The 72,089-nt window shown below is 43.4% G+C and overlaps 1 long non-coding RNA gene across 1 annotated transcript; it reads right to left on the bottom strand.

Moving 5' to 3' along the window:
* Positions 1 to 31,977: 31,977 nt before the first annotated feature.
* Positions 31,978 to 46,511, bottom strand: LOC115086236. The gene is made up of 2 exons (XR_003855178.1): positions 46,184 to 46,511; positions 31,978 to 32,523 (listed from the first exon to the last, which is right to left on the bottom strand). It is a non-coding gene; the product is annotated as an uncharacterized LOC115086236 (long non-coding RNA).
* Positions 46,512 to 72,089: the final 25,578 nt, after the last annotated feature.

Raw genomic sequence — 72,089 nt, 5'->3', positions numbered from 1 at the left:
GTCGTTAGGCGGGAGGTCAGGGGGATGCGAGGAGATGTGGAGGAGTTCTGTTTTATTTGTGTTGAGTGCAAGCTGAAGGTTGGTGAGGAGGGCGTTGATAGCTGCTAGGCAATTTTCCCAGTGCATCAGCCCATAATGGGGAGTTATGAAACAACAGACATTCCTGATCTCTACCTACTCTTAGTAAAGAGTAGGACTCTACACTTTCATTCACCATGTATTCCTCCATCTCTACATTCCAGTCATGGCTTCAAAATCTCATGACCCCCTTCCACACTGGTCAACAATACTGGGGGCACTGGCCACTGGATTCTCATCTATCACACTTAAGGACTTCACCATTGCATCACCTGTACTGCAACTCCAGCAGTTATGTCACCAGAGAGGGGGTTCTTCCTTCCTAAATTCTACTTCTGCAAGCTCCCTGCCTCCTTCTACACCACAGCCTTCATATATATTCGCTAGCAAAGTGCCTTCTTGGCTAAGGCACCCCACCCATCTCCTGCTGTCAGTTCTTGTCATTACTCATGGAGATAACCATGCCATGAACAACCAAATGGACCCAGCTGGAGGCTAAAGAGTGAATGTTAACATGGATTCTAATATAATAAATTGTTCAGTTTGAAGAAATATTACATAATAAGAAAAATAAAAATAAAATTAAGGACATGACATCCATTTCCAAACATATTAATAAAGAAGGGGGGCTGATATACCAAGGAGACAATAAGAAATCTATTAAAGAAATTGGCTTAACATGCTACGCTAAAAGCAATTAATCTAAACTCACATTAAATCGTTGACACTGGAGAAGATGATAAGGGCCTTCTGGAGCCCAAAAACACTTTTAGTTGTTCAGGTTCAAAAAAAATGAAACACTCATTTCTAAGATTTACAACATATTTACATGAGTACTGGAGACGACAGGAACAACTTAAAGAGATTAGGGATATGCAGGGAAAAAAATTAATTTCATTTTTTGGTTCTTTTTCAGAACATTTGGTTTGTGGAATATTCGATTCATTTCATTCATGTGAAAAAAGCAAATCAAGCATTAAAAAAAAAAAGAAAGACCAGAAAATGAAAACAGGGCCTCATGAGGTCTGCCACCCACTCCTCCAACATACCAAGAAAAATGCCGGGGCCAGGATCCCCTAGCCCCCTCTTATCTGGTTTGTGGAAATCTGCCAGTGAGGCCTAGGCCAGGCCGAGGCCATGGCAGGTCATCACAACCTCAGGCTTGGTCTACTCAAGACCAATGCCTGGGCCTCAGCCTAGGCTGAAGCATGGATGCAGGCCAGATATCGCGGCCCGGTCCACAGGCTAGTTCCTGATACTGGGGCCTTGGCCCATACCCAGGCCTGATGCTGCAACCATTACTGTACATCAAAATGGTACCATCTGTTGGGGTCACACCAGAGTTAATTAACTCTGGTGTGACCCCAGTGAACGGCATCAGTTGAAGAAGAAAAAGAGTACAATCGACGCACTTTGAGGCCTGGACTCTGGGCCTAACCCTAGACAGAGGCCCAGGGATTGGGAATCAGCTTCCAGGCCAGGCCATGGCATTGGGCCTGGGTCTGGGCTGAGGCCCCAATGTTGGGCTTGAGTCCAGGCTCCAGCCTAGGCCAAGGCCCAGGCATCAGGACCTGGCCTCCGGGTCATGCGGTGGTGATGGACCTGGGTCCAGGCTGTCGGGACTTGGCATAGGTGTCGGTACCCTGCCTCCAGGCCAGCATCAAGCCTGGGTCCAGACTGAGGCCTAGGTGCCATTGCCTGGTCTCTGGACTGGGACATGGCATCCTGCAGAGGCCCAGACATTGGGGCCCTGCTTCCGAGCCAGGTCATGGCATCTAGCCTGGGTCCAGGCTGAGGTCTAGGTATCAGGTCCCTACCTCCGGGCTGGGACATGGCGTTGGGCATGGATATGGGCCAAGGTCCCTGTGTCGGAACCTGATCTCTGGACTAGGCCATAGCATCCAGCCTGATCCAGTTTCCTGGCCTAGGCCAAGGCCCAGGTTTTGGGTTCCAGCCTCCGTTCTAGGCCCAAGCATCTGGGCTGGGTCAGAGCTGAAGCCTCAGTATCAGGACGTAGTATTCATATCAGGCCATAGCAACTGTCCTGGGCCCAGGCCTAGGCCTAGGCCAAGACCCAGGCATTGGGACCCAGCCTCCATGCTGGGCCCCAGTGTGTGGCCTGGGTCTGGGTCGAGGCGTCAGCATTGGGACTCGGCCTTTGTCAGAAATGTGACAGATCAGGTAAGGGGGAGGGTTTATTATTTTTGGGGTGTCTTGGCTGACACCACAGAGTCAGCCTGAACCTATGCTGGGATGCCGGCATTGTGCTCGGGCCTAGTCCACAGCCCCTGCTTTAGACCTTGGCCTATGCCCTAGGCAAGACCCTGGCTTCAGGCCTAGATCTAGGTCTGATGCATTAGTTTAAAATGAATGGAACAAATAATGTTTGTTTCATTCTGGGGGACACTCAATTCGGTTCGGGGCCCCTCGAATGAAACAAATTGGCCTGATTCGTTGCATTTTGTGCTTTTGTTTTAAACAATTGCACATCCCTAAGTGAGTTGGCCTCCTGCTGAAAGGGCAGGAGGCCAACTCCTGCCCTTTCAGCAGGAGGCCAACTCATTTAGGGATGTGCAATTGTCTTCTCTCCTGAGTTACACAAGCAAAGTCTGGAAATATCCACACCATCTGATCATAAAATAAAGAGGTAAAATTCCTAAAGTATTTCAACATAAAATTCCTCAAATCCTGAATGGAAATAAAGGAGATCAATAAGGTTCTATGCTCAACAATTTCAAAAGTAGAATTCTCAAGAAAATTAGTTACATTTAATGGCAACTCAGCATCCATATTTTGTTGAGAAATAGCAGAAGAACTATTAGGAAGAAAATACAGCTTGTTAACAGAAGGAAATTGGTCAGGTGGAAATTTTGAAATTTCATGAAAATACTTTTTTAATGTCACAAATGGAATTTCTCCCCAAACCCTAGGGAAGTTCAAAAAGTGAAGATTTTGGTGTCTCATATGATTCTCAAGACATTCAATCCATCTAGATAAATCTTTATAATCCTTCACAGTTGCTGCATTGAAGACTTGAAGATCCTTAACGTTAGACTCAACAAGTGAAGCCTTTGAATTAATGGCATAAACCTGGATGTCATATTTAGCAACTATTTGTTCAAGTTGCAGGGAAAGATTGTCAGTCTTGGTAGTACAAATGTTTAGGGACCTCCCAAAGCTAAAGGGAGTCCACTGGAAGTAAACGGTATCCCCCGAAACAAGGCAGGAGAAATGGCTCCAGACTCAGGTCCCATTCCTCCAGGATCCAAAGAAGCCACAGGAAGTGAAGAGAAAACATCCAAAGGAGCTGAGACAAGTCCTGCAAGACGAGGAAAGCCCTTCCAATACCTCCCCTCCCCCTGTGATTGCACTATCTGTGTCACTGAAATGTGCTGCCGAGCTAGGGGGAGAGGGGCCGATGGGCAGGGCTCAGGGATGCTGAAGGCAGTCATGGCATACTCTCACCGCAATGCTCACTGATCTCTTTGGTTCCCTGGGAAACTGAAAACAGGGACACATACGAAGTTATCAGCTGCAGGCCTGAAGGGAATAGGGATTTGTGGGGATACACCCGGACTCTGCCCTTACATTTAGAAGATGCAACCCCACTGGCAAATGAATAATACATCACAAAAATCCAAACACAAAAAACATATAGTGACATATAATATATTATAATCTTTATTAATATTACAGAGAAAATGTTTCCCAAACACTTTTATCTAAACATTTTTCAAAACACAAACCCAAGGAATACCTATCTAAAAATCCCAACCAATACATTCATACCATTCACACTTCCCTTCACATGCATATCCACTAAAAACCTTGTTACCCCAACCTTTTATCTTATATAGTAAATTCTTTCAAATATTAATAAAGATTATAATTATATTATATGTCACTATATGTTTTTTGTGCTTACATTTAGAAGGCATGGTGAACAAGTGGAAAAAGTTTAGATGAAACAGGGACAGGTGCAATGGATCAATGCGTCCTCTAGTGTGCCATTATCTTGCCCCCCATCCCCCCCATGAATTCTACCCTGTTTGTGGCTCTTGAGGGCTGGAATTGGCCACCCCTGCTTTATGATAACAAAAAAGCATGTCAGCTGCATCTAAGTAGTACAAACAGACCTAAGCCCCCTAAATGCTGGTATTTATGCCACCCTGGCCTCGGCACTAGATATAATCTAAAGATGCAGGTATAAAGGAGCTCATGACCACAGCCTGACTGAGAACCAAGCAGGGCAGGTAGCAGTTTAACTGACACCCAGCACTATTCCTGGAGATTGTCCTTTGGGACTCGTTATGGGATGAGGCCTCTTCTGCATAGGCAGGAAACGCCCCTTCTCCAATAGGCAGCACACCTCTAATCCTCTAATGGCAACTGAACATGCTAATAAAAAAAAAATGGAGGGCACAGTACTAGCATGAAGGTAAACACAAAAAAGTTTCATGTCTCTATTAGCTGTGGCTTGAAATCACTTGTACTAACTAGTCTTTAATCAAGATCGATGAGGTTTGACTCTAGAAAGCAGAGATCAGGAAGCTGCAGAGGAGCCCTGCGAGATACACAGGCAGAGAAAGGTCAGGGGGCATTAATCCTTCAGTTTCCAGGTAGTAAGATACAGCCTCAGAAGCTTCCATTGCTTCAGCACAGGGTGTGCCCTGATTGGTGATAATATGCAAAAAGAGCAACAGAGAGATGCCTTTCTTTGCTGGTACAACAGATTCCTGGGATATGTCCTCCGAAATCTCTGCTTTTCTGGCTTTGCTTCAGTGCTCTATTCATCTCTGCATTCTGCTCCAGTGTTCTTGCTCCACATCCAGCCCTGAAGTCCTACTCCAATGTTCCTGCTCTGCATCCAGCCCTGCATTTGTACTCTGGTATATCTCACCTGAGTTACTGTTCCTGAACGTGCACTAGTTTTAAAGCTCCACATCGAGATGTCAATTTTGAAACATATTTCTACCAGTAATAAAAGATTGAGAGACATGTTCCTTCCAAGTGAAATATATTTGGTGGAATATAGTATGTCTGATATACAAATATGAAGCTGTTGCAACCAAAAGGTATATTAGTCTTGAAAATTTCAGGATATCTGGAAATCCAGATCATTATGTATCCCAGGTATTATAATTGCAACCTTTGTGGTTATATCGTTAGACAATTAATTTGTACAGTAGTATTCTCACTGTTAAGTTAAAGTTATGTTTGGCAAATGGAAATTTTATATAAAAGTCTTCTGAATTCAGTAAAAACCTATGACTGTACAAAAAAAGCAGCTTGCAACCTTTTCAAATGCAACTTTTCTGCAACTTTTTCCTAAGACTACTTTGGAGTTCAAGCTAATGGAATCAGATAAAATAAAAGGATATATCATAGTGGGCAAAAATATAAGATGATGTTTTTTGGACATGCAGAACAGTTTTAGGAAGATTCGGGATGTCCTCTGAGCCCCATGGTACATTCCAGCTAGGCACAATTTGTCTCCTGGTTACCACTTCAACTTTCTTCTTCCTCTCAGGTGTCCTGGGATGCTGTGGGAGTATCCCACCTAATCTCCTGACTTCCCTTGCTGTATTCCCTGGTAGGGAGTAATGGTTACATCTTTCTATTTCTAAATCGCTCTGGAGAATTCCCAGACTCTCATGTAATCAGAGTTTTCATATCCTTATCCAAACCATGCCCAAAGGAACTTTATTATCTTGTCACTCATATTGTAGCATTATCCACTCTTTGTCCTCAAAATGAACGTCTTGCACTGGAACTTTCCCACAGCCACAATGACACAACCCTTAAAGGACTTTCCTTCATCTTGGGGAGGAGAGCTAAGATGGCTGCACACTATTGAGAGTGCTCTGACACCCACCCCATATCCCGCTTTTGTTGGCATTTAAATTTAAGAATTTACCTCTTTTTGATGGGAAAGAGGAAAGGAAGATCCAGAGTGTTCCCCGAAGCATCGGAGAGAACGTCTCGGTAGGGTCCGATGGATCAGCATGTGGTAAGGAGCCAGGAAACCCTGCAGGGCTCCGTGAATGCATCCTTGGGTCTGCAGCAGAGAGGTGGTCCGTTGCCGGTGACCCCGGATCTAGATTCATCTCTATCTCCGGAGCAGAGTCGGGTGCCTCTACAACCTAATCCTCCCGCAGAAGGTACTGACATGTTCGGCTATGTCAGCATCAGGTGGAATCAGTGTGGAGGATTCAACGGTTGGCGCTGTGAGCTGGCCGAGAAAGGAGACTGAAGCCTTGCTGAATGCTCCCATAACCAATACAGGGACAGATATTTCTCCAAAGGACACATCAGAGGTAATTTCTGTTACTTTGATTAAACCTCCAAATATTACCTTGGACAGTATATGGGAGGCTATTGCCACTTTGTCAAACAAAGTTTCACTGGCTTTCTCTCAGCACAGGAATTTTCGAATTCAATGAATAATATTCAGTTGCAAATGGTGGAAATAAAATCTCAAGTGGACTCAATACAGCTTAAAGAAATTACAATGCAAAAATCAGTAGATACCTTATCAGTGGGCCATCTTTACTTACAAAATAAAATTGAAAATATGGAAAATGTCATAAGACGATGTAATTTGAGAATATTAAACTTCCCAAAGAAAAGATTTGTTATGCAGGTGGAAATGCTATGAAGATATCTAATGGAAGTATTGGCAATTAAGGAAAATTTACTTCCTCCTATTTCCAAAGCCTATTATCTGCCAGGACTTAAAGTTTCAAATTTGAATAATACACCAATGGAAGTGGGTCCTACTGATTTGTCTCATCTCGCTTCCTTTTTGGAAAATTCCACTGAAGAGACTATTTCCTCCTCTACCTTAATAGTAACATTAGCTTTGGATTCAGACCGAGATTTTGTTTTAAAAATGTTTTTCCGTAAAAGAGATGAATTATTTCTGGGGTTCAAAAGAAGATTTGATGGCCTTTGGAGTGAGGAAACTCACCCAAAGATGAGATTTGGGCAATGTACTTGAGCTTGATGTTACTCAAGTAGAGAGTTCATCAACTAGGTTGAGAGAACATTGCCCAAATCTCATCTTTGGGTGAGTTTCCTCACTCCAAGGGTCATCAAATCTTCACAAGAGACCACTGTTCTGTTCGTACGTGTCACGTAGAATGTCAAAGTGGCCCCTAACCCCCTACACTAATACCTAAACCTCACCTCGAGTTACTAGGTGGGCCTCCCATAGGGATACAAATACCTATCTAGGAAGAAGACATTATGGCTAGTCTCTCTCTCTCTCTCTCCCTCCCTCCCTCCTCAATCTAGTACAACAAGTCTTTTGTATCTCAATGCGATAAAACCTTACCACCCCATAACGCAACTATCACATGGCTTAACAATAATAAAAAAAGGTGTAGTTAAAATCGATGTTAAGTCTGTGCGATAGCACTTGGCAAACCCTGCCCCTAACTCCTCCTGTTTTTCTAATTTGCATCGCACCATACAATATGGTGCTATCGCATGCGTTAAAGACGTTTTCTCATGTGATAAGCCCTTAACATAGAAACATAGAAACATAGAAATGACGGCAGAAGAAGACCAAATGGCCCATCTAGTCTGCCCAGCAAGCTTCACACATATTTTCTCTCATACTTATCTGTTTCTCTTAGCTCTTGGTTCTATTTCCCTTCCACCCCCACCTTTAATGTAGAGAGCAGTGATGGAGCTGCATCCAAGTGAAATATCTAGCTTGATTCGTTAGGGGTAGTAGCCGCCGCAATAAGCAAGCTGCACCCATGCTTATTTGTTTTACCCAGACTATGTTATTAGCCCTTATTGGTTGTTTTTCTTCTCCCCTGCCGTTGAAGCAGGGAGCTATGCTGGATATGTGTGACGTATAAGTCTTCTCCCATGCCGTTGAAGCAGAGAGCCATGCTGGATGTGCATCGAAAGTGAAGTATCAGGCACATTTGGTTTGGGGTAGTAACGCATGCGAAAACACCTTAGCGCATTTTGATAAATGAGGGGGATATGTTTTCTTTGACCCCACTCAGTTAAATACCTTTATTAATGATAAAGTTAAGCAGGCTCCGTCTGTCCTTATATCCAGCCCTTTGTAATCGACCATAGATATATATAGGGTTTAGATCTCTTTATTGTGCAACCTATTTCTCTGTTTTTTTCATAAGGCATAATTTCTTCACATATTTACATAGGCTCTCCTCCCTTAGGTGGTCTGACATGGAATATATTGAGATTTATATGTTTCTTAATTTGTATTTCATCTTATTCATTGAATTTGTATTCTCATATTCCATTTCTTATCAAGTAGTATTAACTTATTATATCTATTGAATAATGATAAAGAATTTTAAAAAAGGACTTTCCTTAAGAGGAAAATCAGTACTTTAATATAACACAGCTGCGTCCCTTATACGACTAAAAGTTACATGGACAAAAAGTAGACATGTACTGGATGGATCAGGGATGAACATAAGAACATAAGAAATGCCATACTAGGTCAGACCAAGGGTCCATCAGTCCCAGTATCCTGTTTCCAACAGTGGCCAATCCAAGTCACAAATATCTGGCAAGTACCCAAACATTAGATAGATCACAAGCTGCTATTGTTTATTAATTATCATAATAGCAGTTTATGGATTTATCCTCTAGGAACTTAGTCAACCCTTTTTTAAACCCAGTTATACTAACTGCTGTAACCATATCCTCTGGTAATGAATTCCAGAGCTTAACTATGCACTGAGTGAAAAAAATATTTTTTTGATTTGTTTTAAATGAGCTATTTTCCAACTTCATGGAGTACCTCCTGGTCCTTCTATTATCTGTGAGAGTAAATAACCAATTTACATTAACTTGTTCAAGTCCTTTCATGATTTTGTAGACTTCTATCATATCCTCCCTCAGTTGTCTCTTCTCCAAACTGAACAGACCTACCTTCTTTAGTCTTTCTTCATAGGGTAGCCATTCCATGCCCCTTATCATTTTGGTTACCTCTGCACTTTCTCCAGTGCAGCTGTGTCCTTTTTAAAAAGTGGTGACCAGAATTGCACACAGTATTGAAGTTGCAGTCTTACCATGGAGCGATACAGAGCCATTATGACATCTTCCATTTATATAAGTTAGCCATATAATTTATATGGCTAACTACCAATATAACTTATATCGCTAACTACCGATATTCAGAGTTAGCCGCATACGGGGTTAGCAAGGAATCTGTACCAGAGCCAGCGCTGTGCTATTTACTATAACGTAAGTATATTTTTGCTTCCTGTATGTATCACTCTCTGTTTGTTTATACACAGTATATGATTTACATTAAAGAATAATAACGAAAAGTAGAATCAGAGTTGTTCTTTTAAACAATTTTAACATTGAGTTGGACCTTTTCAACAATTTACATCTAAGTTTAGATACCCCAGGCAAATATTCAGCACTGGTCAGTTAAGCAACTTAGCTGGATATGACTAATCCAGCTAAGTTATGATGTATATTCAGTGGGTCAGCAAAGCTGCTGAATATACGCATATATGTGCACAGTTAGCCGGATAAATCTACCCAGCTAAGTTTAGACCTGGTGTATGGGGTATCTAAACTTAGACGTAAACTTATATGGCTAACTTCGAATATCCAAACCACAAAATGAGCTAAAGGGGGACTTCCATTCTGTATTGGAATAATACATTAAATAGAACAATGGAGTTGCCATATGATTACACATTAAATGTACTTTTGGATCAATAAAATTTGGTCTGCACTTTTCGTCATTTACATTAACTTCGAATATCGGCATATTTAGCGGACACTACTTAGCCACATAAATCCTGCTTAACTGGCTAAATAGCGCTGAATGTGCTTTGAATATTAGAGCCCCCCCCCCCAAAAAAAAGCAGGTCTAAACTGAGCCGAGTAGACTTATCCAGCTAAGTGCACACATATATGTGTATATTCAGTGGCTTTGCCATGCCGCTGAATATACATCGTAACTTAGCCGGATTAGTCATATCCAGCTAAGTTACTTAACCAGCCAGGGCTGAATAATGGGCCCATTAAATATTTCTTCCCTCTTGGAAGAAAAAACAGCAGCTTTCTCTTTTTTCTCTTTCTTCTCTCCCTAAAAATGCCATCTCTAATCACTATGAACTTGTTTAGAGAAGCACAAATAAGACTAAGACTTTATAGAATGGTCAGTGATAAGAAAAAAATGGTTACATCTCTGGAACTTGCTGCTGCTATGCTGGTCATCTTTCATTTTTTATTTCCCAAAAGCTGATGGGAAAAGCTTTGAAAGAACTAATTGAATGCAGATGTTGGGAGAATGCATCTTAGCATCCTACTCAATAAATGATCTAATTGGGAAGCAGTTTTTAAATCTTTAGGGGCATTCCACAAGAGTCCCAGCTGATTATCTCATACTGAAGCAACTTGTTCAAGATGAATTGCAACTAAAAGGAAACTTGAATAGGGATATTGCAATCAAATGTATATTAAAAAGATAAAGCCATTTCAGCCCTGAACCATTCCCCTATTGGAACTTTCCAAAGAAACAGGAACATTAGGGAAGTGATTAACCAATGTGATGATTCAGGAACCAATCAAGTTATCCAAATACTCTGCAGATGGCTACTGGATTGAAAGCTCATAACTTTCTGGATTCATCTGGTTTGTTTTCTCAGAGCAGTTTGTTTTTTTGATCCTTAGAGCTTTGCAAGCAATATCATCATGCCCATAAGTGTTCATTGCAAACTAAAGCAATTAACACAAGAGGCTGAAGGGGAAAGACAGAGTTTTAAAAACTGTTGAAAAGTGTGCTGTAACTAAACATATTATTGCTTTGTGGCCAATCAAACTAGAATTCTAGGAAATTATTTCTTTCTTACAAGCAAAGATTGCTTAATATAGGAGCAAGTTTCTATCATAACAAGTTTGTTTTTTATGACCCACTTCACTTAGAGCGTTTTTTAACATATAAGATTAAGGAACCCTCTAAGAGTATAAGGTAAATTAATACTGAGGTATGGTGACAGCCTCCTGAGCACAGGCAGATGCTGGAACCCCTCAGCTCAGCAACTTAATTTGAAATTATTATTTCTATATGGGTATTTCTTTTTAGATTTCTACTCTTCCTTCATATTGTGTGAGAAATTGGGTGTTATTCTTCATCTTTATGTTTTGGTGTTATTTCTTGTATTTCTTGTTATTTCATTATGTGCAATGTTAATGATATAATCAATAAATGAATAAATTGATAAAAAAATATAAATTATTTTCAGCCTGCCACAGAAAATATTGTATTTCCCACGGTTTGGGCCTTTGAAATTTGGGGGTACCCGAATTTCGGGTTAGTGCGCACTAACCCGAAACCAAATTTTTCCTGAAATTTCGTGAAAAATTCATTCGGGTTTCGGGATCCCCGAACCAGGACAAATTAGGCAATTTCATTGAAATCCCTATAAATTATAGAAAAAAAGATTTCTATCACAATTTAAGGAAAAGGTAAATACAGAGAGGAATGAGTTTTCAGAGTTACATGCCTAAAAGGAGCATATCCTGTATATCATAGCAATTTTCAAAAGCCCATTTATGCATGTAAAACCTTTGAAAATTCATCCCTATTGAATTACATTTTCAAAGTAGTTATGCGCCTAGCAGGAAGAATTTTCAAAAGCCAATTTATGCATGCAAATACCAGTTTTATGCTAATAAAGCCTTTTGAAAATTATCCCCAAAACCTCAAGACTGTTTGCTTGTACAAATTTATCATACTACAGCTTTTACAAAAAGACTTTAATTTCCTGGAGCTTTTGAAATGGAAATATTTTCCAGAGAAAAAATAAAATTCTAGAAAAAGCATGATGAGACTTTTAATAGATTCATAAGCTTAGCCATCAGGGGCTAGATGATGGCCGATAAGGACCAACCTGTTCACTCATTTTTCCCAGTTGTCTTCCTCTCTTGTTCTTTACCCATTTGGGAAAATGAGCATCTAAATCCCCTTATTTACACCAACAATTCCCAGCATATCATTTGCCCACTCTATCAACCCACAGTTGTCTATATCTGTTGAACCCTGTGCAATCAAATTCAAAAAGAAATTAAAAACACTCCTGTTCAACCATGCCTACCCAGAATAACCCTTCTCCATCTCCCCTCACAGTTCCCCCTTCAGGGGTCTGCCCTCTCCTTATATTAAGGAGACTATCATTGTAAATTATAAACTGTATTCTCTGGTTATGACTTTCTTGTTTTTTAACTATCTTTCCTACTGCCTATTTATTTTATCCCCTGCCCAGTTACTTTCTCCCTGTTGAAATGTATTTTCCAAACTTTCAGTTATTATGTGAACCGGTATGATGTACCCACTAATGCCGGTATATAAAAGTTTCTAAATAAAATAAAAAATAAATCTGTCCCAAGCCTGTTTCAGTTTTGTTACAATCCTAATCCTAGTCTCTACCACCTCAGCTGGTAGGTTATTCCAGGTCTTATCATCTACCTATTCAGTTCCTACAAGTTCTATACTTAATCTGACACCCAGGCCCCCTCCCATATCTTGTTACCAAACCTCTTTTGCATGCAGAAAAAATGGATAGAGATTTAGTTGAAGACATTCAAAAAATTACTGTAACAGGAAAGTGCTCTTGCTAAGTGGTTTCAAACTGCAGCATGCTGATTGGGACATCTCAGCTGCAGTGTCATTTAGAAACGTGGGGGTGAAGGGGTTGATGGGGTCCTGGCTTGCCTGCAACAATAACTGTTCTGGCAACAGGTTAAAAAAAACATTCATAAGGGGGTAATACTAGACTACTGATCACATTCTATATTTTGTGAGGATCTGTCTGTAGTATTTTCTAGGTGTGATTGAGGTGAAGTATTCTGCTAGAGTGTAGGTTCTTTGTAGGGACTGATAACAGTCCTTGTTCTGTTTTCCAATCTACACCTCCTACTATGACGTACACTCTCTTGTCTTTCTCTCCACACTTTCACTGCCTCCCTCCTCCACCCTCCATGCCAATTCTCCTCTGCAGCTGACAGTCATCTTCCTGACTGCCCAGATTGCTTCCTACCTCTGGATTACTCTTGCCTTCAGGCTGATGCAATAAACTGCATGTAAAAAACTTGCATCCAAACTGGGTGCCCGGTTTTTTTTTACCGCACACACATTCACCTCTCTTGGGCGCCCAATGAAATAGGCAAGTGAGCTGCTGTGCTAAAAAAGATGCACTAGGGATAAATTGTGTGTCCTTAGCATGTCCATGGCATCGGGCACTCGGGAGATGTGGCTGTACGCGGGTTAGGAAAACGGATGCTCAATTTACGAGCATCAGTTTTCCTATTCTGTGCACAGCCACAGGTTAGAAATACCCATGGCTCAGTAGCACCAGCCTACCGAGCAAGGCAGATGCTAGAACCCCTCAGCTCAGCAAGCCCATTCAATGTGAGCCTAAACATATCAGCCTTTATGGAGGAACCCAATCTGCAATGGGAGCCAGTTGAGCCACCGCAACCTCTGTCAAGCACACCACATTAACAGTACGAGGAAGCAGGCACTCAAAAGGAGCAGCCCACTAGCCCCCTCATGCCACTTTTGGAGGCTAAAGTGCTGGTCATGCCATGACCAGCACAGTACCGCCCCTGGCAATAGCACCACCACTACCATCGCCTCCAGCACCAACAAAAACCTTAATGCATGAGCAGCTGAACCGGCTGGAAAGGAAACATGGGGTACACCTCTATCACTTACAGGCAGAGCTAGTGCACCTCAGGCAGGCTGTCAATCAAACCCAGGCTCTGCATGATTAGATGGCAGCACACTCAGAAGCTCTAACAATGGTGGTGACATCATTAAACAAAATGACCAGCATCTTGACTCAGATCTTACAATACATGCCTGACCCTTCACCTGTGCTTCCCCAGCATCCCAGGACTCCATGCCCCACAGCAGTCCTAGGCCCAAGAGATGACCCAGGGGGAGGCCCCAAAGGCATGCCACCCCCATGTGGCAAGCAACACCATGGCAAAGGGCCATGAAGAAACAGAGCTGCTGACATTCAATACCAACTCACAAGACTTGTCCAAAGAAGCCTGGCCAGGCCCTTGTAGATAGTTCCTGTGCCAGCTAGATGGAAGAAGCCTGCTGAGCCCATCCTGACCACATAGTTCCTGTGCCAGCTAGATGAAAGAAGCCTGCTGGACCATCCTGACCACAGAGTTCCTGTGCCAGCTAGATGGAAAAAGCCTGCTGGGCCCATCCTGAACACAGAGTTCCTGTACTGGCTAGATAAAAGAAGCCTAATGGGCCCAACCTGACCACAGAGTTCCTGTGCATGCTTGCTGAAGGGATGGTCTACTGTCTGTCACTGATGTCCTGCTGTATAATTCTAAAGCCCTCCTCGATGCTCTGCCTGTACTCCAGCCTCCTTGATATGGTCTTCAATTTACAGTCCAGCTGCAGTCTCTTCTCAACAAGTTTCATCTCCTGCTCCTGATCCTGCTGCTGCCTCCATGCTGCTATCTCACCTCATCTCATCTCATCCTGCTGCTGCTCCATGCTGCTATCTCACCTCATCTCATGTCATCCTGCTGCTGCCTCCATACTGGTGTCTCACCTCATCTCATCATGCTGCTGCCTCCACGCTGGTGTTTCATCTCATCTTATCCTTCTGCTGCCTCCATGCTAGTATCTCATCTCATCTCATCTCATCTCATCATGCTGCTGCCTCCATGCTACTGTCTTCTCTTTGGTCTCCTGCCTTCATCCTGTGGTGTCTTCTCCTGCCTCAATGCTGTGATATCTTATCCTGGTCCTCGGCCTCCATGCTGCGCTCTTTGATCCTAGTCCTGCTGCCTTTTTGCTGAACAATGCTGCCTTAGCCCTTAGGCTGTCCTCTTGAGTGCACTCTTAACATGAACTACCTGGGGCCTTTTTTTAACATTACATAGTTGTGCTGCTATCAGTTCTAACATTAGAGCTGTACTGCAGCTCTTGGGGTGCCACATCCTCTTTCTATATTCTTTGCTGTAATCATGATTGTATAAAAGAATAAGATGTTAAGACTGTATATGTAATGTTGCCATTTGGAACAATGTATGTACAAGTCTACACTCTATGTGCTATTAATTTCTGTTACAATGTCATGTGCAATTTAATACCTTGTCTTTACAGAATGTGATTACTGAAGATGTTGACTTGCTTTCAACTTATTTATTTATTTATTTAGATTTTTATTGAAGACATTTGTTGTGTAATGAAGTAGTCACAGGTTGACAAAAATAATCTCTGGTTGTTTGTTTTCATTGTGTGCTTTTTGTCTTAAAGGTTGACTAGGTCAAAGGTTTTGGATCCACATGATCTTGAGTGCTATAATGCCAGTGGCCATTCCAACTAGCCATTGTTCTGGCAGGCAAGTCCATATGGCCTAGGGTCTATAACCAAAAGCTCATCATATGCTCCCAAGGAAGACAGCAAGAGTTACACAGGAAGCTTCTTACTGTGGAGCTTCACTATTGGCTCCAGTGACCTTTTCCAGGAGCATACTCTTAGCTAACTCTAGCTAGCTAGTGTTAACCTCCATATTCAGTCTGGTAGAATAGGTATAGAAATGCTTGGCTAGAGGTATAATAACTATGTCTTCACTCTGTTGGGGCCCAATAAGTTAAACAGCTATGCAAAGATCATAGTACACCTATAACAAACCTTTGGCCTCTTCCATTGTGAAGCTGGATCACCTCTGACCAAACAATGGGCATTCTCTCTGGCTCTGGCACTGAATGCTATCATGACATAAGTCTTTAGTCAGAGGGCAATTTGAAAAATACATAGAGGCCTAGGTGTACTTCATCTCTAAGGAATATAAATGTGCAGCTGCAAGTTCCAAGGCCAGAGAGCACATAGTGTAGATCTAAAGCTTGGATGGTATTAAAAGAGAAGTTACACTAAGCACCCCACAAGACTGAATATTGGGCCCCTAACTTGGGTTCTCACTCCACTTAAAAGGCAATATAGACAAAACCCTTCCTAGGGTTTACACTAAACAAAATGTCTTCTACTTGCAGGCTGCTCTAACACCATGTTAGCAGCTGTTTGACAACTGAGGAGGAGTGAGGTAGTTGTGTAGATTAGAGAATCCCCAGGGCCCAAGAGCAGACAATTACGAGGCCTGCTTTTGCTTGTGACCAGGCAGACCTACACAAACTGGCTATCCCCCCTGAACTGGGTATTATACAGATCCTCATGCCAGGCCAGTTTCGGGGGGGGGGGGGGGGGGAGAGGGGGGAGAAAGCAGCCAGTCTGTGGAGATCTGCCTGGTCCCAAGCAAAAGCAGTCCTCATAGCTGTCTACTCTTGGGCTGTGGGGATTCTCTAACCTACACAACTCTCTCACTTCTCCTCAATTGTCACACAGCTGTTGACATAGTGTTAGAACAGCCTACAAGTAGAAAGAGGTGCCTAATGCAAAGGTTGTATAGTGGACAAGTGATGTGGTAAACATTTACAGCTAAACCGGTCCCCTAAAATAAACTTCAGAAATGTGCCACCACTTCTATATATGCACATAAAACATATCAAGCTACATATGGCAGAATCTTTGGCGGCCTAACCTGCGAGCTTAGACAAATAGCAAAGTAAGTCTCAAATGATGTGGCCTGGTATGGCAGCCTCTAAATCAAGTGTGCAGGATATGTTCTACAGAGAGGAAGGTAAATAGGCCACTGTCTCAAAAAAGGGAACCTCTAATAGGAATGCTGGCAGGCCTCAAGCCCTACCCACCCAAAACATCTAACCCTCTCTGGCAGATTCAGCACTTAGAACCATGCATATATCCAAATAACAAGACAATTAGGTCCACTCCAGGTACTAGTTAGAAGATCCTCAGGGTCCGGCAGTGGGGTAAAAAGTATACCCTACTGGCAGATATCTATTCATCCAGAAATGTGAAACACAATATCTGAGGTCTGACATTGGCAAGTTTCACAACCCCCACCCCTTTAGACTGTGTGAGCCCTAGGTGGGAGGTTATTTGACTATGCATCAGGCCATTTTCTCCCCATCCAATACAATCATATCTCTGAGTCACCTCTTATAAAGAATGAAAGCACAGGACCATTGGTGTCCAAAGGTAGTGTGTGCAAAATGGATGCACACACACTGTATGCTCTGGGGGATGCATAGGTGTGGTAATGGAGGGAACATTGAGGCCAACATCACTCACAGACACAGATCACATCACTCATCCAGACACACACACTGACACAAATCTGTTGGCCCATAGTTGGGTACTGACTACTTCCTGTACTTTGTGCACCTATACATGGCCAATGTGTAGGTTCCTGCCCTGTTTCTAATCAACCCATCATTGATGTCTGTGGCAGCCTGGTCCATAACTGCTAATGAGGGATTCAGAGTCTTAACTACGCATAGACAATTATCTGCACCTGCCAGCATGACACACATCAGTGAGAAGCATATATGATAAGCACTTTGTCAGAGGTACTGACATGGGCTCCTCAAGCCCTCAGGTGGCATTAAATGCTTGTTTTGCAAGAGACCAACACAGAAAGTGCCTAACCCATCATGCCAAACACATGAGACCTTGGGAGCAGTTGGCCTATATAATCAGCACAGTGGCAGGTTTCAGAATGAGGCAGGATGTAAGCTCCTGAGATCATCAGCTGACAACACCTTCTGTAGCCTTTATGCTATACACAGAGCTGATGATTGGGAGTATAAGAACATAAGAACATAAGAAAATGCCATACTGGGTCAGACCAAGGGTCCATCAAGCCCAGCATCCTGTTTCCAACAGTGGCCAATCCAGGCCATAAGAACCTGGCAAGTACCCAAAAACTAAGTCTATTCCATGTGGTATCTCAGCATGCCTGCCTTGCTCTACCACAAACTGTTAAACTGACATACACCACATGAGACACAGCTTATAGGAAAGCAGCTCTTCCATCTTGGTCTCAAGTACAGCAGCCATGTGGACCAGCAAGGAATATACAGGAATACACAGGAAAGGTAGTGACTCACCTTGGAAAATGACCATTCTGCAAGCTGTTCACCCCAGGAGTCCTCAGCTTATGTGCATGAAGGGTGGCCACAGATAGCAAAGAAGTGTAACTGATACTAGCTATCGTAACAAACAACATATTTTCTAGGTACATACATACAGCAGCATCACATGACTAGCCCTGAGCTGTACCAGCCAAGGGTCTTGCAACACCATGACATCTCTATATTTGACAAAGGCTATTTATGATTTGTCAGGCAAGGCAAATAGTTCTTAACACACCTTTGCGTTGAGTTCAATGATGTGAACGTTTTCTTAGGAGACATCTGGGTGCTATTAGAGTCATTAGAAATTAGACTGTGTCTTTGACATTTCAGAGGTGACTTTCAAAATCAAGTGAAGGCAAGACACCATCTGAATCCCAATCCTGCCTTCACCCAGTCTGACCAGCATTCTTGTCTAGTTTCTATGAGAAGATAACATAATGAACATGACATCCCAATGGCAAAGACCCTCACCATCTGTACAAGATAGGTGACATTTTGCCTAGATAGGTGTATCAGGGTGCATGCAACCCCAAAGAAGTATGCTAGCTTGCAATGATCTGTGAGCATTGTGGCAATGCCACAATCTTTGACAGGCACTTTAGTAAAGCCTATAACTGAAGGCCTGCTAGGTGAGCATTCTGAAGTCAGCACTGACTCTGAAACAGATGAGAAAGGTGTGAAATAAAGTATTGGTATATGAAAAGTGGTTAAAATCGGACAAAACAGGGGACCTTTAATGTATGCCCTACCCAGAGTAGCAGATATAGTGCTGCTCTGCTGTGTATTCCATAATCTCGCTCTAAACCATTGGATATCGATGGAGATACTTCCTGGTCTACCCCCAGATCCCCCATGTGCACATGCAAAAGCAGAGGATACCACGCTGCATGGCAGCTAGCTTCGGCAAAGCCTCATAGAGCACTACTTTGTTGTTAGGCATCAACTACCCCTTGCCCTTCCATGGAAGGGAGGCCAGTAGAGTGTTTGTTTGCAGCTCCTTTCTTTAACTCTCTGCTCCTCTGTCTGGGTCAGTGTGTAACAGAAACCACTTATGCCTAGTTACACCTCATCTTGACCATGGAGCAGTAGACTGTAGTGAAAAAATTGTAGTCAAAGTAAAGATAATGACAAATACATGTGGCTGGCCTAATGTTTTCTGACTGATAATGAGTCTAAAAGGCATGTGTCACAACAGTATTTGTGTAGGACTGCCAACACAGTGTATATAGCTTGGCCTAGCTTGCAGTGTTTTGCTTGGTTGGCCTATCCATAGAACCCTGTCCTAGCCATCACATGTGGGTGAGATAGTGCCATAGGTCTAATGGAACTCCAGCCAGGCCTTGAACATGGAGAGTAATAGCTTTAGAAATCCTATAAATCACAAGGAGCTCTGAAGCTTAAAGGCACAGACAAAAGCTACAGGTTGACAGTTTAAAGTATCAGTCACAGAGTTGCCATTTTATAGCCTCATCCCATAGCTGACAACTATGTGCAATTGAAGTTATGCACCTGTACTTGGGATGCTTTGTGTCACATGGGCCTGCAAAGACACTGCTGACAGCACTGCCTCATCTATTTCAGAATGATATCACATAAATCAGAGGTCAAAGAAACAAATTCTCCTAATTATTTTTTATTAATATCATGCTTTACATCTACAATTTTTATTGCGACCAGACCTTATACATCTCATTTACATACAATACTTAATACATTAAGGACATATTATCTCCAACAATTATAAATATAATACCCACAAAAAATCCCCACTCATGCTTGACCCTCATTCACACCATACCATACACAATACCCATCATATTACCATCCCCCTATTAAAACATAATAAAAACCATGTTTGTCTCAAGATACAATCCATAATATATTGGGCTTGGAGTGTGTCCGTCAGTGATCACAGATGTTCCGCAGCCCGCCGATGGATGGTGCTATATTATATTGGGCTGCATATGTTTCCCATCCCGCCGATAGATGGCCCAGGTGTTTTGTCCAAACAGCGAAATCTACTTTTGAGAACTCCAAAGGTGCATTCTATGACACAACAGGTAGAACATAAGGCCTCAATGTACTTCATCTCCACCAGCATGTTGGGAATAGAAACAGGGGTGAGAAGCCAGGCCCTGCAACTGTATCCCGAAACTCTTGTGGCAAAGACAGAAAGGGTGCATCATTCACATTACCGTCACTTTGAGATATGACTGGCAATCCACAGCTATAAGACAGTAGAAGCTTACCTCTAGCTTAGTATAAGCCTTAAAACCCTATTTCCCTACCCTGTGTTCATGCCACTTTTTTTTCTGACACTATATGAACACTATAGCACTAGCTTATTCTGTGTCAGATTCTCCAGACTAGGAAACTGCATCTGGGGATTCTACTAAATGTGTGTCTGCCCCTCACAACCAAACTAAGGCTACACATTTGTAGCAGTCATCAGAGCTGCCACACCTGTCCTAGCAGAAAAACCTCTACCTCATGGTCTGAATGTGCAAGTCCCTGTCTGCTCTGCAGTATGTCTTCCAGAGATACAAATTTGTCAGCCTTGACACAGGGAATATTCTCTGCCCAAACATACATGGGACGCTACTTCTGGTTTACCTGTGTGATGGGCAAGACAAACTGTGCCTGACATCCTGGCTGACCCATCACTAACAGAGCACCCCGGATCTGTGAGTACCAGCAGTGTGGACACTAAAGGTTGGGATTAACCAGTGAGATATCAACTGCTCCAAATAGGAAGACTGAAAAAGGCCAATGTTTAAAGTGAACTCATAGAAAGTGTGCAGTGACTGCTCACACACAAAGCTTTATAGCAAGTGCATTGTTTGGCCTCACAAGTTAAGCAGGCCTCTCAAGCATAGGGAGAGAAAGCCAGGCCCTGGTGCAATGGCATGCAGACCTAACTGTACAAGCCACTTGTTATGTCAGCGTTGCTATTACATTCCCCACAGCCCCCCCCCCCCCCCCCCATGTCTGTGCCATTGGCTACAAACACATAGGCAGAGAGGGAATAGAGAAGAAGCATGTGTCTTACCTATGAGCCATCCGCCACCGAAGAGGCTGTCCTCAAAATTTTCAAAGAGGCCCGACTGACTAAATATAAAGGAATCATGCATGGCTCCCAGGTACCTGGCCACCATGTCGAGGATGCACAGTCGAGCGGCACAGACCACTTGCATGTTGATAGAGTGGAAGAGATTTCTGTTATAGAAGATCTCTCTGTCATGGGATGGGATGAAGGCTACATGAGTGCAGTCGATAGCTCCCAGAGCATTAGGAAAGTTAGCTATGGTATAAAAGCCTCTCTTCAATTCCATCAAGTTCTGCCTGTCCTGAGGAAATGCTATGTAGCGATTGATGCGTTCAGACACAGCTGTTATGACCTGGCCCAGACATCGAGAAAAAGTGGTTTGGTACATTCCCCCGATGACCCCTACTGTTGTCTGGAAGGAGCCGGATGCCAGGAGATGCCAATAGTTTGGTAAGCCCCGGTATAGCGTGGGACCTTTCCATGACTGGATCCAGATCCCTTCTGATTTCTTCATATAATTCCAGGATAGCCTGAGGCAATACCTGCTAACCACATAATCTCATTGAAGCTCATGGAGGAAAGATGAGCTCCCTGTATCTCCTTCACTGTGGCCACCTGTGTGCCCAGTGCTGCTGTGGTGCATGACCCTCTCTATGTGAGGGCAGTGAATCGGGCTCCAGTGCAGGGACTTCTCTAGGAGGGAATGGAACTTCCCTTGCCTGTTCTTGTGATTGTAGTTGTTGTTCTTGATGTTTGTGATGAGCATCCTGAAGCAGCCAGTATCCCCCAACAAGTAAAACTGATACAAACATAATAGGTTTACAAAAACAGACCAGGTAATAAAAGGTGTTTTTATTGGCTCAGGAGAGCATGGTAAGTGTGTTTGATAGAAGGCCTCATTTTATCGCACACGATAATAGCCATGATCCGCAATAACAACCACTGTCTACCGCAAAAAAAAAAAAAAAGGTGTAGTTATTTCTGATGTTAAATCCCAAGTTAGTGGCATTAATCTATTGCAGAATGCGGTAGGACAACTTAATTTGCATTAACTCTTCCCACCTGCATACTAAAATTTAAATTTGCATGCTAGCTTGCATTGCGAAATTTATTGCATGTGCAATGCGTGTAAGACTCCATTTAACGTGCATTAGGCCCCTAACGTATTTCAGTAAATGACCCTGTTTGTGTCTATGGGAAAACTGCTTAGTAAATAAGGCTCTAAGTGTTTTTTTTACTACACATTTTTCCCATAGACACAGAATGGGAGAAAAGCCTTAATAAATCAAGCCCTAAGTTTGTTTAAAAAAAAACAACGTGTATTTCCCCTAGAAGTTATTTTCTATTTTTTTATACAATGCTAGTTTTAAATAAATCAGATCTGCTTATAACATTTGTTACCTGTATTTTGATTTGCGAATAACGTTTTGTTTTATTTTTTTCATTCTGCTGTCAATGCTACAAGAAGATGCGAGCGCTCCCAGCTTGCATGGAATGAACGGCCGCTGCATATTCTTATCTCTGAAAGCAAAACAAATGTTGGTGTTATTTTTCTATTTCTTACATGATATAATCTTTTGTTTTCACTTGCAACCTCTTCAGCTTCCAGAGATATTTACTCCTTACAGCTTGTCCAGACTCGGGGCTCAGTGGCCTGCCACTAGGCCCCCAGCCCAAGGTCGAGGATTCCCCTCCTTTTCCTTCCCAGTATTGTCCTTCATCCTGCAGGGCCCTTCTCCTCACACCACTGCTCCTGTCCTGACGACAGGGCCTGGCACCAGGCACAATCCTACTGCCACAGTGACAGTAGCGAGCACTGGCCAAGCTTTAATTACAATAATATGACCTCAGATAGTTTACAAAGGGGAAAAAAAAAAAAAGATAAAGGGAGGGTATGCTTATAGGTTGATAACAAAAGCTCCTGTAGCACGTTATACAGTACGTTGCACTTGTGGCAGCCTGGGTTGATAACCTCCCACTTACTGCTCTCTCACACTGACTTATCTTGTAAAAGATTTTGATTTACAGCAAATTATTCTCTTAACCAGAGCCAGTTTAACTGAGTTAGACTTGAAGTCCATAAGGTGCAACTTATGTAGAATTGAAGGTGTGAGCTTGCAGCATTCAGGCTATTCAGACAGGCTGCTGTCATTATTTGTTCACAGTGGAATAATATTTACTGTCTAGGAAATGCTTGCATCTCAGAGTGCAGATGAAAATCAGCACCTAAAATGCTTTCATCTGATTCAAGGAACTGCTAAAAAAAATTGTATTTTGATAGTACAAGATTGCTGTGGTTACTGATACATTTTCTGAAAGAATGGAGGAATGCAGAGATTAAGATTGCATCAAGATGGGAAAAAAAAAGGACATTTTATTTATTTTTATGTTTTTATATATATACCGTCATTCCATGTGAGAATCACTAGATCACAACGGTGAATAAGGTTTAACAAACAAGAACAGATGTAGAGTTGAAAGATAGACATATAAACTAGAAGACAAACAGAGGTGTATCATAGAATTAAAGGTGAGCTTGTTGTGTAGAGTGGTGGACACCTGGACCAGGTCGAGGTTGGTGCCACCTGTAAGAGAGGAGCTCCTATAGGTCCTCATCATCGGGAGGTGGATACAGGTGATGGAGACCCAAATGGACCTTTCACCTACACCAGTCCTCATTCCCCGCGGGGGCCGGCAGAACTTACGAGTGGGATTCCAGACGAAGATAATCTTGAAATCAGAAGGCGGAAACGAAGTTGGACATACCAGAGGTCAGGGCCAGCAGCTAGCAGGAGAGACAGTGAGCAGGCAAGTGGTATGGGCAGGTGGCAGAATCCATGGTCGAGCCAAGTCGATAACCAGAAGAGCAAGCTGAGGGGATGAGGAGCCGGAACAGGAACAGGAGGGCACGGAGCAGAACCAGGAATACGCGGAGCAGGATCAGAAACACGTGGAGCAACCAGCAGCTCAGAGCAGAGTGGGACCTGATGCCAAGGCAAGGGGAAAATGGCAAGGCAGGGTATATATACCTGCCTTGCCCGAAATCATCTTTGCGGGCCGCTGGGACCTCCCCGCTGCCGGCCCTTTAAATGGGGGCGGAGTCATGTGAGCTTGCACTAGGAAACCCAGCAGTGTCGGCATCAGGTATGGCACGATTGGAGGTGGGCCGCGGTGGCAGGAACCAGCGTGGGGGGCCGGGGAAGGATGGGGCAGGCATGCGTCCTCGGCCCCCTAAGGTGAGGAGACCCAGCCACGCGGTACCACAGCTGGGGCGCCTAACAGAGCTTTAGTTACAGAGATATAGAGAAGGTGTTGTTGAAAAGCCAGGTTTTCAGTTCTTGTTTAAATTTCTTGGTGTCAGTAGATGTTCAAAGGTTTTCTGGTAATGAGTTCCAGAGAATAGGGCCGGCTATTGATATAGCTCTATCTCACGTTTGTTTTAGGTGGTAGATTTTTTATAGTTGGGATTTCAAGTAATCCTTTGTCAAGGGATCTAAGAGAACATGCAGGAGTACAAGGATTGAAATTTATTTCTAGTAGTTCAATGTTATTTTATTTATTTTTACTTATTTATTGAGTTTTATATACCGTCATTCGGTTTCGCCATCATAACGGTTTACAAAGATTTGAGTGGTACAGTATGTTTTACATCAGTATTAAAGCAGTCATAATGTACATTGGGGTAGCATGAGAAGGTACATTCTGGTAATTACATACAGGCCAATACAGTAAAGCGCGTCCGCAGTTACCCCATTTCTAACCCGCTGTGTACTCACAATTTGGCCACGTAAGTCTAACCCGCGATTCGCTATTTGTTTTTACCGATCCTTACCGCTTCTTTTCCTCGACGCATATCCCTTTCTGCCCACGGCATGTATATGTATGTAAACGATCCGATTAGCTATTCCCTCCCATACAGTAACATGCGCCCCGACTATATCCTTTTTAACCTGCTATCTTGCCGCATCTTTTACCTACTAATTTACCGCCTACCCTGACCCTGGCGTTAGTGTGGTGAACTTAGTCACCCAGTCCCAAACCAAACCAACCCAATCCAAGTGTCAGGCAAGCCCCAGCAGAGAGAGACGAAATTTCACAGTCCCAAGCCAACCAACCCAATCCAAGCATCAGGCAAGCCCTAGCAGAGAGAGACAAAATTTCACAGTCCCAAACCAAACCAACCCAATCCAAGCCCCAGCAGAGAGAGACGAAATTTCACAGTCCCAAACCAAACCAACCCAATCCAAGCCCCAGCAGAGAGAGACGAAATTTCACAGTCCCAAACCAAACCAACTCAATCCAATCCAAGCCCCAGCAGAGAGAGACAAAATTTCACAGTCCCGGGCAAACTTTCCCCCAGCCCCCGCTCACCTGCCCTGGCCACGGCCATGCAAGCCCCCAGCAGCAGCAGTAGAAGGGCGGCGAGAGAGAGCGGCTTCAGCGGATCGGACGCTCCCCATGCGAGGCGGCTTCCAGCAGCCCAGCCGGCGAAGGTGAATACGCGCACGCCGTGACCTTCGACGTCCAGCCGGGCGCTCAGGTCATGGCATGTGCGCATGCACCTTCGCTGCCTTGAGTGCCCATATTGGACGTACAGGCATGCGCGTATTCACCTTCGCCGGCGGGGCTGCTGGAAGCCGCTTCGCATGGGGAGCGCCCGATCCGCCCCAGGCTACTGAAGCCGCTCTCTCTCGCCGCCCTTCTACTGCTGCTGCTGGAGGCTTGCATGACCGTGGCCAGGGCAGGTGAGCAGGGGCTGGGGGAAAGATTGCCCGGGACTGTGAAATTTTGTCTCTCTCTGCTGGGGATTGGGTTGGTTTGGTTTGGGACTGTGAAATTTCGTCTCTCTCTGCTGGGGCTTGGATTGGGTTGGTTTGGTTTGGGACTGTGAAATTTCGTCTCTCTCTGCTGGGGCTTGCCTGACGATTGGGTTGGTTTGGTTTGGGACTGTGAAATTTCGTCTCTCTCTGCTGGGGCTTGCCTGACGACTGGGTTGGTTTGGTTTGGGACTGTGAAATTTCGTCTCTCTTGCCCGTCCGAAGGAGGGTGCTTTGTTGTGCTCCCTGCCTCCGATCACCAGTTGCTGGGGCTTGCTGGCGCCGGGCGCTCAAGGCAGCAGGGTCTGTAGGAGAACCATCCACTTCCTGGTACCTGTCATTTCAAACGTCATTTGAAATGACAGGTTCCAGCGCACCCAGGATACTGTATAGGCGCTGTATAGCACCTATACAGTAAAATGGATTGCGCTTCATGGACGCTTCTTGGACACGCTTTGGACGCGGCTTGCATTTGCATGCCATTTAAATACTGTATCGAGTGGTATGTGATCCTAACTGTGCGTGCGGCAAACGCGGGTATGCCCGGCCCTGCCTCACTCTTTCTACCGCGTCCTTACTGTATCAGCCTGATAGTTGGGTAGTAGAATGATAGTAGAATTATGATGGGGGAGGGAAATACTAGATTATTATGGTGAAATGTTATGAGGGATGTTTGATTATGGTTGTCTAGGAGGTCTTTTATTGTGAGGGGTTGTTAGGAATCAAGTTATTGTGAATTCTTGTTAGAACTTTTATAGTATTCTGGATTGCACGGGTAGCCAATGTAGAGCTACCCGTGATGTGATCAAATTTTCTTTTCCCAGTGAGAAGTCTTGCTGCTGCATTTTGAAGAAGTTGGAGAGGTTTGAGGTGATTGGCTGGAAGTCCTAAGAGTAGGGAGTTGCAGTAGTCCAGGTTAGAGAATATTAGTGAGTGTAGAACAGATCTAAAATCTGATAATGTCAGTAGGGGTTCAAGATGGATTTGATTAATTTGCTTATGTGGGGTTTCATGGATACATTTTCATCAATTTGGATGCCAAGATCTCGTATTTGAGTTGCTGGAGAGAGAAGGTAGATTCCTAGATCAATGTTGGGGGGGAATAGTTTTAGGTAGGTTTTTGCTTAGTTAGATTAGTTCAAGGTTTTTTTGGGTTCATTGAGAGTTTCAGTTGAGAAGGGTTTTCTTTAATGGTGATCATATACTCAGAAATAAGTGAAGATGTTTTCTCAAAAGAGTTTGTAAAAGGGATAAAGAATTGCAGATTGTCTGTTTACAGAAAAAAATTCAGTCCAAATGATTTATTTGTACCACAGCCTTTATACTGAGGTTGATATATTAAGTTTCTGGTTGTGATAAAAAGTATATTGAACTATATAAATGTCACCCCCCTCTTTGGGGACCTCCTGAATGCAGTGCCTCACTGTAGACCCTAAGGTCACTTGTGCTCTCTGTCTCATCTCTATTCATACCAACATAGTTCACAGTATGGTCCCTAAGCTCATAGCAGTAGGAATCCATACACAGTCTCTCACTTCCAAAAAACTCTTGATCCACAGTACTCAAGCTTGGGATGTCCTTTCTTGCCAGCACCCTTGACACTGAAGAAAAATGCTGGAAACTCTGGTTGGATGTTCAATAAAAAAAATGTACTGCAACCCAAAGTACTGAAAGTTCAAATCACAACAAAAAATCTCCAGATATTCTTCACAGAAAAATAAGCAGTCCAAAAGTGTCTCTTTCTCAGTTCCATTAGCTAAGTAAGTGTCCCTTTGGATGGCAAGCAATAGGAAAAGACCCAACACTCCTGGGTGAAAGAGAGTAGGCTCCTAGTAGGACTGAGATCTTCTTTTCTCTTATGGAACTCAGGACATCTGATGGAGAAAGTCCCAATCATGTCAACATCCAAAAATTTCTTCTCCTTCTCTCTGGGCAGGAACTGCTGGCAAAAACTTTTCCCAAAATAACAAGAACAAAACTCTCTGCAAAAATACTACTGCCTTCTTCTCTGGTGTTCACTGTCAGGTCACTGCTGTCCCTTCTCAGCGGGTTGGAGGGAATGACAGCACCTTATCCTGACCTCCCAAGGCAGGAGTGACTGTCCTTCTCAGGCATGTGCAGGTTTCCATAAAGTAAAAATCTCACAAAGGAAAATCAACAGCTCCTCTCACAAGGTCCTCTGACATTCCTCCAAGACAATCTTTCCAGACTGTGGGGTGCTGGTCCTTGTTCCAGGTTGGGGGTGCTTTCTTCTTCTCTCCCAAACTCTCCACTAAGAATGTTTCAGGCTGTGGAGCCCAAAAATGGGGAGCACTCCAGAACTGCAACTCAAAACAAAACACAACCTACAAAAAAGCCACGCTGCTCCTCGTACTTTTATAGCGTACTGCTGACCAATCCAGACAAGTCTCTCTGGAGGTGCCTGCAGGGATGGTTTGTAAAGTACAAAAATCCTGGACTGGGGATCTAGTGATGGACCAACTGGATAGTTAAGACCAAAGGGTTTCTACATAAATATACTATTCCAAACGTCCTTTTATATTTTTGGAATGCAATAAAAAATCATTATTATAACTTCAAGCACTAATGGTAGTAACGTTTACTGTTCATGTGTTACTGGCAAGGTGCTGCAGATCAGTCCAGAGGCTGATCATACAGACTTAAAATGGTGTCAAACATGCCATTGCATATGAACTCCCATTACTATGTTCTCGCAGGTGTGTACACGCATATCTTACATGTGCACGCATGCGCTCAGACACAATCCTGCAAGGGTGGAATTTCCTGTTCTTCATGGGTGTGTCCCACTTCCCACAATGCTTCCACCAGCACAGCAGCCAAATTTCACCACCAGGGACATCACCCATTTGATATTAGGGATGTGAATCATTTTAGGACGATTAAAATTATCGTCCGATAATTTTAATATCGTCTTAAACCGTTATGGAACACAATACAATAGAGATTCTAACGATTTATCGTTATAAATCGTTAGAATCGTGAGCCGGCACACTAAAACCCCCTAAAACCCACCCCCGACCCTTTAAATTAAATCCCCCACCCCCCCCCCCCCCCCCCCCCCAAATGACTTAAATAACCTGCGGGTCCGGCAGCGGTCCGGAACGGGCTCCTGCTCCTGAATCTTGTTGTCTTCAGCCGGCGCCATTTTCCAAAATGGCGCCGAAAAATGGCGGCGGCCATAGACGAACACGATTGGACGGCAGGAGGTCCTTCCGGACCCCCGCTGGACTTTTGGCAAGTCTCGTGGGGGTCAGGAGGCCCCCCACAAGCTGGCCAAAAGTTCCTGGAGGTCCAGCGGGGGTCAGGGAGCGATTTCCCGCCGCGAATCGTTTTCGTACGGAAAATGGCGCCGGCAGGAGATCGACTGCAGGAGGTTGTTCAGCGAGGCGCCGGAACCCTCGCTGAACGACCTCCTGCAGTCGATCTCCTGCCGGCGCCATTTTCCGTACGAAAACGATTCGCGGCGGGAAATCGCTCCCTGACCCCCGCTGGACCTCCAGGAACTTTTGGCCAGCTTGTGGGGGGGTTCGGGAGGGTGGGGGATTTAATTTAAAGGGTCGGGGGTGGGTTTTAGAGGGTTTTAATGTGCCGGTTTTGCGATTTTTCGATTTTTCGATTTTTCACGATTTTTCACGATTTTTCACGATATTTTACCCCCCCAAACGGCAACAATACGATTCCCTCCCCCTCCCAGCCGAAATCGATCGTTAAGACGATCGAGGACACGATTCACATCCCTATTTGATATCCCTGGTGGTGGAGAAGGAGAGGCATCTCTTCCCGCGTGCTGTGTGAGAAGCAAGCTAAAGAGGAGCAGGATGGCTTAGAAAGACCTCCAGCAGGACTTCAACAAAGGAGCTTCCCACCCATATGGGGTAAGTAGTGCCTGAGTTTGGGATTCTAGGCTCTGGGGGTGAGAGTAAGAGTGGGTATAGTGCCTTGGGTGGGGTTCAGGGATGAGGAGTGGTAATATAGTGCATGGGTGGGTCATTTGTGTCCTTGATGGAGCTCTAGGTTCATGGAGTGCATACGTAGAGCCTAGGTTAAGGGCTCGACAAGCTAGAGATGGGTACTTAGTGTCTGGCATGGGGATTCGAGGGGCTGGGAGTGTGTACTTGTTGACTGGGTTCGAGGCTCTAAGGTGCCAGGATAAATATTTGAATCTATAATATAATTTATATCAAAAAGCATATTGTGATGTTTATAACATTATGCATTAAAAAACATTTATTCTGGTGTTACATTTAAGTCTGATATGGTCTTAAATAATACCTGTAGCCAATATTATATATTATTAGTGCCTGTTATTTGCTTCTTCATTCACCAGAAAACTGTCCCATTTATGTATTCACACTGCCTGCTCTGCCCAGTTACTTTAATTGTGACCAATGGTATTAAGGGCTCTTCATGGAGGTTGCTTGTGCATTTGTACTTTTGATGCAGGTGACTTTTCATCTCTTCTTGGCACATTAATAAAGAGCAAAGAACCATGCTCCCCAGTTCAGACATCAGTAAGCTACATGACAGCAGGCTTTTACAGAGGTCACAGATACAGTTTGTGCACACTCAAGTTTTCATTCCATTTCCTTCCTATAGATTGAGGACCTCAAGAAGAAGGACCTAGGTTCTAGATTGCACCTAGAACAGAGGAGGTGGCTTGACTGGCTGTGGGTTCAGCGGGCCAGGGCTGGGGAAAGCTTTTTTCTCTAGCCATCAAGGCCATATTTGCTCTGGTGGCATACACACATGACCCTCTGCTCTAGTCTGCATCACCCTGTCTCTGCTTTCAGCTGATAAAAATCCTCATTCACTTATACTCTGGCCTATCTGATAAAACCTTCAGGCTCTTCACAACCACCTTAACATTTCTTTGTATGCTAATTTTTATAGGCCATAACCATCCAACACTTATATACAGTCTCATGACCCTAGAAGTCTTGCTATGTAGACCACCAACCAATGCTTCAAACTCTGTCACAGAGTACAAAATGCACAAAATGTACCTACAGTACCTGAATGTAATCCACTTTGAAGCAATGAAAAAAGTGCAAATAGTGGAATATTAAAAAAAAAAAAATCTAAATGCAAGGCAGCAAACAGCAGCCCATTTATTTTGGTAATCTGAATGTCAAAGGTATTTTCTATGGTTTAGGCATCATAGATTTTCTCTTGCCCTACATTTCCACTGGTAAAGCTATACCTTCTTACAGACTGGGTGCACTTGACATGACACAATGTTTATGTTCGCTTCACCTCTTGAATACTTGTTTCCAATCTTGTTTCTGAATGTATCACTTCAGTGTCAGGATATCCAATGCTGGATTAACAGATTCATTTGATATCTTTATAACAATAGGGGTTATAACAAATAACAAATAAGGTTATTTGTTATTTGGTTAAATATTATTATTACTTTCTATGTTCCTTGTAATAATGTTCAATGGTTGATTGTTATTGTTTCAATGTTCTATGTAAAAAAAACCCCGGTCTAACCTCCCAGACCAGGGCAACCTTCTCGTTACATGTAAACCGGATTGATTTGTATTGCATACAGGAATTCCGGTATATAAAAATTAAAAAAATAAATAAATAAAATAGTTCAAATAAATATCAGCACCAAAACAAATTTTTGAGGAAGGATGGGAAAGTTTCATACTTATGGTTTTGTTATCCCCAAACCTGAGTGATCCAATCTAATGTAATCATTAACGATCCACCTCCAACCATTTTTTTATATTTTTATATTGCATGAAAAAATGTTTTTAAAAAATAGAGGTCAGCAAGACAAAGCCAATAGTGTTTCTAAAAATCACTTCAACAAGACAGCTGTAAATGTCCCAATTTTCATCAATTCAAAAATTCTACCACAAAGGTGATGCTGCAAGGCTGATATATTCTAGCATTCCACAATATCATGCTGTAAATAAACAGCTGTGAATATTCAATAGAGTAAATAAATGAACCGACTTATCTGATTCCAAACTCTGTGCTTTATTCATACTTTCTTTCATCATAACAGTTAATGTATTTATTGATTTATCCATAGAGGCTAAAATGGTCCAAATTTCTTCTAGAGCAGTATTTTGAGGTCTGATCGGGGAGGATTACAAATTACATATATATCATGGTCTCTTTTTCCTATCTCAACAGGATCACTCCCTCTGTTGTCGCAGTGCTGCGCCTCTACCAATGGGCCCGTGGAACCTTGCAAAGCAAGGCTATCCAAAGCTGTCAGTGTTTCACAGTCTCTTCTCGGTGCTCCAAAATTTATTGAGGCAGGTTGTCTCTCCAGCAGTTTAGCTGACAATTCCTCAGGTTTGCTTGAGATTCCAAACAGCGGTTTAGGGGTCTTTGGCGTGCCAGGGCTAAGGGATGTCTCGTCTGCCTGGGGGCTCAGCGTCTGTTCCTCGCCGAAGCCTCCTGTGGCTCCTCCCACCGGCATCGACTGCACGGGTCCCGCAAACATTGCTCGATCTGAGGTTGTCTTGAGTCATATATCAGCGTCGAGGTAATAGGCTAAAGTGAGAGAAACTTTCTTTTAGTGTGAGGCATTGTTAACTCAAAGAAGAAAAAGAAATCGCAAAGATTAGGCTAAGTTTAGAAGAAACTAACGGAGCTGAAACGCTTGCGAGCATTCTATACAGCGGCCATCTTGGTCATGACGATGATATTCTTTATGGAACTGCCAGTGATTTAGGACCATGTACTCATTAATATCTCTACTGCTTGCTATCTTGATCACCCTCATGCCTCTGCCTCTGAGCTTACCAATTCAGCCAATACAGCAGATGCTGCTTTTCCCATTCTTACAAAGATCCACCATTATCGCTACCATGTGGTGTGAATTAACACCCATTAATTAGAAATCCATGTCCTCATATTCCAGGATCATTAATTCCACTTATATTAAAAAGGGAGACAGCTGTTGATGAGAGACACACTCACAATTATGCGCCCAGTATACACGCGGATTTTCAGTGTGGATGCAACAGGTTATTACATAGGGCTTTACTGCATGCATATTATGCAAGCATTTCTTCTGTGCACGACTGTATGCACAGACATGTGCATGCCAATCATTTGCATTTATTTTTTTAACATCCCACAGAGGTGCCAGCTTTTGCTGCACATGGTGAAAAAAACCTGCGCTGGCAACTAGCACCTGTTTCACTGCAGGTCTTATTACATCGGCCCTTTGTAACAGATAAATGGAAAGGGTATCAAACAGGATGGGGAAGGGGGAATGACTGGAGTGAGGCAGAGGAGAGACATTTTAAGAATTGTAGTGGAGGAGGATGGGTGAAGGTGGACAGCCAGGCCGGCGATGCCAGATTGTTGTTTCCACACAGTAACGCGTGTTACTACGTGGATAGTATGATGTCTGCACAGTAACTCTTGGTACTGCACAGAAACAATAAAATTCAGGAAAAAAATAAAAATAAAAATAAAAACATTGTAGCCATGAAATGGGCACCAAAATGACCCTACCCAAAACAAAAATGAAAAAAAAAATACTACTCTAATAAAAATATCAATTGTCTCTTTGTCCATGGTAAATCCCCAACTTGTTGTTCTCCCAACTGAACTAGTGTCCAACTCTAGAATCTCTTCCCCTTGGGGGTAGTAGATCATCTCTTTCAAGTTCTAAAACCTCTTTCAAATTCTAAAACAGATAACTACAACAGTCTTTACAAAACCTCAAAGCCCTTAAACTTCACAATCTCCAACTTCTGCTGTTAATTGTCACAAAGGTAAAAGATCCAGGATACTGGGAGAGCTTCTCTTCTCTTGGGAAACTGGTTCAAAATCCAAACTTCAAAAATCTTTCACAAATCCAATACTCTTCTACTCTCAGAATCTCCACTCTCTTTGGGTACCATCTACCAAGGAAGGAGACAGACCTCTCTGGATCAATCCTCTTAGGGAGAGTCAATGATCCTGACCACATGCTCAGGGAGAAATTTATATCTGAGAGCCACAGCCCACAAAAAAGTGGGGAAATAGCAGGGGAAGGATTCCCAGCAATGCAAAACAGGGCAAAAACAGTAGCAGATTATCTCAGCCTGCACTCTCTGGATCCAAGAGAGTTGGGGCTGGGAAAGGCCTTCAATCTCATTGCAAAAGAATGGAGTGAGCTATTGATGGATCTGATGGCTACTGGAAAGAAAGGCTGTCAATTCATAAGAACATAAGAAATTGCCATGCTGGGTCAGACCAAGGGTCCATCAAGCCCAGCATCCTGTTTCCAACAGAGGCCAAACCAGGCCACAAGAACCTGGCAATTACCCTAACACCAAGAAGATCCCATGCTACTGATGCAATTAGTAGCAGTGGCTACTCCCTAAGTAAACTTCATTAACAGCAGTTAATGGACTTCTCCTCCAAGAACTTATCCAAACCTTTTTTGAACCCAGCTACACTAATTGCACTAACCACATCCTCTGGCAACAAATTCCAGAGCTTTATTGTGCATTGAGTGAAAAAGAATTTTCTCCGATTAGTCTTAAATGTGCTACTTGCTAACTTCATGGAATGCCCCCTATCATCAGTATAGGATGATAGTATGTACAATTCTTCAGTAGGGTGAAGTCTGAGGGGCTCAGGGGGAGTAGACGCTCTGGTTTAAGCTTGACCTACACATGTAAAGAAGACCTCCTGATGGTCAAGCATCTACTCCTTCTGAGACCCCCTGTTGAAGAATTGGCAGGCCTTGGGTTATTTATTTTTTATTTATTTAGATTTATATTCCATGTTTCACACTTTTTTCAGTGCTTCAAAGTGGATTACATTCAGGTACTGTAGGTATTTCCTTATCCCCAGAGGGCTATTTATTTTTCTAATGAAAAGATTTGTTGCCCTGACAATATCTCCTTTTACTTTTACTTCTCCTAGCATATCTCATCCAGTTAATGTCTCCTTGAGGTATTTGCCCATCTCAACAGTTAGCTTTTCTGAAGTCTAGTACCCTTGTCTTTGAATGATCAACTCTGCCTATGATCTAATAGTGAACCACACCATGCAGTGATTGTTGGATCCCAGGCGATCCTGCACTGTGACATCAAAAACCTTATCTCCATTTGTAAGCATCAGATCTAGAATCACCCCCTCATATGTGGGTTCCGTTACCAGTTGCCAGAACAATTTTGCCAGCAATCACAAATGCAATTTCTTCTGTTCTATAGAAATTACAAAGATATCAAAGAATCAAATTTTCAAAAATTAAACGAGAAAGTCAAAGCTATCTCACAAAAGAGAAAGCAGGAAAAAATCTTTACAATCCTGGGGAAACATAAGAAGCAGTTACTGAAGCAAAATACATTGTATCCTGTCACCAGGCCAGAAATGTAATCTGACCATAGACAAAAGGGACCATCACCAAAACCAAGGAACTTTCTGTACCCTATAATTTTATTTTACTGTTATTATCACTATTTCCTTTTATTTTAACCACCATGGCAACGCATGTACAAACTATCATGCCAATAAAGTTATCTGAATATGAGAGAGAGAGCCATTATTTGCATCTGGATGATAAACTGGTGAGGAGCCCATGAGGTTTGAGAACTGACGTCTGAGTAGCAGAATTCCTGGAAAATTTGCCTTGCCACACATCTCCAGACTAGCCAGAGAGGATAAAGAGAAGGCCAGGGAAGACAAGAACAAATAAAAGAGTTGCAGAATTGTGACATATCAATAGTATGCATGGTTTTGTTGGCTTTCCTGTGGTGCTTTCAGTGCTGTGCATGCATATGAACTGATATAACAGTATATTTATTTATTTATTTTTATTTTTTCTATACCGATATTCCTGTATACAATACATATCGCACCGGTTTACATGGAACTGAACTGTCGCCTCAGGGCGTAATACATTATAACAAGTTGACATATAACTTAAGGGAGAACATTCATGAACAAGGTAAACTGAAGCAGGGAACAAAAAACTATGTACATGATGATATATGATGATAGTATGTACAATATATGATGATAGTATGTACAATCACCTATTTCATGGATTATAAAATAAGAACATAAGAAATGCCACACTGGGTCAGACCAAGATCCATTTAACCCAGCATCCTGTCTACCTAGCAGATTCCAAATAGTTGATCTATTTCACTCCCAAGGATAAGCAGTGGTTTTCCCAAATCTACCTGGCTGGGATATAACTGTTTATGGACTTTTCCTTCAAGAAAAATGTCCAACCCTGTTTTTGAACTCTACTGTGTTAGTTGCCTTGACCATATCCACTGACAACAGATTCCATTGCTTGATTGTGTGCTGAGGGAAAAAATACTTCCTCCAATTTATTTTCAATTTGACAGTTGCTAGTCCTAATGTTGTGTAAAAGAGTAAATAACTATTCCCTATTTACCTGTTCTGCCCTACTCATGATTTTATAAATCTCAGGCTAAGGTAGCATTTTTTAAGTTGAAAGACCACTTTTATTTCTTAGAAATGTTTCAGACAGTTCTTCAGGCTTTAGTATTGGGACATTTAGACTACAGTTGCACCATTTGTATAGGTTTACCTGACACTTTGTTGCACGTGTTACAGTTAATTCAACATGCAGCAGCACATATTTTATTGGGGTTATCTAGAAGAGATCATCTTTCACCCATTTTGAGAAACTTTCATTGGCTACCAATAAAGTTTAGTTTAAAATTTTGCTTATTAGTTATTACATTTAAACTCCTTCACGCAGAATTGCCATGAGAGGTTCAAAAGAAGTTAGAATGGCATTATCCTGCCAAATCACTTCACTCAGAAGTACATCTACTATTGTGAATATCAACTTCTAAAGATTATAGATGACAACAATGTACAAATAGAGCATTTCCACATGTAGCTCCCACCTTATGGAATGCTCTACCACTGTTTTTAAGGCAAGAATTAGTTATAAGAAAAAGTTCAGGAGAGGTGTTAAGAGCATGCTTTTTCAGGAGGCATATGGTTGATATTAATTATATTGCTTTAGCTTGTCATGATATTTGATATTGGAATAATGTGTCAGTGGTCTTATGTATTTGAGATGGTATGTGTTGTTTTAATGTAATTTATGTTATTTTATGTGATCCACACTGAGGGCCGGATTTTAAAAGGGTTACGCGCATAAGGTACGCACGTAACCCTTTTAAAACACCCTGCACGCGCCGAGCCTATGTTGCATAGGCTCGGCGGCGCATGCAAGCCCCGTGACGAACGTAAGTCCCGGGGCTTCGCTGGGGGGGGGGGGGGGCGGCGCGACGATCGGGCATTCCCGGGGGCATGTCGGGGGGCATGGTGCCGGCCTGGGGGTGCGGCTGAGGCCTCCGAAACAGCTCTCGGGTCGGGAGATGACGCGCCAGCAGCCCGCTGGCGCGCGCAAGTTATGCTTGCCAGAGGCAGGCGTAACTTTTAGAATAAAGGTAGGGGGTTTAGATAGGGCCGGGGGGGGTGGATTAGGTAAGGGAAGGGAGGGGAAGGTGTGGGTGGATGGAAGGAAAGTTCCCTCTGAGGCCGCTCCAATTTTGGAGCGGCTTCGGAGGGAACGGGCAGCGCGCGCAGGGCTCGGCGCGCACAAGGTGCACAAATGTGCACCCTCTTGCAAGCGCTGACCCCGGATTTAATAAGATACATGCTTCTATACGCGTATCTTCTAAAATCCAGCGTACTTTTGTTCACGCACGTGCTGTTTCTTAAAATGTACCCCTGAATATAGTTTTCTGGAAGACTGTGGACTACAAGCTTTTTAAATAAATAAATAACATTTTGCCACCCTTCTCTGTACCTTTTCTATGTCCACTATATCTTTTTTTGCTATGGAGTGACCAAAACTACACACAGTACATGGAACTATAAAAAGGTATGATATTCTCTGCTTTGTTCTCTATTCCTTTCTAAATAATTTCTAATATTCTATTTGCCTTTTTGACTGCTGTCAGACACTGAGCTAAAGATTTCAAGGTATTGTCCACTGGACACTGAGGATCTTTTCTTGGGTGGTGACCCCAGAAACCAGCATTGTGTACCTGTAGTTGAGATTACTTTTCCCTAGGCACATTACTTTGCACATGTCCACATTAAATTGCATCTCACAATGTCCTTCTGCAGTTCCTCACAATCTGTTGCTGTTTTAATTACTCGAAACAATTTTTGGCATCTGCAAATTTGGTCCCTTCACTCACTGTCTCTTTTCCCAGATCATTTATGAATCTGCTAAATAGCACAGGTCCTAATACATACTCCTGGGGCCCTCCACTAATGACTTTCTCCATTTGGAAAACTGACCATTTAGTCTTACTCTCTTGTTTCAGTTGTTAATCCACAAGAAGAATCTCTGATGGTCCTACTATGTCAAATACATTATATCAATTGGTTCACCTTTACCTGCTTGTTTATTCACACCTTCAAAAAAAGCTGCAATTTGGTAAGGCAAGGATTCACTTTGTAAAAACTATGCTGAGCCTCCCCCATTAAATCATGTCTATGTGGTCAGCAATTTAGTTTTTAAGGATAGCGTCTGCCATTTTGTCCAGGAATTGTTAGAAACAGTTTTCTTGAACTCCATTTCATTCTTTTCCAAGAAAACATAGTCTCTGAAGATGTTAGCCTTAGCTAGGTAGCTAAATTGTCAAAGGAACAAGAGGTCACTGCAAATGAATCCAATTGTTTGTTGTTGTTGATTGTTTGGGTTTTTTTATTTCTGTTCCAGAATTGAGTGCTACTAAATCAATGATATTTAGAATCAAATTCTAATGCAAACTAATGCTGTAGAGGTTGCCAATCATGGCAAGGATGAATTTTAAAAAGAAGGCACAATACAAAGAGATTAACCAAAAAAGTCAACCATAGGCAAAACCATTCCCATTTAAGTAATGTAAACTCTTATCATTTTATGATATTTTTTTAAATAATTATGTCCTAGTTTTTACTAGGGATGTGAATCGTTTTAGGACGATTAAAATTATCGTCCGATAATTTTAATATCGTCTTAAACCGTTATGGAACACAATACAATAGAGATTCTAACGATTTATCGTTATAAATCGTTAGAATCGTGAGCCGGCACACTAAAACCCCCTAAAACCCACCCCCGACCCTTTAAATTAAATTCCCCACCCTCCCGAACCCCCCCCCCCCAATGACTTAAATAACCTGCGGGTCCAGCGGCGGTCCGGAACGGGCTCCTGCTACTGAATCTTGTTGTCTTCAGCCGGCGCCATTTTCCAAAATGGCGCCGAAAAATGGCGGCGGCCATAGACGAACACGATTGGACGGCAGGAGGTCCTTCCGGACCCCCGCTGGACTTTTGGCAAGTCTTGTGGGGGTCAGGAGGCCCCCCCCCCAAGCTGGCCAAAAGTTCCTGGAGGTCCAGCGGGGGTCAGGGAGCGATTTCCCGCCGCGAATCGTTTTCGTACGGAAAATGGCGCCGGCAGGAGATCGACTGCAGGAGGTCGTTCAGCGAGGCGCCGGAACCCTCGCTGAACGACCTCCTGCAGTCGATCTCCTGCCGGCGCCATTTTCCATACGAAAACGATTCGCGGCGGGAAATCGCTCCCTGACCCCCGCTGGACCTCCAGGAACTTTTGGCCAGCTTGGGGGGGCCTCCTGACCCCCACAAGACTTGCCAAAAGTCCAGCGGGGGTCCGGAAGGACCTCCTGCCGTCCAATCGTGTTCGTCTATGGCCGCCGCCATTTTTCGGCGCCATTTTGGAAAATGGCGCCGGCTGAAGACAACAAGATTCAGTAGCAGGAGCCCGTTCCGGACCACTGCCGTTCCGGACCGCCGCTGGACCCGCAGGTTATTTAAGTCATTTGGGGGGGGGTTCGGGAGGGTGGGGGATTTAATTTAAAGGGTCGGGGTGGGTTTTAGGGGGTTTTAATGTGCCGGTTTTGCGATTTTATGTTTTTTCGATTTTTCACGATTTTTCATGATTTTTCACGATATTTTACCCCCCCAAACGGCAACAATACGATTCCCTCCCCCTCCCAGCCGAAATCGATCGTTAAGACGATCGAGGACACGATTCACATCCCTAATATTAACAAAGAAGAGGAAGAAGACACCATTGCAGGTCCACCAACAGAAAGTTTTAGCAGAGAAGTAGAGAAAATGTTAAGATACCATCAACATTAAAATTGATTAGGGTATCCTTATTTTTTTTATAGGAACAGAGTCAACACATTGCCATTGCCAATAGATTATTCAACATATATTTAATATATAATTGGTAGAAACATAATGATAATAACCAATGTCTTATCATTCTAAGTAGGATCATAAATATTTATTTATTTATTTATTTTAAAACTTTTCTATACCGTTGCTAAGTTTAAATACCATCGCAACGGTTTACATGTAGGCACATATTTAATGTAGGTAAGTGTACTATAGTACATTCTAACAGGTGCCGTCAAAGGTTCGGTTACAATATATCAATAGACATAGTTATTTAGCAAAATAGTTCATGACCAATTGTACCAAGGTACTTACACGGGTAGTTTTATCACACATAGATTTATAATTAAGCTTATTGTGGTGTAGAGTTCATAGACTAATCTACTGTAAAGTTCTAAGTACCCTGGGTCGGTGCCTTTCTGTCTTTTCCTGAATTATTTCTCTCTATTCTCTCGTCTCTTTGTAAAATGCTTGTTTAAAAAGCCAAGTTTTTAAACTTTTCTTGAATGCCTTGAGATCACTTTGAAGCCTGATCTCTGGAGGCATTGTGTTCCAATGCCTCCAGTAATTGTATCTGGCATTGCATATTGACATAAGAACAAATGCCATAGACACTGAGACTACCAATGTAAACCATAAAGACATGGTGGAACTTAGGCAGCTGAATCATCCTTCCTCTGAACTTTCAAATTGGCAAACATGGCATACTCAGTGCTAGCCACTTCCTAAAGTACAAGCCTCATCTCCTATTTCAAGCTCTGCATCGCCTAATATCAATACAGATATGAAACAAGATAGTAGAACTAAATGATCAGTTTTCTCAGTGGAGAAAATTAAATAGTAGAGGGGCTCAGGAATCTGTACTGGACTAGTGCTTTTTAATATATTTATAAATGATCTGGAAAGGGGAAAGATGAGTGAGGTGATCAAATTTGCAGACAAAAATGTATTTTGAGTTGTTAAATCACAAGCAAATTGTGAAAAATTGTAGGAGGACCTTGTGAGATTGGAAGACTGGGTATTCAAGTGGCAAGGTGAAGAAGTGCCCCTGAAAATCTTCCTTAACTAGCACTGGACCAGGCATCAGGTAGCTCAGTGGGCGGATCCCCAGAAAGCAGGAATAAGAGCTTGGGCCCAGCTGGCACAGATGGGTCTCCAGGAGAAGGCAGCTCCTGCAAGAAGGTGAATACTGAAGGTAAAGAATGAATGTGAATGATGAAGACAAATGTTGAGCTGTGAACACAAGATAAATTCTAAGTTAAGCCACTTTTGTAAATAAATTCTATATAAGAAAAGTCAGAGTTCAATGTGTGTCTGTCCTTTGGGAACTTACAGACCATTTGTGCATCCCACATATGGTGCAGCTTGGGGATTTTCTGTGCTAAACAGTGTACAGCCAGAAATCCACTCCTCAGGATGAAAAAAAGTGTTTGTTAACGTGTTTAAATTTTTTTTTTTTTGCAAGAGAGTCTGGACCTAAGCAGCACAGAGCAGTTTTCAAACCAGAAAAAAAAGAGAAGAAAGATTTTTTTTCCTGCAGTTCCTGCACAGAGAGTGAAAAAGAAAAAAAAGAGAGACTGTACACAGAAGCAGTCTAATGTAGAAGCAGTGCTGGTAAGCATGTGCACCCAGTGCTAGAAGAATAACAAAGTGGCTTAGAGAAAAAAACAAAGAAGAGACTTTCCATGGGGCCTGGGTGCAGTGGAAAGTTGAAGGGTTTAAATATATATTGGGCCAAAGGGGCTAGCGAGTCAGAAGGAGAGAAGAGTTTTCCCTGCTCACCTGAGCAAGCAGGGGAGTTTCCCCCTGGTTTAAAAGAGAGGAAAAGCTGAGCAGGGAATGGTTCCTGCACCAAGCCATGTTTGCAACAGAGCACAAGTCAGCTAGTATGGAAGCCATGCTTCAAACCCTCCTGCAGGGACAGCAGCAGCAGCAGCAGCAGCAGCTAGGAATTTCTTTATAGTCCTGGGTAGCCAAGCAGCAACTTCTGCAAGAAAATTTGAAAACAAAAAAAAAAAAACCACAAGCTTCCTGGGTACAGTGTATAAAAGCTATGCAAGCTGCTGAAATCTGGGGTAGCCCTCTGACTCCAGTGATATCAGAAGGAAAGTCCCAGAAAGGACACAGAGTATTCTGAAGCAGGTGAATGTAAAAACAGGCTTCTGCAGGAGGAAGACTCAGGTAGCATCAGACCCAGCATTGCTGAGAGGAGCCCAGTTGAAAAGGCTTGCAATGCGATGCTGAAAGCTAGCATACAGAAGATACAGGTTACCTGGGTGTGTGCCAGGAAGGAGATGGGAATAGGGTATTCTCTCCTAACTTCCAGCTTACCAGGCCAGAGATGGGTTTGGAACCCTGTGAAATAGAAGAGGTGCAGCAACTCTGCAAGCTGCCTGACTGTGGGTGTACCGCATAGGAGGAAACCCAGTGCAAGGGAACTCATGGTGGAGCCGTGCAGCATGGACTGAAGGAGGCAGTGCAGCCTGACCTGAGGAAGGCAGTACAAAGAAGCCTGCCAGAGGCAGCATAGAGAAGCCAGTCAGAGCCGCTGTGGAGAGACTTGATGAGGAGGTGACAAATACTGAGAAAGAGATGGAGAAAATTATTGGTAGTGAAGCAGATGGAAAAGACAAATTCTTGTGGCAGGGAGGAACCGCAGTCTGCTAAAGAACATTATAAAGGTATAATAAAAACAAGCATGCACTGGAAGATCTGAGGAAGAAAAATAGTTTTCCAAGGGAAGCAACAATAATCTGAAGAATACCACAGAGTCCTGGCAGAAAGGATGTTCCTCAAGGAGGAAGACTGGAACTCAGAGCTTCTTATAGACTCATGTAAAATATTATTGGTTAGACAGGCTGGTGTTAAGCTTAATAGCAGAGACAAAGTAGGATGTTTAAGTGATCTGATGTATGTTATGTTGTGGAAGGACACTGGGGAAAAAAGGCACAGGGGTCAGGTTTGGTACCTGCGGCCGGTTCAAAGGGAACCCTAATAAGAATGGGGAATGGCGATACTAGAACCCTTACCCCAGGATTAACTGGCAGGATAGCGTACTGGGGAAAGAAGTTAATTCCCTGGAAGATATCCTGAGGGAGTAAGGATACTGAAACTGACAGGTCCAAGCTGACGAGGAGGGTATATGAAGAAGTTTCAATGAAGGTCCTCCTTAACCTGCACTGGACCAGGCATCTAGCTTGGTCCACTTTAAAAACTAGAGACACAGATAGATCAATGGGCAGAGTCCCAGAGAGCAGGAATAAGAGGTTGGGCCCAGCTGGGAACAGACAGGCCACAGGTCTCAGGAGAAGGCAGCTCCTACAAGAAGGTGAATACTGAAGGTATAAAAGGAATGTTAATATTGAAAGTAAATGCTGAGAAGTGAATAGGGAATACTGAAGATAAATGCTGAGTGTGAATGTGGCTGAAGGTAAGCCACTATCATAAATAAGGTTTATATAGGAAAAGTCAGAAATCCAGCATGTGTCTGTCCTCTGTGGACTTACAGACCACTTGTGCTATTCCACAGCAGATGTACATGGGGAAAAGTAACCCACACTGTAGTTATATTATGTCAGCTTCCATATTAGGAGTTACTAACCATGAAAAGGATCTGGACATCATAGTAGACAATACTTTGAAATTAGTGGCTCAGTTTGTGCTGGTGGTCAAAAAACAAACAGAATTATAGGAATTATTAGTAAAGGAATGGAGAATAAAATGGAGAATGTCATAATGTCTTGTATCAGTCCATGGTGAGGCCACAACTGGAAAACTATGTGCATTACTGGTCAATGCATCTCAAAAAAGACATAGTTGCATTGGAAAAGATACAAAGAAAGGTGATGAAAATGAAAGGGGATAAAACATCTTTCCTATATGGAAAGGCTAAAGAGTTTAGGGCGCTTCAGCTTGGAGAAAAATAGCTGGGGGGGGATATAATAAATGTCTATAAAATCATGAGAGGAATAGAATGGTAAATGTAAATAGGTTATTTACTCTTTCAAAAATAAAAGACTAGGAGACATTTCATGAAGTTAGCAAGTAGTACATTCAAAACAAATTGGAGAAAAAAATGTTTTCACTCAATGCCCAATTAAGCTCTGGAATTCATTGCCGGAGGATGTGGATAAGGAAGTTAGTATAGCTGGGTTTAAAAAACTTTGGACAAGTTCCAGTGAGGAACCATGTAGACTTAGGAGTGAATTTTAAAAGAGTTGCTTAAGTTATAAGGTCCATATACATGAGTATCTGGGCCAAGAGCAAGCAACTCATATTTTAAAATGGCCCAATTACATATGCACCTATGTGTGTGTGAGCAACCCAATGTGTGAAAAAAAGGAGCCGAGTTAGGACATAACAGCATTCCAGGGTGTAGCCAACACTTACACACGTAAATATGGATTTTAAATCCTACGCCTACAGTGTGTGTCAGGCTGTTACCTGCACTTTAGGGGCAGTAGGCAAAAAATAGTTTTTTCTTTTTTCTAATCGTTGCTTATGTGGCCATTTCAGGTTCACCCCCGGATCATTTTTATGTTGTTGTTTCAATTAATTCAGTTAAAAAAATAAACCAGAATATACTCCAACCCTTCCTGTTTATTAAAGTATTCCACTGACCCCCCTGCCTACCCTCCTGACCCCCAAAGGACTCACCAAAATATCATTGGTGATCTAGCAGGGGGCCTGGAAGCATCTTCCCGCTCCCGGCCCAGTGGCAGCCATCATTCAAAATGGCGCCAACTGCCCTTTGCCTCTATCTTGTTACAGGGGGTTAGTGGTGCCATTGGGCAGCCCCTGTCACATGATGGGGGCAATGGGTGGCCCAAGCCATTGGGGCTGCCAATGCCACCAGTAGACCCCTTGTGACAAGATAGGAGCAAAGGGCAGCTGATGCCATTTTGAATGATGGTTCCCACTGGGGTGGGAGGACACTCCCAGTCTTGTGATTCTGCCTGTTATACAACCTTCCAAACACCAGAGATCCTCGGAGGTGCTCCTACCCTCTATCCAGTCATAGTTTCTGTGACCTCATGACTCATCAGGGTCCAGACTATTTAACCCTGCCCCTGGATATACTCAGGGCCTTGTCATTGAGTCTACTTAGCTCCCTGACTCTAAATGCTGTGTGGCTTTCCTCAGCCTTTTGCCTAAGTGACCTTCGGGTCTTCTGTACATGGCTTCCAGGCCTTCAATGTTATCTGTCTGGTCTATTCTCTGTCTTGTCTGTGTCTTGTCCTATTCCTAGCCATTGTCTTAATCTCAGTCTTGTTGCAGCTGCAACCAATCCTACCTGACCTCAGCCTCCAGTCCTGTAGCCTGCACCTCCAGTCCTGCTCAGCTTCACTAGCACCAGTTCCTGTCCAGTCCGGGTTCCAGTCCAGTACTATCTTCAAAGCCAGCCCCTGTCGAAGTCCTGCTGGCTGCCAGACCCCAAGGGCTCAACCTGCGGGGGAGGTAGCTGGTATAAGCTGAAGATTCCCTAGGTCAGTTCTGTCTTCAGCCCCTAGTTATGGGAAGAGTTCAGCCTGCCTACAGATGACTTTACCAATTGAGCTAGTCTGTCATGCTCGCAGATATCCTAACCCTGCAAATTCCCTTAGGAAATGTGAGAAATGTTCTGTGGTAAATCCTTGGAATGAAGTGATCTGTTTCCACTGTGGAGCCATATCAAACCAACATCCAACCACAGTGCAACTGGCCGCTGAGGAGGTTGTTCCCTATAATGCCCAAGATAAAATACCTTCTGTGCTAAACACTACTAATGCCGCCTTCCCCTGCACTAAGGAGGGACAACCCAAACCAGTAAAGCCAGTATCTAGATAAAGCTCTGCTAAATCTGATTTACAACCACTTAATATTCCTTGTAGAAAGAATCTCTCTCCACAGAAGGCAGCAAAAGCAAAATGCTATAACTGAGGAATAAAGCTACCTGTTGTGTCAGGGAACCCCTGTTTGTCCGTTGCACTTAAAAACCCAACGAAAAACCTTGCAAGAGAGGTCATTTCTCACCTTGTTTTCATCTAATGTGCACTTCCAGAGACTTTTAGATCACCATGTAGTTCAGCTACAGCAAATGGCATTTTAAAATGGAGAAACAGGAGCAATTGTTAAAAATTACCTGTCTGCTTCTGAAGGAACTATTTTTTTAGCAGAATACAAAGAAAAACTGCAATCAAGTTAAAAAGGTATTAGCTTTATTAGAGGATTCCAGTATTTCTGCTAGTGAGAAGGAAGCCATGCAGCTGAAACCTGTTTCCATCCTGCTTCAATTAAAAAGCATTCATAAGAGAGCTCTGTATTGCATAAGAGTTAATTTCCAAGCATTAGAGAAAGAAAGTCAAGTTCACTCTGCCCCGAAACATCTGCTCTGACTTTTCCTGAAACTAATATCTCTGTGGAGGAATAGCATGACACTGAAAAGTATTTGGTTCCAGAGCTGCCTGCTTTATTCCTTGCTCATTGTGTTCCAGAATCTCTTAACACCCTGCCTCTTGGTTCTGCTAGACTTAATGGCTTCACCTGTCTGTATTACATCTCCAGCTCGAGGTTAACTTGCATTTAAACCCAATCTCTGAACAAGAAGAGTTGGTGAAATCTGATTCAACTGCTTCTGGGAGTTTGTTTTTTTTCCCCCTGTTAAGTGATAGTGAAAGCCATGCATCAAATCTATAAACTCCATTTGTAATTGTAACTACTCCAAAGCTAATTAGTATTGGAGCTCCACGGAGAGTAGCTTGGGTCATTCTCTGCCAGAAGCCTGCTTCAGTTTGGCTCATCTAAGTCTGACCATGTGAAGGAAGTTTTAAAGATTACTTCAGGAGCACAGGTTACCTCCAGCCTTAAACCTTGTAGCAGAGTCTCAGCTAACCAGATCAACTACCTACCCAGACTTTAGAAACAGACTTTTCCCCAAGATCAAATCCTGTGTTACACTCTGCCTCAGATTTTCTGTTTTCTTCTTGTGTGAAAAAACAAACAAACAGCCTTTGGCATGAAAACGATCTAGTACTCAGCACCCAGACTTTGCCCTTACCCTCTGAAGAGAAATCTATCACTGCTCCAGTTTCTATGTTTGTCTCAGATCCTGTCCTGAATATTCTAGCCCTGTAAGCACGGGGGAGGAAGAAGGGGGTTCTCAGTTCCAGCCCAGTCCTACTACCCCAGGAGGGGCCTGTCAAGTCGTGCCTCTCAAAGACTCGAGTCCTTTTGTCCACTGGGACCAGGAAGAGGGATGCTTAGGAGGGTAATACTGTTGTGCTTCTGCCTGTGATGCAGCTTCCCTACCACCAGAGGTGTTCGAGGAGCTGTTTCTACCCTCTCTTCAGTCATAGTGTCCTTACCTCATGACTCAGCAGGGTCCAGACTATTTAACCCTGCCCATGGTTATGCTCAGAGACTTGTCATCGAGGCTACTCAACTTCCTGCTTGGCCCCATATCTCTGAATGCTTTGTAGCTTTTTTTAAGCCTTCTGCTCAGATTTTGCTCTGTGCCTTTCCCAAGCCTTCTGCTCTAGCCTTGTTCTGTGACATCTTTGGCTCGCCTAGTACTGTGACCTTCTCAGGCCTTTTGCCTAAGTGAATTTGGGGTCTTCTGTGCATGGTATTTGAGCCTTCACTGTTATCTAGTTTGTGTCTTGTCCTGTACCTAGCTGTTGTCTTAATCTCAGTCTTGATGCAGCTGCCAGTCCTGCAGCTGCAGGACCTACTCAGACCTACTCAGCTTCACCAATGCCAGTTCCAGTCCAGCACTATCTTTAATACCAGCCCCTGTTTAAATCCTGCTGGCTACCGGAGCCCAGGGATTCAGCTGTGGGGAGAGGTGGCTGGTATAGGCCGAAGATTCCCTAGCTCATATCTCTCTTACCCTGTAACCCTAGACTGTTCCCGTGGGGGTTCCCCACTCTGCCTGGGTCCTCAACCACAACATCTGGGGCCCCTGCTAGACCATCAAGAAAATTTGGGTGAGTCCTGGTGGGGTTGAGGAGGGGGGACAGAGGGGTCAACAGAAAACTTATAGAAACATAGAAATGACAGCAGAAAAGGACCAAATGGTCTATCCAGGCTGCCCAGAAAGCTTTGTATGGTAGGATCTGCCTTGCCGTGCCGGTTAACCCCATGTTTCTCTTAAGGTAGCAACTGCTGCTCCGTGTAGTTATTCCCAAACGTTTTGATAACCCATAAAAATTTACAGCTAGCAACATTTTTACTGGGTGACGAACCTTCTTGAAAATTCAAACAGTGCTGCTTGCTGTACTTTGTTTATTGACTTGGCCATAGCAGCAGTCCTAGGCTTCTTCCCTTATGCCTATACATCAGTATCCCAGACTGTAAAAAATAATAAAATAAAAATAAATCAGGGCTCATGTTGGTTGTCTCTGAATCCAGTTCCTTTATCCTGCTATCCCCCCCCCCCCCCCCCCATTATCCATCGAAGCAGAGAGCGATGTTGCAGTTGCCTCAAGACTTATTGGTTAAGGGTAGTAATCTCATGCCGTCTGGAAGGATAGTACCTGCAGCTCTGTGCATGTTACCCCCATGATTATCAGTGCCCAAGACCATAAAAGTTGGGGACCTCGGTTGCTGTCTGAATCCATTTCCCCTTTTCCCCCTACCTTTGAAGCAGAGAGCAATGATGGAGTTGCATCAAAAGTATCAAGGCTTATTAGTTAAGGGTAGAACTGCCATACCTGCAACTTACCTCCATGCACTCTTTTCTTCGTTTCCATCCTCTGGTCTTTAGGGATCTAGTGAGTTTATCCAATGTCCCTTTGGATTCTTTCACTATTTTCATCTTCACCACCTCCTCCATAAGGGCATTCCAGGCATCTATGAAGAAATATTTCCTGTCATTGGTTCTTAGTCATCCTCCCCGGAGTTTCTTTTCATGACCCCCTAGTTCTACTGATTTCTTTCCATGAAAAAGGTTTAACATTTGTGCATCACTAAAACCTTTCAAGATTCTGAAAATTTGTATCATATCTCAGCTGAATCTCCTCTCTTCCAGGGTATACATATTCAGATCCTTCAGCTTCTCCACATAAGTCTTTCAATACTAACCCCACATCATTTTGGTTGCTCTTCTCTGGACGCCTCCGTCCTGTCTCTATCGCTTTGAGAAAAGGGCTCCAGAATTGAACACAGTACTCGAGGTGAGGCCTTATCAAGGACCTGTTTGAGGGCATCATCACCTCCTTTTCTTACTGGTTACTTCTCTCTCGAGGCAGCCCAGAATTATTCTGGCTTTTGCTGTTGCCTTGTCACATTGCTTCACCATCTTCAGATCACAGCCTCTTATCACCCCAAGATCCCTCTCTTGGTTCGTGCACATCAGTCTTTTGTCACTCATCCTACACAACTCTTTTGAATAATTGGGAAGGGTTGGGACAGTTCAGGCTTTTTTTTTTTATTTTAAACAACATTTTGTTTATTGGGCCCCCCTAAAAAAAGAAACACAAATTTGTTTCTCCTATCATTTTTTTAAATCTATGAAATGAAATACAAACGATATTTCCTATTTCATTTCTAATGACTGCATACCCCTACCACATTTATTTACTTCTGCTCTTGAACATAAGAAGTTCATATACTGAGTCAGTCCAAGGGTCTATCAAGCTCAGCATACAAGTACCTGCTGGCAAGTACCCAACAATTGTAGTTCCCATGCTACTTATGCCAGTAATAGCAGTGGCTATTCTCTAAGTCAACTTGATTAACAGCAGTTAATGGACTTCTCCTCCAGGAACTTATCCAAACCTTTTTTCAAACCCAGCTGTACTAACTGCCCTAACCACATCCTCTGGCAACAAATTCCAGAGCTTAATTGTGCATTGATTGAAATTTTCTCTGATTTGTTTTAAATGTGCTACTTGCTAGCTTCATGGAATGCCCCCTAGTCCTTCTATTATCTGAAAGAGTAAATAACCGATTCACATTTACCCATTCTAGACCTCATGATTTTACAGACCTCTATCATATCCCCCCCTCAGTTGCCTTTCTTCCAAACTGACCAGCCCTAACATCTTTAGCCTCTTCCTCTCTGTACCTTCTTCAGTGCAACTTTATCTTTCTTGAGCTGCAGCAATCAGAACTGTACACAGTACTCAAGGAGCAGTCTCATCATGAAGCAATACAGGGGCATTATGACATTCCCTATTTTATTTATCATTCCTTTCTCTTCCCATCCCATCCCTTCCATTCTGTTTTCTTTTTTGACTGCTGCAGTACACTAATTTCCATGTATTGTCCACTATGATGCCTAAATCTTTTTCCTGGGTGTAGCTCCTAATATGGAACCCGATATTGTATAACTACAGGATGGGTTATTTTTCCCTATATACATGACCTTGCACTTGTCCACATTAAATTTCATCTGCCATTTGGATGCCCAATCTTCTGGTCCCACAAGGTCTTCCTGAGGTGAAAGTCTGAGGAAAACACATTTCAGGTGAGAGATCTAGGTAAACTAGGGGCAGTACAGGCTGAAGAACCAGAGGGAGTCTGGATAACCTAGAGATAGACTGGGCAAACTGGTGGACAAATTGGTCAAAGAGGCTATTTCCTTCATGTGTGCATGTTTTAAAATCTGCTTTGCTGTGCGCATTAAAGCCAACAAATTCCAAAGCAAGATATGCAATTAACGTTTGCTGGTGCAACTGCTTAAAATTAGGAGCACATATATGCATGAAGGTGTACTTTAAAAAGTATGCAATCACTTATGTGGATGATTTAAAATTCCTGCATAAGTGCACTTGCTTGCGCATACAAAGGTATATCAACGCCCATGCGCTTATTTTAAAGTTTCCATCTTAAGGAATAGCTACAGCTTATCATTGCACATTATCAGCATGGGATCTATTTGTTTGGGATCTTGCCAGGTACTTGTGATCTGGATTGGCCACAGTTAGAAACAGTATATTGGGCTTGATGGGCCCTCAATTTGATCCAGTGTGGCAATTCTTATGTTCTTTAATGACATTTAGCAGATCACAGTTGACCTTTGTTCCATCAAAAGAAGAAATTCTAGCACAATTGCAGCAAAACTTTGCCCATTACATTACATAGGCACTCACACCCTCCCTTTTCAATTCGCCCACCCCAATTTTATTTTATTTACTTATTTATTTTCCACTTTCATAAACACATAAGAATTTAACTAGTGGAAAAATAGGTCCACAGCTTTGTTATAACATACTGTATTACAATTCAAAAGTTAGCACAAACTACATACATTGATCATAAATCAGATTCTAGATTCCTATAAAAGCATCCCAGATCAGCCATAATCCCTCTTATGAACTTCATATATTTTAACAGCTACTAGCTGAAGCATAACCACCTCGGGCTACTCACCCAAAACTGTTATCCACTCTCTGACTTGGCCACTCAACCAATTGGTAACAATCTAGTCATATTGAAGTAAATATATCCTGCAGATCACCTGCAGCTGAACCCAAAAATGGGAACTCCAGGTTGTACAGATAACCAAGTCCCCCACCAAGCAGTGCTAAGCTAAAGAAATAAAGTCCCATTCTGCAGTGGTATCGCTCATAAAGCCCCAATCCCTCTTCAGTACCCTCTCAGGAATAAGATGAGACTTTTTTTCTTTAGGCTAATACCTGGTGGGCTGAGTGCCATAAATCTTTCCCTAAGAAAGGACAGCGAGTCACATGTCCTTGCTCACTGCCAACCACCCCAATTCCAAAATGTCCTGGAAGTTACTCAAATATATCCATTCCAATGTCCAACAGATGAACTCCATCAGGTTCTTACAAACTAGGACAGTCAGCCATGATCAATTCATGGGATACAACATAAACCCCCCCCCCCCCCCCCCACCAAGTAACCTCACATATTTTGACATTTTAGTTTATTAGTTTACTTTATTTTGTATTTGATTGCTTTTCATTATATCATAATCATTTTCCAATCAACCCTTTTATAAATCTTAACCACAGCCTTAACATCCCTAGTAATCCTCCAAATCTATCTAACATAAGAAAATTCACAATGAATGAACACTTTTTTTTTCATCATAAGAACGAGGTCCACACCTTTCTGATTGCAAATATCATTACCTGTTAGATGAATTAACAAGACTTTTGGAGCATAACATAAAACATTTCACCTGCAAAAGCAAAGGAAGCTGCTGATCCCAAAGCATGCCTCTGGTTTCTTGCTACCAACCCAGATTCCACATGCTGCCAGGCCAAGATGAATATCTAACTGGGATTCAGTTTTCACTTGTGAGCCCGGGAAGATGTAGCAAAGCCCACACATCCATACACTTGTCTCTTGAGCTAACAGAACTGGAAACAAAACTAGTCAGAAGAAGTGAGAGTGAAAACCACATGCTTGAGCTGCTCATTTCCCCACCAGTCCGCCACTGCTTGCCTCCTTCCTCTCAACTCGCTGGGCCACACTCCTCTCTGCAGGCTGCAGCTGCTACATCAGTTTCCCCTTCATCTGGCAGAGTGATAGCCCCACTTGACATTTTCCTTTTGGGCAACCAGCAGTGTGAATCACCTAAGGCCTTGTGTATTTTACAATTCATAAATTCCAATACACACACAAACATAAGCATCCCTTTATCAGACCCACTGCTGTATCTTTGCATTGCACCGCTACTGCCACTGCCTCCCTCCCTCAGGACTCAACCAGTGTCACACTGCCCTGACCCTAGGTTTGCGCCACAAGCACCTGGTGTTTCCTCTTATTCTACTACTAGCTGCTGCAGCCAAACCAGGATCAACTAAAGAATATTTTTGAAATAAAAAACAACAAACCAGAGAAACCATCTTGGCTAGAATGGATGGTGCTAAAATTGTAGTGTACTATACTGAAACCCTCTCTGCCCCTAGATCCCCTTCCTGCTCTTCATCCTGCCCAGCACCCCCCTTCTCTCCTCAGGCTTCATGCTGGGGTGTCTGGAAGGGCATGGCTGGTTGTGTGTAGGGGTGGGGAGGCAGGTCCTCCTTAGATAACATGACCAGCCCTGTCAGTAAAACTAGTGGCTGCATAGGGGCTAAGGAGCACATGCCACTAGTGCTCAGACCCCTGATAAGGCACATTGTCTCCCCCCTGTATGTCTGGAACCCTGAGCGATGCTTGCCACACCTATAGCTCTGCCCTCCCAACCCCCATCCAGCATCTTTTCCGACCCCCCTATGCCTCCTTGCCAGCAAACTTGAGAGAGAGTCAGATATATTTCTGTTGGAGCATCTCAAAATTCTTGTTTTTCAGTCACATGGCAGAAGCAATTTTCTTTGGTACACCATCAGCTTCAGCAGTCACCCTATGCCCCTGTGTGCAAATGCATGGTGTATACACCTGACTATATAGCAAACTTTCAAACTTGGCTGTCTGGTTCAAAACTGGTCAGTTGGTCAACCTATGAGCATGATCCCCTTGGGTCTTACATCTTTGCTGTCTCCCATGAACAAATCCTGATCTGGAGTTGTGGCCAGGTTTTCCTCAATCTCTGCAGCATCAAATAGTGGTCCCTTGCCTATTTCTAGAAGGTCCAGAAGATTGGAAATTACACATCCTTATTCTATCTTCTTTTTAATTACTTAATAGGCCTCTTTCCCATAAAGGTGTGGCACTGGCCACTAAGTTGTCAAAGGGTAGCTTTTTCTTACTTGTTAAAAACAGCATTACTTTTTTTTTTTTTAATGCTAGGCTGGTCTAACAGCTTGGGAAGGCTAGCATGGAACAAACTATAATGGACAATTAGGGGCAGTATGATAAGTAGGGATGTAAATGTCATTTAAAAAAATGACATTTTATCTTTTTTTTCCTTCTATCATTTTTAGTGTGCACTCTGGAAATAGTGTATACACTGACATGGTGTCTAGTTCCCATGTACCTCTAAAACACAGAAGCATGAAAATCAGTGACCTCTGAACCACCATTCTGAACTTTTAAAATGACTATTGCTAAGATTCTATTTCTAGATTTGTTTTTCTCTTCTTTACTTATGTCTCCTATAAAACACTCGCAATTGTTAGAACTGGGAAAACAACCAGCACCTTGTTAAGATGATAAACAGAGAATGACCTTTGTTATTGATGTATTCCAGCATGGCAAAGTTTCCAGAGTTTGTGTATTAATTAACACCAAACTCTAGATAGATGATGATTTTTGACTTTCTGTAATTAGTATAGATATATGTCTATTCCAAATAGTATTCCACATATTTAATCATTAGGAGTTTTAGATTATCAATGCCTATGGTTCTTTGACATTTCTTTATCTGTACTCTTTTGCAAATTAGGTAGACTGATGATGTTACGAGCGCGCGCGGGCGTGGTCGTCGTAAGCGGGTGGTGAGTCCTTGGGCCACGGCAGGACCCCAGGAGGAGCCCAAAGCCACACCGTGGGAGGTGAGCTGAGCAGGCATGGTGAGCCAGGCAGGCAGGAACTGAAGCAGGGAGTCCGACCCTCAGCCGGACCTGCATGCCCATGGTAGCCAACACGGGGAAGTTGACTAATGAGCAGACCTCCGACTGTTCCCGGCCCTTTCGGACCTGCCGCTGGGAATGGCAATGGGCAGCAGGCTGGACAGAGGCGAGGGCAGACAGAGTCCTTACACTGAGGACGTGAGACGAGGGCTGAAGCAGACATCCAAGAGAGGCTGAAGCAAGACGTTGGAGACATCAGGGCAAGGGCTGAAGCGAGACATAGGAAAGATCCAGGCGAGCAGGAACTCCGATGCTGGGATACTGACATCCGAAGCCCCTCAGCTGGCAGGAATAGAAGCTCAAGAGCCCGTGGGACGAATCCCTCCTGTTGGCCACTCCAGGGCCCAACAGGACAGAAGGCTCAGGAACCAGACGAGGACGTAGGTCAAGGCAGAGACACGAAGACATCAGGGCACGGTCAGAAACAGACATCAAGACAAGGTACCATCTAGACACGGCAGACCATGGAGGACCTGGATCGGAAGAGGCCACAGACAACTGTGTAACCCAATCCGAAGGCAAACAGGAACTAACAAGCAAGTCCTTATATACTGGAGGTAGTAGGCAACTCCCTGGGAGGAGTTAGACAGGACCGCCCCTTGCTGGCCCTATAACTGGGGAAGAGAGCTGCGGGCCAGCCCCTAGAGAAACAGGCGTGGCTGGAAGCAGGAAGTCCAAACACAGGCACGACGCCACAGGAACAGCTAGGCCTCTCAGGCCCTGGAGCAAGTCCCGGATGGAACACAGGCGAGGCCCTGGCTTCAAAGCGGCCTCTGGAGGAAGGTAAGATACCTCCTGTAGCGCAGCAACAGGGGGGATCGCAACAGTACCCCCCCTCAAAGAATCCCCCCCCCTCAGAGGGACCAAAAACAAAACCAAGAACAAAAAGCGCACAACCACGCACCACAGGCAAGCAAGCAAACAAACACGCACCGCAAACAAGCAAGCAAACAAACGACGAGAGACCAAGGAAACACGGGACCACGCGAACACGAGACCGAGGGAACAAGGGACGATGTGAACACGAGACCGAGGGAATAAGAGACCGAGGGAGCACGAGACCCGCGCGAGCAGCGACCGAGCGAACGGAGACCGCGCGAGCAGCGACCGGAGACCGCGCGAGCAGCGACCGAGCGAACGGAGACCGCGCGCGCGACCGACACACACAAATACAAAAGAGGGAGCAAGGGAACGGAGAGCGAGGGAGCAGAGAGCAAGGGAGCAGAGAGCGAGGGAACAGAGAGCGAGAGAGCGGAGAGCGAGAGAGCGGAGAGCGAAGAAGCCCAAGAGAAGGAGCAACGAGCAAGAGAGCGGAGAGGGAAAGAGCGAAGGGCGAGAGACAGGAAGCGGGGAAAACAAACGCGGGAACGAGGAGGACGGGAACCCACAAGCGGGAAACAACAAGCGGGAACAGAACAGAACAAACGAAAGACAGAAAACAGCACAAACGAGCAACACAGGGAGCACAGCACAGACAAGCAACCACGCGGCACACAGCACAGACAAGCAACGACGCGGCACACAGCACAGACAAGCATACCCAGACACACAACACAAACAAGCACCCACGCAGCACACAGCACAAACAAGCACCCCCAGGCACACCCACAAACAAGCACACCCAGGCACACCCACAGCAGAAGCAAGCAAAAGCAAGAGCAAGAGCAAGAGGGGGGGAGGGCGGGCAGAAACTACAACAACATCAGGAGGAGCGCAGGCGCCTCCTGCAGGTCGTGGAACTCCATCCTGGGAACAAGGAAACGATGGTTTGGGCGCAGGCGCCTCCTGCAGGTCTTGGGAACCCAAACAGCTGGCGCCTCCAGCGGGTCGTAAGCAAAAGCAGAAGCTGGCGCCTCCAGCAGGTCGTGGAACAAAAGCAGACGAAAGAAAAAATCCTGGAACCAAACAAGACCATCACGAGCACAGCTCACAGAGCTCATGGCCTTCGGATTCTGTTACGAGCGCGCGTGGGCGCGGTCGTCGTAAGCGGGTGGTGAGCCCTTGGGCCACAGCAGGACCCCAGGAGGAGCCCAAAGCCACACCGTGGGAGGTGAGCTGAGCAGGCATGGTGAGCCAGGCAGGCAGGAACTGAAGCAGGGAGTCCGACCCTCAGCCGGACCTGCATGCCCATGGTAGCCAACACGGGGAAGTTGACTAATGAGCGGACCTCCGACTGTTCCCGGCCCTTTCGGACCTGCCGCTGGGAACGGCAATGGGCAGCAGACCGGACAGAGGCGAGGGCAGACAGAGTCCTTACACTGAGGACGTGAGACGAGGGCTGAAGCAGACATCCAAGAGAGGCTGAAGCAAGACGTTGGAGACATCAGGGCAAGGGCTGAAGCGAGACATAGGAAAGATCCAGGCGAGCAGGAACTCCGATGCTGGGATACTGACATCCGAAGCCCCTCGGCTGGCAGGAACAGAAGCTCAAGAGCCCGTGGGACGAATCCCTCCTGTTGGCCACTCCAGGGCCCAACAGGACAGAAGGCTCAGGAACCAGACGAGGACGTAGGTCAAGGCAGAGACACGAAGACATCAGGGCACGGTCAGAAACAGACATCAAGACAAGGTACCATCTAGACACAGCAGACCACTGAGGACCTGGATCAGGAGAGTCCACAGACAACTGTGTAACCCAATCCGAAGGCAAACAGGAACTAACAAGCAAGTCCTTATATACTGGAGGTAGTAGGCAACTCCCTGGGAGGAGTTAGACAGGACCGCCCCTTGCTGGCCCTATAACTGGGGAAGAGAGCTGCGGGCCAGCCCCTAGAGAAACGGGCGTGGCTGGAAGCAGGAAGTCCAAACACAGGCACGACGCCACAGGAACAGCTAGGCCTCTCAGGCCCTGGAGCAAGTCCCGGATGGAACACAGGCGAGGCCCTGGCTTCAAAGCGGCCTCTGGAGGAAGGTAAGATGCCTCCTGTAGCGCAGCAACAGGGGGGATCGCAACAGATGAAGCAAGATCGAAGAAAGATCAAAATACCTAGGTTTCTTAACGAAGCACACCTGATTTAAAGATTAAAGAATTTTTATAGCTAAATTTTCCTGGACATGTAACCTGACTTATATATGTAATTGTTTAAGTAATTAGAACACATGAGACCAGATGTCTCTGAGATACTTTACTTGACTTGTATTGAAATAGAATTAGTATAAGCTATAAAAGGTCAGTAAGAGAAAGGGTATATATACTGTGAAATCCAGATGTTCGAGGCTGCTGTTCTATCCAGAGTATGCCATGCCCAGGACCCTGGCTGATTTAACTCATATTTGGTAAGAAACCATTTTCATTTTAATTTTTCTGAATCTATTATTTGACTTGATCAATTATATACTTTCCTCATGAAAAATAAAAATCATATTATTTTTTAAGAATATATCTTTGACTAAGTTACTGAGTGGTTTTAAATCATAAATAATTAACTGAGCTCAAAAGATTCATCAACTCTCAGGAGCACTGATGTGTTAACCTTATATGACATGGTATTGTAAGGTCAAGAGGGTATTCTTTAAGAGAACCCCTTACTAATGTCTTCTTACTTAGAATTACCTATCAGAGCAGAACCGTGACAGCACAATTCAGAATAGTATGCACTATTTTTGAAATCTAAAAAGAAAAAAAACAATTTGGGAAAAACCTAAATGAAATATATATTTGCCAATGTCACTAGTCAAATTTAACTATATCATTTTTAAAATTCTGTACATTATAAACCATTTGTTACCTCATTACTTTTAAACTTAGGCAATGTTACCTTATATTATTATCTAATATTAATGTTACGTTGTTACCTTAAAACATAGGCATTGTTATCATATTCTACTGTTCCAAACTATTATATGGTTTAAACTCATTTTCTTGTAAAGCCATGTTATGCTACATTAGTATTCCATGTAAACCGATATGATGTTCCCAATGAATGTCTGTCTATAAAAATATTTAAATAATAATAATAAATGAAACAACACAACACAAAATTTTGTGATCTGCACAACCATAGTGAGAAGGTGCATTATCTTCCCAAACAACAATTCTATTGGACATTTTTAAGGCAAGAGCACATGGAAAAGAAGAAAATAAAGTACAATCATATCACAAGTGCTTTAAGCCACAAGTACAGAAATAAAACATCTAACATTAGGGATGTGAATCGTTTTCCATATCGTCTTAACGATAGAAATCGTGTGGCAGGGCAAGAAAATCGTCTTAGGCACGATTTTTTTGTTAAAAAATCATTAAAAATCGTTTTTTCCGATTAGTGCGCACTAACTCGAGTTAGTGCGCACTAACGGGAGTTAGTGCACTAACTGAAAATGATACAATTTGACACTTTTCAGGTCAGTTAAGGTCAGTTTAGGAATGAATATGTATTCCTATTGGCTGCCCTCTTATTTATTCATGTTACCAAGCTTCCTACTGACAGTATATGGGGGATGGGAAATGGAAACAGTTGGTAGCTTGACAAAACAAGTAATGTGATCAGTCAATGTGACTAGAACTTGTGCCCTAACCCTGATACCAGGGGTATTGTGATCTTCCTGCACACAGTGCCCTATCCCTATTAATACCAGGAGTGTTGTGATCTTCCTGCACACAGTGCCCTATCCCTAATACCAGGGGTGTTGTGATCTTCCTGCACACAGTGCCCTATTCCTGATACTGGGGGTGTTGTGATCTTCCTGCACACAGTGCCCTATTCCTGATACCGGGGGTGTTGTGATCTTCTTGCACACATCCCGGTATCAGGGATAGGGCACTGCATGCAGGAAGATCACAACACTCCTGGTATTAATAGGGATAGGGCACTGCATGCAGGAAGATCACAACACTCCTGGTATTAATAGGGATAGGGCACTGCATGCAGGAAGATCACAACACCCCTGGTATCAGGGATAGGGCACTGTGTGCAGGAAGATCACAATACCCCGGAGGAGTGAGGGTCAGGCAGCTCCCCCCTGTCTGTGAAGCCAGCCTCTCACTAGTAATGCAGGGAGGGAGCTGTCTCAGACTTCACCATCCTCCCCCCCCCCCCCCTCACCCACACACCATTCACTAGCTGGGACATGGGGGAAGTCAGGAGTGAGGGTCAGGCAGCTCCCCCCTGTCTGTGAAGCCAGCCTCTCACTAGTAATGCAGGGAGGGAGCTGTCTCAGACTTCACCATCCTCCCCCCCCCCCTCACCCACACACCATTCACTAGCTGGGACATGGGGGAAGTCAGGAGTGAGGGTCAGGCAGCTCCCCCCTGTCTGTGAAGCCAGCCTCTCACTAGTAATGCAGGGAGGGAGCTGTCTCAGACTTCACCATCCTCCCCCCCCCCCTCACCCACCCACCATTCACTAGCTGGGACATGGGGGAAGTCAGGAGTGAGGGTCAGGCAGCTCCCCCCTGTCTGTGAAGCCAGCCTCTCACTAGTAATGCAGGGAGGGAGCTGTCTCAGACTGGTATCAGGGTTAGGGCACTGTGTGCAGGAAGATCACAACACTCCTGGTATTAATAGGGATAGGGCACTGTAAGAGATGACTGTAGTAGATTGAATAAAGATCTGATGTTTCTGCTCTCCTCACACCAAACAAAAACAACACACAAGCAGAGAAGCCCTTCTTACAAAGCTGAGCTAGTGAGTTAAGTAGGAGGAAAAGTAAACATACTTGTGCCAGTGTGGCTACTTAAAAAATACACTTACCAACAATCAATTACATATATTTGAACTGTGTACAGTTCCAGCTAGGACCACCTTTCTAAAATGCACAGTGATTGGCAAATTCAACATGCACTAGCATTTCAGGTGCCTGCTAACAAAAATAATAAACAAACAAGTTCTAGTCACTTGAGTGCTGATCATTACATTACTTTTGTTGTCAAGCTTCCAACTGTTTCCATTTCACATCCCCCCAACCATTACCTCAGTATTAGCCTTGGTAACATCAATAGATAAGAGCACAGCCAGCCAATAGGAATACATACATACATATTCATTCCTAAGTGACCTTTACTGACCTGGGAAGTGTGAACACTTTGTTTCATTTTCTGTTGGTGTTCGTTAGTTTCCAGTTCCATTTCCCATCCCCCCAACCATCACCTCAGTGGTAACCTTGGTAACATCAATAGATAAGAGGGCAGCCAGCCAATAGGAACACATATTCATTCCTAACTGACCTTCAGTGACCTGGAAAGTGTTTATTTGTATCATTTTCAGTTAGTGCGCACTAAATCGAGTTAGTGCGCACTAACGGGGAGTTAGTGCGAACTAACACGATTTAACGATTTTTAACGATAAATCGTTAGAATTTCTATTGTATCGTGTTCTATAACGATTTAAGACGATATAAACATTATCGGACGATAATTTTAATCGTTGAAAAACGATTCACATCCCTATCTAACATCTTTATCAGCTAAGCATTCACAGACCTCCACATCTACTAGAAAGCTCTCAGTTGAAATTGTGATGTGCTAATCAAGTTCTCCAGGATGCAGCATTTGTAGTAGTTTGATCTTTTGTTTGAAGTAGGTAGTCTATAAGTATAATACAGAAGGTAAGGAAATAAATCTTTAAGTCCACAAGGTTTTGCTGTTCAAAGGGTAAGCTTTATATAGTTTCAAAGAACAGTTCAAACACCAGGCAAATACAACTGATGGTCCTCCAATACAAACCATGTTTTGAGGAACTGCATCAGGTGGGACCAATTCTCAGTCTTAAAATATTTGAAATTAAAAATTTATTTATTTATTTATTTGCAAGTTTTTCTATACCGACCATCATCAGAGATATCATGCCGGTTTACAAATAACTAGGGATAACGAAGTGGGAAGATATCAGTTACAAAAAACAGGGGTCATAAAACTGGGGGTGCGAGATAAGAGGTGCACGGGAGGGAACATAGCAGGCAAGAGGACAGATGCACTTAATACTTGGGTACAGATAAAGATATACAACGGCCAATATAGCTACACAACAGCTGAACTAGCTGTTGTGTGGTTACATGTGGCTACAGTAACAAATGTTTTTAACAGACATTGGACCTATCTACAGAAGAATAATTCTATATATAAAATGGGAGGTAGCTTGAGAGGTAATAATGCAGCAGCAAAGTATAGCATCTTAACGCAGTATCAGGAATACAAAGTACAAGGTTAATAACTACAGCAAGATTTGAGAGTCCAGTATTTGAGAATCCGGATTCGCGAATCTAGTATTTGCATATGAGTTCTGCATTAGAGTTGAATGTGGCAAAGGTTATCTATGCGACATAGTATCTACATATGAGTTCTGTAGCAGAGTGGTACGTGGCAAAGGTTACGGGAAGGCTTGTTTAAATAGCCAAGTTTTGAGCCTAACCCTGAATTTTTGCGCTCACTGCTCGAGTCTGATTTCAGGTGGCAGAGTATTCCAGGCATAAGGGCCAGCAATGGAGAATGCTTGTTCCTTGGTGGACTTGAAGTGGAGCTGTTTATGAGATGGGATGTGTAGTGTACCTTTGTAGGAGGCTCTGGTGGGTCTATTAGTTTCGTAGAAGCAGATTTTGTCTTTCATCCATTGCATGTCTTGGTTGTAGAGGGTTTTGTGTAATAAAGTGAGTGTCTTGAAAGTTATGCATTGATGGATAGGGAGCCAGTGTAGGCTTTTGAGTATGGGGGTGATGTGGTCGAATTTGCGAGAGTTAGTGAGGATTCTCGCTGCTGAGTTTTGCAGTATTGGAGGGGTTTGAGTGTGGCTTTGGGAAGGCCCAGAAGGAGGGAGTTACAGTAGTCTATTTTGGACATTACTGTAGCTTGCAGGACTGTCTGAAGGTCACTGAGATGGAGGAGGGGTCTAAGTTTTTTAATGTATTAAGTTTAAAGAAGCAATCTTTCATGATTGCACCAATGAATGTTTGTAAGTTGAGGTGATTGTCTATTATGACACCTAGGTCCTGGGCTGAAGGTGAAAAGGTCGCGTTGGTGGAGGGGGTGGTTTTGGAATGTAAAGGGGGAGTGATTATGAGAAGTTCGGTTTTAGCTGTATTGAGGGTGAGGTGTAGCGATGTCAGGAGACTGCTGATGAATGAAAGTGCGCTTTTCCATCTTTGAATAGTGGAGGTCAGGGAGTCTGAGATGGGGATGAGAATTTGAACATCATCAGCATATATGAAGTAAGTGAGGTTCAGGTCTGAGAGGAGCTGGCAGAGGGGAAGTAGATAGATGTTGAATAGGGTGGACGACAGTATTTCCTGACCTTCTGTAATTGTTCCTTATTCTGGCTCAGGATTCCCTCCCCCCTTTCTGTGTGCTATAAGTGTAAATAACATGTTAGCATAACTCTTCCTTCCTCATCCTCATTTGGTCTTCTAAATCCCTCTTTCTGGCTCCAGAGGTATCCTGTCTAGCAATGAAAGAAGGTGGCAGAATGCAGTAATGAGAGAATATGCCACATGCAGCAAACAAGAAAGTCCATTCTGACTGTGGGATGGAATAGGGAAAGAACATCTACAGTTTGGCCCAGAGTGTGAAACTTGTTTTTCAGGAGTCTAATGATCTGATCTATTGTTTCTCTGGTGGAGCTATGGGCATGATTGTAATGTTCTTTGGAGGCAGAAGAGGGATATAAGAACAGAATTAGAAGGTAAGGTAACAAGGAAAGATTATTATCACCTACAATCACAAAGTACAAGTGGCACACCAGGAAATAATAGACTTTAAGATGTAATCTCTAACACCACTGAAATACTAATTGATTCCAATAAAACTTTACAATGTAGAGCATGTGTATACAAGTACACACATGATAGGATCTGCATTAGGGATGTGCATTCATCTAAAACATGGTAAAACATAACGCGTGTGACCATATTGATTTCCTTTGAGGCTCCCTGAAACAAATGTAGGGGTCCCATGAATGAAACAGATATGTAACAGTGTGTTGCATTTGTGCCTCTTCTCGCCCCTCGCTCCACCCTCTCTACCTGGGATGCGACTCCCTTTGGCTCTGACGGACAGTGCAGCCGCGGCTTCTCTCCGCCTCTTGGTCCCGGTTCCCCCGTGCTGGCCTGACGCTAGAGATCCGCCATGTTTTTGATGACATAAGGGCGCACGCGCGCGCTCCAGACTTTGTACCAGCAAGGGCACAAACTTCGGAGGCGTCCCCCCGTAGTGATGTCATCCATTTGCACTTTAAAAGGTCTTTGTTTGCTAACCTCTAACGAGTTAGCAAGGAACTCCAACGGACTTCGGCAGTCCACGCTACTTGCAACAACGATCCGAGTCAGCCGGGGAACCCGTCCCCACTGCTCGGCCTTTTCAAACTTACCAGGAGTACCCGCTCCACGGGGGCTCCACTCTCTCTTCTTGATTTCAGATTGCCAGAACACTCGGAAGACTCCTCATTGCCTGGAAGTGATCGCGGACGTGAACACAGTGAGTTCTATTACATAGGAATCGGTACTCGCTCTACAAGGGCCTACATTCCTATTGCTCTGAAGACTCCCTTCCGTCCAAGACGTTATCGCAGGTACAGAGATCAAGAGTTACATTGGCAAGATTACAGATAAGAACCGGTACTCGCTCCATGAGGGCCCATGTTCCTAGAATCTTATACAGACTCTCTTCTACTCTAGAAGCCATTTCACATACAGCAATTGTGAGTTCTTATTACAGACTGTTTGTGGGAACCAGTGCTCGCCTACGGCTCCTGTTCCTAAATGTACTGAAGACTCTCTGTGGCATAGAGACCATTGCAGACATCTACTATTGTGAGTATACCATCTTGTATCCAGTATACCCTGTCTACTCACTACTTCTAGTCTCTCTCTACAGCTCAGCGACCCAGAGATTATATTCCAGTATCGGAAGGACTTCAGCCTTGCTGGACACAGCAACTCACTACTGCCACCCCTGGTGGTCCAGCTTCCATACTAATAAAAAACTATTGTGTTTATCTCATATTCTGGCCTAGCCGGTGGTTCCTCTCAGGATCTCCTCCTGGGGGCGCTGTCATCTGCCATCGGCCCAGGGATTCACCATTTCTTCCAAGTGGTCATTCCTTTCATTATTGTCACCTTGTGGGAGCCAACCACTACAGACCACTGACTCCGCTCACGGAAGTATTATATAGACAGCTACTCCTCTTTCTCTGAGACTTGCCAGCAGCTGATATATATACAGATTGCTACTCCGTAGCGGGGGGCATGATAGATTGCTATCTCAATAGCGAAGTATTATATACCTATTGCCAACTTCTCTTCCTTGGAGAGTTGATCCATAACAGATTGCTACTCCTTAGCAGATTGATAACAGCTTGCTACTTCCTTTCCTTACAGGAGCATCTAACAGCAGTTTGCTAACAGACCTACAGATAGCTAACTCCTCCCCTCTGGAGGAGCAGGTCATGTCATATCGCTACTCCTTCCCCTTTCAGGAGTACAACAGAACAGTTTGCCAACTCCGTCCTCCTGGCGGAGTGAGTGACAGCAGATTGCTAACTCCTACCCTCTGGAGGAGGCGAGCGTAACAGATTGCTAGCTCCTTCCCTTTGGAGAAGGAGAGCGAAACACAGTGTTCAGTCTTCACAGTGTATATAATTGTTTCTTTATTATACTGTCACCCTGTGTCATCTTGTGATATTGCATAGCTTACATTTACTGCAGGATTTTTAAGTCCATTCCTGATTGGTTATTGTTAACTGCTATTTGAATGTTTTAAACTTCCTTGTTGGACCTGTTACTACTTTGTGTGTTCTCTTCCTCTTCATATTAGTCCCTTGAATCAAAGAATACTGGAACAGTTTGCTGCCTGGAAGGATGTTCAGTTGGGGAAAAGGCTCTTCAAGCTCACATAAGAGCATAAGAATTGCCATACTAGGTCAGACCAAGGGTCCATCAAGCCCAGCATCCTGTTTCCAATAGTGGCCATTCCAGGCTACAAGTACCTGGCAAGTACCCTTGAAAACCATCTCTGGAACCAGTATCTCCCCAATATCCTCATTAGTAAACACAAAAGCAAAGAATTAATTTAGTCTTTCTGCAATGGTCTTATCTTCCCTTGGTCATCTAACGGTCCAACTGACTCCCTCACAGGTTTCTTGCTTCAGATATATTTTTAAAAGTTTTTATTATTAGTTTTTGCCTCTATGGCCAACTTCATTTCAAATTCTCTCTTAACCTGTCTTATCCATGTTTTACACTTAATTTGAGAATGCTATGCTTTTTCCTATTTTCTTCAGATGGATCCTTCTTCCAATTTTTGAAGAATGTTTTTTTGGCTAAATAAGCCTCTTTTATCTCACCTTTTAACCATTCTAGTAATCATTTTGCCTTCCTTCAAGCTTTCTTAGTGCATGGAATACATCTGGACTACGCTTCTAAGATTGTATTTTTAAACAATGTCCATATCTGTTGAACACTTTTATTTTTGCAGCTGCACCTTTCAGTTTTTTTCAAACTATTTTCCTCATTTTATCAAAGTTTCCCTTTTGAAAATTTAGTGTTAGAGCTGTATATTTACATATTGTCCCCCTTCCAGTCATTAGGTCAAATTTGATCATGTTATGATCATTATTGCTAAGTGACCCCACCACCATTACCTCGCTCACCAAAGCCTGTGTTCCACTAAGAATTAAATCTAAAATAGCTCCCTCTCTCATTGATTCCTGAACCAATTGTTCCATGAAGCAGTCGTTTATTACATCCAGGAACTTTATGTCTCATGCATGTCCTGATGTTACATTTTCCCAGTCAATATTGGGGTAATTGAAATCACCCATTATTATTGCACTGCCAAATTGATTAGTTTCCCTGATTTCTCTTAGCATTTCATTATCTGTCTGATCATTTTGGCCAGATGGATGGTAGTATACTCCTATCACTATATACTCTTACCCAACACACATAGGATTTCTACCCATATAGATTCTACTGAGCATTTAGTCTCTTGTATGATCTTTATCCTGTTGGACTGTCTACCCTCCCGGACATAAAATGCCACACCCCCACCAAGTTGATCCTCCCTATCATTGTGATATAATTTGTACCCTGATATAGCACTGTCCCATTGGTTATCCTACTTCCACCAAGTCTCTGTGATGCCAATTGTCTATCTCATCATTCACTGCTATACACTCTAACTCTCGCATCTTAGACATCTGGCATTGACATACAAGCATTTCAAAGTGTGTTTTTTGTTTGTATTAACAACCTGCTTTTCAGTTGATAGGGATAATTTGGAATTCTTTAGCTCTGGTGACTCTTTACTTATAGGCACATGGACTATGTTTGCTTTTATTGGAATTGTTCTGTTGGGATGCCCTAACTCTCCTGTTTCATTAGTATCCTGCAAAGATACATTCCTCCGAACCATGCACTGCTGAGTGATTGTCGGCTTTCCCCCTTTTTTCTAGCTTAAAAGCTGCTCCTTTTTAAAGGAGATAGAGAAGGATCACAGTTCATCCTGATCCTCCTACAATCTCCTAAGAAGTATCACTTTTTCACCACTAGTATCTACAGCTTTACTACAGCTGCATTTGTCTTCCTCTGACTACTGGGTTTCCAGAGACTTATAACAGATGAATCAAGCTCTTCTGTCTGCATGGCTATTCTTGGTGCCTTTCTATTCACAGTGAGTGTTGAACTGATCATCATTATATTGTTTGGCATTTAAATATTGAGTTTCTCTGGTATCTGAAGCTGGGATAAAGTTTTAACTGGCTGTCTAGGAACACAAGGTAAGAGACTGTAATCTGAGGGCAGCACATCCAGCATGGGAGTTTTGCTGCCTCCATGTTGTTTTGCTGTTTGGACCTCAGCCACTGTTTTGGTTGGTTGGTTGGCTTGTTGGCTTGTTGGTTATATTGGGGTGTTTTATCCACAGAAAAAAAATTGAAAATAGAAAATAATATAAGTTTCTCCTCCCCACCCTCTCTTTTCTAGTTCCCTACCTTACTGTTTTGTAGTACATCTCTAGGATCCCAGCCTTATTCTTCTACCCTTCTTCTTTCTTGGTTATACTGGGGTTTGTTGTCCCCAAAAGCCCTCAGTCAGAAGGAAGAAATGCAGGCATAAAAGAAAAGATGCACAGGAAAAATATTTTACATGTTCTGAATATGGGAAAAGTTTCAGTAGGAAGAGAGAACTAATGCAACACCAGAAAATCAGCAAAGGGAAAAGACTGTGTTGAGCTACAGAGTATGGGATAAGTTTACTTAATAAAGCAAACCTAACAAATTACCAGGAAAGCCACACTGGTGAGAGACCAATTACATGTTCTGATTTAAAAAAAAAAAAAAATTCCACCGCAGCAAGATCTACACAGGGGTGTTCTTCCCACTGTGGGGTGCTGCTTTGCACCTCTCATGGTGTCTTGCTATGTTGATGTTTTGCCCCTTTATCAACACCTTGGGGTTTTCTTGCCACTTTTTCTGCTTCTTTCCTCTTTCATGGTGCCTTAGATAGTTGATATCACTCTTGGTGCCACTTTGCCTTTCATGCTGCTTTTATAGGTTCATGCCACTGAAGGTGACTTCTTTTGAAACCTTGGGATGTTCTTACCACTCTTGTGTTTCTTTGCTCCCTTGATGGTACCTTGGAGAACTCCTACTATTGCTGGTATCCCTTTGCCTGTTTATAGTGCCTTAGTTTATTCATTCTACTTTTAGTTAATATGGACATAGCCTTGATGTGTTGGCATGCCTATCCCATCTGATGATGTCTGCCCCCAGTTGTATTAAAATTGATGAGAAAACCCCAACTTTAGCGCCCAGTATGAATCTCTGAGGGGGGGGGGGAGGATGACTCAGAACCAAAATCAAGAAACATTTCTTTATGAAAAGGGTGGTGGATGCCTGAAATATCCATGAAGAGGTAGTGAAAATAAGAACAGAAAATTAATTTAAAAGGGCATGGGCTAAACACTGTGGATCCCTGAAGGCTTGAGGTTGTAAATGGAGAAAGAAGGTAACCTATGTGAACTTTAGGTGTCACATTTCTGCATGGGGGTAACCTGCACAGAACAGCAGTTACTACTCTTAACAGAACGCACGGGGTAACCTGCATGGAGTATCAGTTACTATCCTTAACAGAACATATGAGGGTAATCTGCATGGAGCAGCAGTTACTACCATAAGGATCTGGCTGGGTGGGCAGACTGGATAGACCATTTGGTCCTTATGTGCTGTCATTACTATGTTGCTATATTACTATATAGGCTGCAGGGCTTCCCCCATAGACTTTAATAGTAAATGAATGGAAAAATAAAACAAATAAACAAATAATTAATTTCAAATAAAAAGAATTGACCAGATGAAGGTGACTTACAAAACAGAAGAACCAACATGGAAAGTGTTTTTCTCTGCACACCCATAATCTGCATTGGACATCATAAGAAGATCCAGGATAATAAGATATCTGATGTATTTGGCTGATAATGGTTTATGGACTTTTTATCTAGGAACTTGTCCAAACCCTTTTAAAATCAGCTATCCTCTGGCAACAAATTCCACAGCTTGATTGTGTGGGGAGTGAAAAAATAGTTTCTCTGATTTATTTCAAATCTGCTACCTGTTAGTTACATTTAGTGTTCCCTTATACTACTTGAAAGGATAAATGATCTCTCTCTATTTATCTTTACATTCCACTCATGATTTTATAAATCTCTCAGTTGCCTTTTCTCCAAGCTGAAGAAGCCTAACCTGTTTAACCGTTCTTCATAAATTAGCTGTTCCATCAATGTTCTCATTTTTGTGCCCTTCTCTGTACCTTTTCCAGGTCTGCTTTAACTCTTTTTGAGATGGAATGACCAGAACTGCACACTGTATACTCTGTATTATGATATTCTCCATTTCATTTTCCACATCTGTTACCAACAATTGATGGCCTTGCAGATCTGAATGTTCAGACTGCTGCTCAGTGCACAGATACTGGAGTTATTCAAACATGTAATCAAGAATAGCCTTCAGAAAGGCAAAGGCACATCTGGAGACATTTGGTGTGATGCAATCATATCTCTTGCTAACCTCTCTAAGAAGCCCGAAGCCATATACCAGAAACCTGTCATTATTTTAACTTCAGACAAGCTGACAGAATTCTAAGCATGGTACCCCAGATATCCTCCCAATTTTTCTCACAGCTAGGGGATAAGAAGCCTGCTTATGTGGAACTTAGCTAGCCACTCTCTCTGTTAGCTCCTCCAACTCTGGCCTGAGCTACAATATTCTTCTAGAGGAAGTTCAACATCTCCTAAAATGAGCATTCTAAAAGCCACAAAGTTAAACTTCAAGCACATATTCAACTTATGCTGAGTGGAAAGGAAATTGCAATCTTCCTTCTGTCCCTTTTTTTAAAGACAACTGTTAATTGTGAGAATTTACCTCAGGATGTTTCAGCTGTAGCAAGCAAGCAAAAACTAATGTGGTCCTTTTAAATAACTCTGCTGCACCACCCTTATGGAAGTGATGCACACTTTAAAAATGAAGGGATTTACTAAGGAAGATAACTGTACCACCAACCAGCATCACCTGCAGAGTCTCATTCCTCCACCTTGTCCTTCGGAACATCTGCTAGGACTTCAGAGACATGTTCTGAAGGGTTCTCCTCTCCAGCATTTTTTTTAAATTATTTCCACCCTATACAATATTAGTTTTAAAGTGGATAAAAGTTTAAACATTGACAATAAAGCCATACCAACATATATACAATAAAACATAGACACCAATTAATATAATTCAATAAAAATATCTTGTCTAAAATATCAAGTCAATCATCCTCTATATAATAAAGTAAAAGGTTAGCTCCTCAGTTACTAATGAATAAAGAGGTCTATAAATTCTTCCTAAAATAGAGCTTATCCACCTTGTCCCTTTAACTCAGGGGAAGTGAATTCCACCATTAAAAAATCCTCTTTAAACTTCCCTGTTGACTCTACCTTAAATGAAGGTAGAGTCATCAGGGATTTATCAGCTGAGCACAGTGCTCACACTGGAATATATTCATGTAGTATCCTTTTTAAGTAAAATTTCCCCTTTTCTCCTAATGATTTGTACTAACAGTGTAAACTGAACCCATACAACTTTGGAGTTATATGTTCAAATTTGGATAGGCCAGTGATCAGGTGTACAGTGGAATTCTGGATAGTCAATGTAAGTATAGCCCAAATTTTCCCCTTACTAGCAGTGTTTGCCCCTGAATGGTAGGGATGTGCAGAGCAAAATTTTATGTTCATATTTTTTATGTCCGAAAGGGGGTCCCACTTGCGGCCAATATGGACATAAAAAAAATCCAATGAGTTGGGTATATGTACATATGTGCAAAAAAAAAATTTAAACCCCCTCACCCTCCTTAATCCCCCCCCCAGACTTACCACAACTCCCTGGTGATCGAGCGAGGAGTGAGGACGTCATTTCTGCAATCCTTGGCGAGAAGCATGTGACGTCGGTGGCACGTCGAGTGATGCGGCGTCACGTGATTCCCGGCGAGTTCGCGCCGGACGGCTCGTTCGGCCCAAAAAGAACTTTTGGCCAGCTTGGGGGGGCCTCCTGACCCCCCCATGCTGGCCAAAAGTTCTTTTTGGGCCGAACGAGCCGTCCGGCGCGAACGAGCCGGGAATCACGTGACGCCGGCGTCACTCGACGTGCCGCCGGCGTCACTCGACGTGCCGCCGACGTCACATGCTTCTCGCCAAGGATTGCAGAAATGGCGTCCTCACTCCTCGCTCGATCACCAGGGAGTTGTGGTAAGTCTGGGGGGGGGGATTAAGGAGGGTGAGGGGGGTTTAAATTTTTATTTTGGCTCAACAATCGCGATTTCCCACATATCGAACATATCTATGTTCGATATGTGGGAAATCCGATCGTTTATGTCGAATCAATTTTTTAAGTAAAAAAAAAATATGAGTTGCGTTTTACTAATGCGGTCAATCCGAATGCACACCCCTACTGAATGGTATGACAGTTGTGGCCTCAACAGGTCATCCTACCAGCAATGTGTGTCAGAAGCTTAAAAAGCCCTACCCCTATGTGTGAGGTCTGTGTAGTGTAGCATATCATTCTCCATTGTGAAGGGTTGTAATTGTGTATAAAACCCCTGCACCCATTTGATGCAGAAAGCCTAGAGTGGTCCTGGAAACTTGAGTTCAGCATCAGCCTTAGAACAGGGCTAAAGGAGCAGATGTGTCTCTTTGGAGAAGCCTTACTCCTCCACAGGAAAGGTCTGGGAGAAGAGGAGCAGGAGAACTGCAGGATTCAAGGACGGGAAATTCCTGGGAGTCCAGAGTGTGCTGACGGAAAGGTTCATGAAACAAGAAGAGAATCTGAAGAGAACCAAGGGAGATGGTGATTCACCTGAGAACTGGATGACTATACTTGGGAGTGTCAGAGGAGAAGGCAGCCTGTCTGAGAAAATCCACAGAGTCAAAGACTGATCAAGCCTTTCAATCAAGGGCTCTGGAGAGGAAAAGAAGTAAGAGTAAGAGAAGAAGATTCTACCACA

This window comes from Rhinatrema bivittatum, chromosome 2, assembly GCF_901001135.1.
Source record: "Rhinatrema bivittatum chromosome 2, aRhiBiv1.1, whole genome shotgun sequence".
Taxonomy (NCBI): domain Eukaryota; kingdom Metazoa; phylum Chordata; class Amphibia; order Gymnophiona; family Rhinatrematidae; genus Rhinatrema; species Rhinatrema bivittatum.
Note: the sequence above shows the minus strand (reverse complement) of the source record. Positions and strands in the feature narration are given on the sequence as shown.